We start from the raw sequence: 69028 nt of genomic DNA on the forward strand, positions 1-69028 counted from the left end.
GAATCCTGACTTGACCAATGCACCTGTAGGCATGTTCACATGCATGTGACCTGTTTAGGGTTTTCAGTTATAGTTTTAAGCGCCCTGCAGACTCTGAGATGAGCGTTAAAAGGAGACTGGGCATCTTTCATTGCTTCTTATTTCATTGCATGCTGTGAGTATCGGAAATAGCTGTTGACCATTGTGAGTAACGTATTATTTGAAAGGACTTGTTATGACTCACTGTAACTATATTTGGATTTTCCATTTTCTCTTTGTTTTTATTTTTAAAAAAAAATAACAAAAAAAGAAAAAGGAGCATTTCTGTTTTTTTAAAGTGTATTCACTCTTCCCTCAGAGTTATGCTTTAGATGAATGCGTTCCCTCAAACAATGATTTTTTTTTTTTTTTTTTTGCAGGGTTTGCAGTTTCGCTATTCACGTCTAAAGGCTCAGGTCAAAATGTTCTTTAGGATGATGGGGGTTTGGTATGACACAAATGGCTTTCAGAAAAGTAAAAACATTTATGAAAGCCTTTTAGCTTGTCTTGAGCTAATACAAGAGATGGGTCAGAGGACACGAAATAGAAATATTCTAGGGATGAAAGATCGGTCAGGCTTCTGTTATACCCAAAAGCACTATAGAAATAAAGGGTTCCAAATGAAGGTGCATTTCTTAGGATTGCAGCGCAGATACACTGAAAACCATACATACAGACTAAACTCTTTCCTGACCATCTCATGACTTAAGCGTCTGGGTCCGACAGTCATGAATGGTTTGTTTGAAGTTCACATCAAAATGGTTCCAGCAGAAAGTGTGTGTGTGTGTGTGTGTGTTGGCGGGGGAGGGGGGGGGGGGGCAAGACAAAGACTGCAAACTACAGGCCCATCTGTGTGTGTATAACGGTGGTAAAAATCCGTGGTTTCTTTTTTTTTTTCTTCATGTACATTTCAGGTCAATTGTTGCCTTTTTTATTTTTTATCTTAGATTTGATTTTATTTATGTATTTAGTGTAAATATTCCCAGGTGGGACCAGATGAAATGTCATCATTCATTCACCCGCGTTCTCTGGGCTGCTCCCTCTGAATGGTTAATCTGACAATCATATCTCTTTGATGCTTAACCCAAAGGCCTCAGCTGCCTTTATACACCCTCACTTTAAAAGCAGGCTTCTCGTTAGCCTGCTGATAAATAATGAAAACGCCTGGAGCTACACAGAGAAAAAGAAAGAGCAAGAGAGAAACTCTGTGTGTGTGTGTGTGTGTGTGTGTGTCAAAGAGAGAGAGAGAGAGAGAGAAAGAATATAAGAAAGAAAGTGAGAGCAAGAAGAAGGAGGACAGAGAAACAGATTGTGAGAGTCTGAGAGAGAGAGACAGAGAAAGAGAGAGCTCTCTCTAGATTGCCTACACACACACACACACACACACACACTCCCTACCTCAAACACATTGGAATTCTGTGAGCCCCCTTGTCTCTGTAAGGGATCCAGCTCGTTTTGGAGGCTTTCATGCACAGATGCTGATCAGACGGTTCGGGAAGAGCTTGTGAGCGCATCAGCGATTACCCAGGGACTAGGCCAGCGCCTGCTGGATATATGCTTGATTCACTGACGAGCCAGGCTCCACGCCGGGCCGCTGACGTCGACGGCGAAGTTGATGTCATTTGCTGTGTTTAGACTGGTTAATGACGCAAACCCCGTATTTGCAATCTGCTGTGATCAAAAACACTGTAAAATGACTCATCCAACTTATCCTGGCTCCAGAGGATCCTAATTACCAACACAGAGCAGATATTCTGTTCTTTACTGTTGTAGTCAATATATTTTCTTTTTCTTCTCCCCAAACAGCGTTGATTTCGCTTAAGGGTCTGAATTCACTTTGCAGTCTTTACAGTTTTTCTGGAGATTCTCAGCTAAAGGAAAGCGAACCTCAAAACTCAGGCAAAGCTCATGGTCCTGCTGTTCTCCTACACATCCGATCATCACCTCTGCCTCAGGTCGTCAGGACGTTTTTTTTTTTAGTTTCTCAGTCAGGTGTATTTGTCTCAGAGAAAATCAACAACTCTATGCACAGCGCGTCTGTTTGAGGGTCGTCTATCCTCATAAAAACTGTGCTCTTCGCCAGATATGAACGTTAACTTTGAAATAAACCATCTAACTCAGAGAATGGAAAAACAAAAAAAGAAAAAAAAAAACACGTCGGTATAAATTAGCGTGACTCACGGCGAAGCTTTCACGTCTGTCAGGCGTCTAGGGTTCCGAGGCATTTGAGTCGCCGTTTTCCCGCTGTGCTCCGCTCAGCAGGATTCTGGCTCCCTCCTCAAATGCCACATACCTGATCTTACATAACAACCAGGCCTTTCTGTCAGCGTTCACTATGGTTATAACACTGATCTGTTCCTCTCTCTCATATTTGTGTTTACATTACGCCCGCTCACACACACATGCATGCATATCTATGCTGTTTGGAATCAAGATATTTACTCCGACAGAGGAGTAAGTGAGTAAGTGTGGCCCTCCATGTGCTACTGGTAGCGTTATTTCTATCTCTCGCTCTTTTTTTTTTTTTTGGACTGTTTGTTTAGTTTTGTGATTTATGAAATCAGCGAGTAGGATTTACATCCCTTAGGGAATTTTTTGAGACACTGGTTTCAAAGATGATTCCAAAAACATATAAATCAGTAACTGTAAAAAAAAAAAGACTGTGCAGCGTATTTTTTTTTTAAAGAGCCGAGACGACACCCAGAAGCCAATTTACACACACACACACACACACACACACACACTCACATTCACACCATACAATAAGACACCACAGTCGTCTTCAACAGCAGATGCTCCAACGGCACCACCTAAACGGTGGTCAAGCGCAGCATATCGTCAGGTCTCGGGGCCACGCCCGAGCGAACGTGTTCTTCGCTATGAGGAGCGACAGGTCTGTTTTCTGTAAGGATCTGTGCATTAGCCCCTCACTGTATGTCCTTGACTGTGTTGACTGAGGAGCTGTGTCTAGAGGACTGGATGTACATCAGAGAGGCATTGAAGTTCAGAGCGCTCATTACGTGCGCTAACAGCTCCATGTGTTAGTCATTACTGCTCCCTCGTCGGCAGGGTCCAGGGAAAGAGTAATCCATCATGAGAAAGTGAAGGGTACTCCTCTAGACTCACAGACAGTCAAACGCCATTAAAAAAGAGACATAAACAAGACTGAATTGTAAGTGTACTTTTCTGAATGTTTGAGCATCATTGAGCACTCAGTACCAGTTTATTGGGGGGGGGGCGTATTTTGCTTTGTTTTGGGGTTTTGTGTGTGTGCGTGTGTGTGTGTGTGTGTGTGTGTGTGTGTGTGTGTGAGGGTTCAGCGTGTGCTGCTACAGTACTGTTCTTTGGTTTGTTTCATAGTGAAAGATCATTCCATATGTATCCACATTTACTATGTGCATTCCATAAGCTAAACTTTATATACATATATATATATATATATATATATATATATATATATATAATCATTTTTATGTGTCTGTACATGGAGATATATATATATATATATATATATAAAAAAAACAGTATAGATAGATGGATAGATAGACAGATAGAATGGTAAAATAAAGCAATATACAAAGGGGAAAAACCAGAGCAGGAGGCCAAGAGATAGGAAATAACACATTTTTAAATGTGTGTGATGTAGTCCTGAACAAATTCATTGGACATGTGAAATATGTGAAGTGTTGAGGATTCAGTCATTCATCACAGTGTCACCACTACTGATGTTTTTGTTTGTTTCAAGGCTCTGAATCATTTCCATCTCAGAAGGGAGGCCTTCTAGAACAAAAAAAAAAGAAAAGAACAAAAGGGAAGAAGCACTCTCCGTGCTGCGTGGCCAAAATGACAGACACGGAAAAGAGGTTCATCTCTTTTATCTTGTCTGAGAATGGAGTAGTGACAGGGATTAGGAAAGAGGTTCGAGAGCAGAATTCTTCTCGCTCCGGGATCGTGACGTGGCGTCGACTTCGTCTCTCCCAGATGACGGGGCTCATTTGGGCGCACGGTTTTTTGGGTCGGTGGATGTGTCATGGTGTCACAGCGCGTGTGTGGTTTCGGTTAATTTGCTGGCAGACGTTCGCACAGAAACAACAGCACGACGTCTCGCAGGACTGGCGGACAGCTGTCATAATTTTCTCCCTTCCCGTTTCGATACGAAGATGAGTTGGATGTAAGATGGGTTAAGACAAGGGGGGGGGGCTGTTTTCCATGATAGCAAGGGGACACTTTGTTCCAGGGTCATACTGAGATATATATTTCAAAAAAATTCTCCACTCAATTCATATTCTGGATTCTCAGAGTGAGACAATTACGGGATTTTTGATTTTTTTTTTTTTTTTTTTAGATGACCCTGTAGCCACTGTGTTTTTTCTTTCGGGCCAGAAACTGCGAGCGAAAGTTCCCCTGTCTCTCATACTTGTTTTTCAGTCTGCGGTCGAAAATCCGCAAGACTCAATGTAGGCTTTGTACAAGAACCACGACATTGCTGGAGCATCACGTCCTCATTCTAATATAATCAGTCGCACAGCATTACAACTCTGGCTAATGACATTAAGACCTGGTGACACTGATTCAAACCATTTAGCCTGGGGTCCTCTACCTCCCCACCCCTACCCCCCCACAACCCCAACCCCAACCCACATTACACGCTTGGTTTTGCCTTGTCTGTGTCCCGTGGGCATGTCTCATGCCCGAACAGTGCCTCCTATTGTTCACGGACGGACCTGCAGCTGGGCCCCTGAGAGGCGAGCACGGAGTGAACTGATTATTTGTCGATCGCCGGCCAAACCAGCAATAAATTCATTAGCACGGCTCCACTTGAGGGAGACGACTATGGTTTCGGGATCGGGACGGGATGCTGGGTCGCTGCGTTCACTTTAAGCGAGAGGGCTGCTGGAAGAGGCGGGTAAAAATGATGAATCGAACTGGGTTCCGCAGGAGGTCATCCAAGTCACAAATTACAGAGAGCGAGAGACAAATTTTGATTGTGGGAGCTCTACTGTCATTGCTCCAGGTGTTTCGTGTTTTTTGGGGGGGTTTTTCCCAGTGTGCTCTGCACTGTAAACTGTATGAATATATGAAAACAGAGAAACCAACAGAGATCCCCTGAGCACAGCACAAGGGAGAAGTTGTTTACGCCGCAAAGACTGTTGCAAGAGACAGACCTGATGTCAGACAAAGAACAGATTAGGATTGGTAGAACGTTTTGATCGGTCTGACCTCAGAACAGGTTGTTTTTTTTGTTTTGTTTTTTTTTTCCCTTCTGTGGTCCACCAATGGGTGTGAAGGAGTCTCCACAGACAGTGTACAGAGAATCTACTGCCATTCTTCTCTGTCCGTCAGAGCATCTGTGTCAGCAGCTGTAAGAACCGCCAGTATAGCTGGGAGCAGCTCCAGCTGGCCCCATGCCAAAACACTGGAGATTAATGTTACCCAGACATCACATTTGCTGCACGTCAGGATCCTATTTCAGCAGGGCAAAAAAAAAAAAAGTACTGTTTCGCTTAAAGACGAGCTAAAAAGAGCCTACCGTGTCCCTCGCTCTTTCATGTATCAGAGGATCTGAGGACAGGAAACGAAAGTAATTAGATTATCTGTTAAATGAAAGAAAGGCCCAGAAGATGAAGACGAAGAAGAAGCAGAAGAAGAGAAAACTTTGAGATGAAATAAGGTGGGAAAATAACTGTAGGCACTGAAGTCTCTGCGACAGCTGCCATTAAAAGACTACATCCTGTTGTAAATCATGGCCTTATTAAAACTGTCCACAGCTGAAACTCCCCCCCCCCCTTTTTTTTTTTTTTTTTGCTCATGAAGCAAAATGCTTTCTTTCATCAAACTGGGAAGAGAGAATTGCAACGTACTGATTTGTCTGAGACATATTTAGTTGAAAATTCCATAAAGAAATTTCAGACTTTTGAATCAGACTTTTGACTCTTCAGATAAGTTTCGAAAGGAATGAAGTGGTACGCAGGTTATTTACTCGACGTTAAGACTTTCGCGAAACTTTGAGACGAAGTTGAAGATGAAGTTCTTCGAATCGGCGTATCCCGGCGGATGTGCGAGCATTCATAACTGCATATAAATTATGTACATATTCTCCACACCGTCAGCTCATTTTATTTAGTGTTAACAGGGTTTTTTGTGATTCTTGGCTGTACAGTGAGAATACGTGCCTTCAATTTCAGTGGGACAGATTTACCAACTCCCAAAAAGTGCCTGGAAACCAACTCCACAAGCTGTTGAAAACAGCCAGTGGTACTCATGGATATCTCTATGGCTTCATTTAAAAAGAAAGAAAGAAAGAAAGAAAAGAAAAGAAATTATTAAAATAATAAAGGTCTGTGTGCAATACTGGAAATGAGGTTGTATCTATGGTTACAAAGTGCTAAAGGTTAAAGGTTATAAGAGACAGAGTGAACATTCAGAGGTTTCGTTTGACCTTGCTCATGGCACTTTGTAGAAATCTGACACGATGTCCAGGTTGTTTACGATTTCACATGAAGAATGGTTAGTGAGATCAGGGCTTAATGTATTGCTAATAAGAAATATACACATTATTCTAGTGAAATGGTTATCAAGGAAACTTTGAGAGCTGTTAATGAAATCGCACCTTAGCGAATTCTGTCTAATACAGACAGAGAGAAAATGTCTGGAAACATTTCTGACCTCCTGTATAATATAAAAGAGTTCATATACATACAATTGAGCCTCAGCTATTATTTTTCTTATATTTAACACGCCGCGCCATGTGCTATTATTATTTTCTGGTCTTATTAACCTTTTCTTTATAAACGTGAAATGAAGTTCACAGGCTCTTTTGTGCAGAAACCCTTTAGTCTAAAGACAACGGACACAAGATACTGGTCTATTAAAGGGCCATGCACCATTCTCTAGAATAACAAAAAGTTTAGCGTATGTATACAGTATACGTCAACCTCTGATTTATGCTGGTTATATCATCGTCCTGAGTGGGGCCATGGCTAGATATATTTATTGTAAATTAGTTGTTGTTTATTGTTTATTAGTTACACGTTGGAGGATGGCAGCTGAATTCTGGACACAGCTGTGATGCAGAAGGACAGTTTGATTAAGAGGGGAAATGTCTTTGTCTCTCATACCCTGCGTCTCCCAGCCTGTGTTTTCTTTTGAACTATCTGTGTGGTATTTCAACATTAGGTTTCTAACAAAGCGTTCTGACCTCCTCATGGGGCACATCCAGGTTGAAAGAAAAATCTTTAGAAAATGAATCTGATCTTTTTTTTAACGGATCTCAACGAATGTTTTTAACAGATTGTAAGTTTTTTTTTTCTTTTTCCTAAACAGACGTGCTGTAGCGATAAAGGAATTCAAGACAAAACCTACACGGACATTCCGAGCATAGCAAAGACCATCCGCTGCGGTGTTTAAGGAGGAAAAATCCGTTGCAAAGTGAAGAGAAAGCAAATGAACAGAAAGTGACCCATTCAGGAGACAAATTTCATAAGAGGCTGAAGAATCTGTAAAATTTCAGGCACCGGCAGAGACAGGGGTGACGTGCTTGTTGTCCCCCTCGGTATGTGTCTGCGATGGCGCAGTCTCAATCATGTGGCCAAACACAGCGAAAAGCTTGTGATACACACCCGTGCTCTGTTCTCCTCTAGCTTTTCCAAAGACTTTTTTTTTCTTTTTTTGTACGAAAGTATGTAACGAGAAAAGACAATGCGATGTCTTGTCCAAAGCAACCTTTAATTTTCATTAAATTTAAGTTGTTGCTATGCATCATCACATGAAATCATCACGCTCAGAATATTGGAATTAATCTACAAGTTGGAGTCTAGGCTGGCAGTTAACTGTTAAAACGATCTTATTATCCCCCCCCCCCCCCCCCAAAAAAAATCAAGCCTATAAGAAGCTACATTTGGATGTTTTTAGTATGTTTGCAGGAGGCGAAATGGCCAGCATAGGGGACAATAGCCAGTGTGTGCGGCCTTAACATCACATTGCATTTTTTATGCTTTTATTTTGATTCTCAGACACCTCAGTTGTGTTCATGTTCCATGGGCTAGCCAGCAATGATTCCAGTGTTGCTACAACCATTGAGCAGAGAAAAGATTCCAAAGCCCACTGTTTACAGTCAGAGGTTTAAAACACGTTTGCAATTAAGACACATGACACAGTAAAACAACAGAACGTATAAATGTTGTTTTGTTGTCCTGTCAATTCCGCTGTCTGAACCATGATTTGTGCCTCAGCACAAAATATACAGACTACTGTGAGGGGGGTCCCATGGTAGTCATATGTTTACCATAAATCCAAGATGAATGAGATATGCCGTGATTTGGAGACAAGAGACAGGACATGCAGAGGGAGAGAGAGAGAGAGAGAGAGAGAGAGAGAGGGATGAACAGCTGAGTGTACGTGAGATGGAGTGTGTGCGTGTGTCAGAGAGAGACAGAGAGAGGGCAGGACGCGCCTGACCTCAACGTGAACCGATCTGTATGCAAACAGCAAACAAAAGAGAACAGAACCCAACATCCACAAAGCAGCCGAATGAGTAACCTCATCAAGTCAGTTTTAGTGATGAGCAGTGAGTTTCGTTTTGGTGTTGGTTCAGTGTTTATCGTCTCCCGCCGTCCCGTGTGGCACTTACTTATGGGCAAAGACTTATGAATGCACGTAAATTTGTATGTGATTTCTGTAGAACTATGTAGGGATAAGTATCAGAGTGGGGTCCTGAGACATTTTAGCGTCTTCTTCTTACTTCCTAGCTGCTTTGGTTTTGTTTGGTAGACTGTTCTGGACTCTCTGAATTTTGACTGAAAATGACAAGTCTCCTTTAGATTTCAGCTTCCCTTCTGGAGAAGTCAAAGGTTTTTTATTATTATTATTATTATTATTATTATTTTAGGAATTTAAGAGACGTCCTCGTAGTGAATAGTATTGTAAGGCTTGCCTTAAAAAGCAGTTCATAAAATCTTCGAAAGGACACTAGAAACCAGTTGGAAAGATGGCGATGTTAGGGTGATCCATTCTTTTATTTAAGTCTGGCAGCTGTAACTAGTACAACGTATGAAAGTTTAAACCAAAGTACAATGAGTTACAGCAGTAAATAGAAAAAGGTATGTGTGACCTTTCCAGTATCAGTGAAAGACAGAAAGGAGCTCTTCTTAAAATGCTTCTAAGCCAGTTGTAACATGACTGTGCTAGTTTTGGGGTGTGGAGTTCACATATTCAAATTTGGGTCAAGAAAAAAAACAAAACATGTAGATTCCCCTGGAGCAGATTTCACACAAGGTAACAAGGTCATTTAACTGAGAAAATGTTTGCACAACAAAATATGCTTTGACCCAAAAACTAGAAAAAAAAAAAAATCAAAAGAGTTGTCATGTTTGCACATGATAACCCCTAAAGGAAGCATGTAAACAGTAAACACAATTGGCCTAAGAATAGACCCTTTGGAACAGATCCCTCTGGAAGTAATGAGGCCTTGGGAGGATAAACAAGTACTAATACAGAAAGAAAATAATCGACCAATAATATAAGATGAAAAATCAATTATGATGAGTATTGCACAATAAGAGAATAGTGTTAAAAGCAGCAAAGGTTCCAAAGAATGGAAACATTGTCAATTATTTTATTTTATTTTTTTTTTTAAAGAAAAATCCTGTGAGAAGACTATTTTCAGCACTGTGCATTTGAGTGAAAACCAGGTGGGAATTTTGTCCGACAAACAACCTCTACAAAAGCAAGTAGCACTTTAAAAATCACCTTCTCTGGCATGTTTGAGAGACAAAGTCAAATTCTGAAAATGATGGACAGTTGTTTTAAAATAGCTTGGTCCAAGTTTTCTTCAGTTGGGACTTAGCTGTTGCATTTTCTTTAAAAAAAAAAAAAAAAAAAGCAGGAACAAGGCCAGTAGTTAGAGAGCTATTAATAATAGAGAGACTGTCAGAGCGGACAGTTCCAAAGTCCTTCAGTTGCTTAGCGGGGATACCATCTCATGGGTTTATGTAGAGGAATTCACATCTGCAACCTTTTCCAGAAAGGTCCGCAGCAGAAGGGGGTTCAAAACAGCTGAAGTCAACAACGCTCTCATGGAGAACATTCGCAGCTTGAATCAGAGGAACAATGTGAGTGCTTGTATTAACAGCCTTGTCAATAAAAAAAAAGTAAATAAATAAATAAATAAAAACGTATAGGTCTGTCTTGGATTAAAAATGTGTTTGATAATGTTGAAGAACACTCTTGAATTCTTGGCTGTTTTCAGCTCAAATGTCAGAAAGAGTGTTTTTGCTCCATCATCTTTAACTTGTAGAATTAAAGAAAGAGGTTCTATCATTATGAGGTTTTTAGCTTGCGTAGTGTGGTAGAAAGAGAAGCTAACCCACCACTGCTGAGATCCGGGTCTGGTTCCCCGACAGCTGTGCTTGCAGCTTGGCCTGTCATCCTCACGAACACACAGTTGGTGGTATTTGCAGGTGGGAGGCCAGGGTGGGGGTGGGGCTGTCCCTCCCTCACTGCAATAGTGACTCACAGTGGCACCAGATTAGTGATGGGCAGATCTGGGCAATATAGTGTGAACCTCTGCATGTGTTACAGCTTGCCGGAAAAGTCCATTGTGGTCTGGGGAGAAGAACCGATCGACAACTCTGGGTGTATCAGAAGAGGGCTGTGGTAGTCTACATCCTCCCTGGCTGTTTTATGGGGGGAGGGGGGGTTTGCACAAGATGGGGAACAGAAGCACAAGGGAACTGGCGGCTACTAAGTTGAGGTGAAAAGAGGACAAAACAGAGGGGGGGAAAAAAGGCTTTCCACATGTAACACAGAAGGTTTCTGTCAAGGTTTAGCCCTGTCGTACACTCTTAAGTATAGGATTCAATTAAATTCAAGTCAGTGTCATTTGTATAGCCCTTTTAAAATGAACAGGAGCAACTTTACAGAGTACTGGGTCTGACGCCCAAAATGGGTGGGTCTAAGACATCCATGGCAAGGAAAAACTCCCTACATCTCAGATAGGGGAAATCCTGGAGAGGAACCAAGACTCAAATGAGGATGGCATCCTCCTCTGGCTGGCACAGGGATTGTTATGCTCGTTAGATTAGTAAAAGAAACGAGAACGCGTGATAAATCTATGGAAAATAACAACAAAGTCTAGGGGAAATGAGATGCATATGGGGACATTGCAGAGTCTGTGTGGATCTGTGATTATATGGAGTGAGAAAACAGAAAAATCAACACGAGGAGGGGAGGGGGTCCAGGAATAATGAGATACATCTTAGGACACTGTGGAGTCAAAGGAGGTTGGTGTTTGTCATGGATACCTCAGCAGGAGGTCGTTCAAGGGCCCGGAGGTGGTGGGGGATTATGACCCATGTATGTAAACGTAAAAATGTATGCAAACTGATTCAGGAATAATTCCTCTTGGATGAAGCAGATGTATTCTCAACGGAGCTGATTATCCGTAAAGAATTAGCCTCATTTTATCCAGGGCTGATTATCTGTTAAAACTATTTTGACCTACTAAATCTTTTGTGGCTTACTCTGAGGGTGAAAATGATTTGCTCTGTCTGGGAGGTTAAAAGGCAGTCGATAACTTCTTTGCTGTTCATGCGTGAATGACGCAAGAGCAAACAGGTCATAGTAGGTTGTTTATAGCATTATTTAAGTATTGGCACACTGATATCATAAAAGCCTTAACATGCGAAATTTGTAATCAGGGTCTTTTCACAAATCACTTTTTCAACAAATTTTTCTCCAAAAAGCCTATCTTGACCTGACGACACTCTAGTTTCAAAGTTCTTTCGTGGCTCTCAGACCAAAGTACTTTATGCAGTGAATACGCCGCCAAGGCCTGCGCAGTCGTGAATGGTTCTCAGCCCCAGACCGTTACTGCTCGAGTAAACCTGACACTCTGGAGAAAAGTGATTCAAGCAAGTGACTTTTCATTTTTGGTCGGAAATTTTGTGCAGTTTTCTCAGATACTTTTTGAAAGAGTCTTGGGGGGGGGGGGGGGGGTGCCACTGTCAAAGTAACCTAGCTTGGCGGTACCAAAAATATGTTCCATAAGCAGCTACTGAAAGCCATGGATTGGTTTGTCATATTTAATTTACTGTAATTGATAATCAAGCACTGAACATAATCTATTCTTTCACATGCAAAGTAAGGATGGCTTGCATTCAACTATTCTTAAGGAAAAGTAAAGCAGGTCTGTTTATCATTGCTGAATGTTATATTCCCAATGTTGACCGAACTAAATCGTTGGCTTGATGATTGACTGCTTACAAATATTTTCCAAAACAATAAACGGTCTCCATGGCATACCAAGCTTACAATGATATAAAACAAGCGTAGGCCTATCTCTCAGATCTGAACTCATATATGTTCAGGTCAGCCTTTCATTTAGATTTAGAAAAATAACCGTGGATAAGATCTGCAGATATTAATTTGGGCTCCGTCATGTTTCCAATTATGGCTAGCAGAAATAATAATATTTTTATTTTTAATGGCATCTTTCATACAAAAGTACTTTAAAAATAATCAGCATACCAGCAAACCACAACACAACATTATTCAATGCCTGGTCTGAGGCAGTGTGGATTGGGCTCAGTGCTCCCTCCCCGCGAGACAACACAGAACAGATGTGTGTTAAAACCGTGTGAGAGGCATTAACTCAAGCCCAGGGGGTCCACATTGTCCTTCACATACTGGCAACCGTAAAGTAAAAAAATTCCTAAGGGAGCAAACAAGAGCTCAGCTCAGTGACAACCACTGCTCAGTTTTTTTTTCTCTTCCTACTTTTCTTTCCCAAAACAAGCGATTCTTACAAACAAAGCTTTGTCACAATTTGTGGCTAGAGGAGAGATCGCTCGTAATTTGATTGGGCGCCACTTTGAATACCCACAGTGCACGATTGCCTGGAAGATGGACATCGGAATATTCTCTACCAAGTCGACAAGCGCGACCAGAACAGAAGGGAATTAAAACTGAGACCCATCTCCACGGTACGGTTAATTATAGCCTAATAATTCAGACACGACTAAACATACAACGTGACTATTTTTGGGTAACTTTTGAGTCATGTTACAAACCATGAGTTGCGCGGGGGGAAAAAACGCAGAGAAGCAAACGAGTCGACAGCATTACCACGGTATCGGTCCCACGTGCCCTGAGCTACTGTCTGTCAAAGCTGAAACGAAAGAACAAACCGACCATTGTCTCTCGTGGCCCGCGGACATTTTCCAAATTTGAGCTCAAGAAGGCATCGGTTTAGTTGCGTCTCAGGGGTGACGGCAAGGGTGAGAATGGTTAAAAAGTCAGGGAATGGTATGGAATGGTATTGAATGGTGTCCACGTGAGAGGAGCGTTCTGAATTTTTTTTTTTTTGCTTTTCACGAACCTTTTCAGAGTGTTACAAATTAAAAATAAAAGCAGACTTTACCCAAGCTGTGGATTGTTGTGTGAGTTTACTGCATTTTCAGTTGCTGAGTGTTTAGCGGAGACATTCACTTTAAGAAATTTCTTTCTTGGATTTCATTCCAAAAGTCTTCCAGAACTGCTTTAAGGGAGGCTTGACACTGTGCTTTTTTCGTGTTGCTTTACTCCAGAAGTTTTACACTCCCTCTGCATGCAGACAGAGCATCATTCTTGGGCTATCATTTAAAACAGAAAAAAAAGAGGAAAAACACAGTGGTTAACAGCTGATTCGGGTACAAAATCAACTTTATTTTACAATCTATGTTTGACATAGGTTCTTCTAGGCCAACCAGCTTTGTGGCCCAATGGTGCTTCAAGTATGACTCAGTCGTGGGGGTCATCAGTCTTCCATTGCAACCTTTCCTTCCACTGTCCCCAGCACGCTTTCCAGTCTGCGGGATCGAATAGACGGCAACTGCTCGTAGGTGAGGAAGCCAAGTTCGCTGTTCTGCTCCGGCAGCCGAAAGAACAACAGGTGGTTCCTCAGTACCTAGGTCAGGAGAAACAGCTGTTAGTTGCGGGTAAACAGAGAAAGACGGAGAGAGAGGGAGGGAGAGAAAGAATGAGATAAAGACAGGAAAAGGAGGGGGTTGCTATTATCTGAGGCCGCAGCGCACGTGAAAGGAGAGTGTTAAAGATAGTAAGTGCAGATAAAGGAAACTTCAGAGAAAATATTTAAAAAAAAAAAAAACAAGACAGATGTACAGGATATAGGAGGCAAAGAGGTACCTCATCTGTCAGGTAGTGCGTTTTTCTTAGCATGCTGCGGCGTGCTGCGTCCACCTCCTGCAGGAACAGGGGAGGGAGGGAGGGGGGTGGGGGGGGGCGAAAAAAGAAAAAAAAAAGATTCATCGTCGGTGCCGTAATTCAGATCTCACAGACAAGGCATGGAAGAAAAAACACACCGTGAATCAAACAGGGTCGCATATGGTTCCCATAAATCAGCCGATACCTATACGCATTACTGGTTGAGCCGATACCTCGGACTTGTCATATTTCATATAAATAGCGCAACTCGTCTTCATTGAGACAGACACCCAAGGCACTCCCCTGGCATTGAAAACACTGCAGCCCTGTTCCCACCCTCACGACAGACATCTCAAGTTAACGTTAAGGTCGTCGCCTCAACTGTTATCTTTTCAACATCAACAGCCTACATTTTTAGTGCTTTTTCAGACAAGTCAGTGCGCAACTTCGGCCAAGAACGCAACACCCGGCAAAGATGTAGCTAAGACTGGGGTTATAGTTACGTCAGTTGAGGCGAGGCTGACATTAGAAATCCCTCTTTACAGGGAGTGCTAACGGAGCTAGCAGGGGGGGCACCTGTGCAACTGCATCCTGGGAGAAGATGAAGGAGTTGAGATGAGCCACGGCCACGGCGTACAACACGGGGCACCAGCTCCTCCTCAGAGCCCCCGTCACCAGGGCACGGAAATACAGGCGCAGCAAGGGTAAGGAATCCTCTGGGGGGGATGTGAAATTCTCCAGTGGGATGGGCAGCTGAGGTTCAAGGAAACAAATTGTTTTGTATCAAAAAATGGTATGTTTGTTTTTTGTTTTGTTTTTTTACCCACAGAAAAGTTCTAGAATGTTCTAGTTAAACTGATTACCCAATTAACCATCTCCTGTCCCTACCTGTTGTAGTGGGACACCCAGAGACCGCAACAGACCCACATGTTCCCCAAATACAGCCATCCTCAGGGTGGCGCTATAACGTCTCTGCAGGGGGAGTATTAGGAAGCAGCCAAACACCACGTCACCAAAGGACACAGCCTCGAACTGGGCCAGCAGAGCCGAGTACAGGTCCTGGAAGGAGGCCAGCCCTGGCGGAGGCGTCCCGAGATCCAGCGCCGCGAGCTGCTTCGGCCGCGTGAGCCCGCGTAAGTGGGCCCACATCAGCTGCTGCACGGGTTTGTCCAGGAACAGGTCGCTGGAGGACAGGAAAACGCAGAAGAGACGGGCCAGTTTCGCGACGGGCGGCACCACCTTCAGCGACTGTTCCCTCCAGGTCTCCAGCACCAAGAGCCACTGCAGGCACTGAATGACGGACTGCACTGACCCCGGGGGGAGGGCCTCCACCTCAAGCCCGCCGCCACTCAACACTCCCATTCGCTCATACAGGCTGATGAGCGGCAGGAACGGCCAATCAGACGGAAGAGAGGGCCCGGAGAGCTCTGGGAGGAGCTGGGATTTGACCCAGGGCGCTCTCCCGCAGTGTCGGTCTCGCGAGGTCAGGACAGCGGGCTCCAGGTGCGACAGGTGCCTGAGGAAGCAGCCCCGGAGAGAGGGCAGCTGGCTAACAGCGTCTCGGAGGAGCACGCCCAGTCCCGGCGCGGGAGCTGGCGCCTCCTGCAGGCGTAACTCCGACAGCTCGGCCGCCTCCGGACCGCCGCTCCCAGCCTCACTACGTAACAGGAGAGAAACACCCATTTCTGTTTAAACGACAGGGTCTGGCTGCGTTTAACAGCACAATTCCGCACTGATTACCGTTTTATTATGAAAGCACACAGCTATCAATGTTAATGGCTTTCAGTTGAAGTCTAAGTTTAAGTTTTTACGACTCCCTCTACAATTTAAACGTTACAACAGACAAACAAAGCAAGGTTCGGTGAACACGGCTTATCCTGTTTTGCGTGGGAAACAGAACATGTTTCTACTCTTAATGAGGTCACATTCTAGCGTAATCGGTCTCTAACAGAGATAATTACTACATATATGATGTGTAAAGTGGAACATTACGGCTGAGGACTCTGTGAAAACGAGGTGAGAGCAATGACTGAAAAGTTCGCTGAGAGGAGACAGCCATGAAAAATCTGTCTTCTGAGAAGGACACTAAGTAAAATTCCTACTGTTGGTCTAGAAATACAAACACTTCACTGTCATGTGACTTCAGCTGACATTAAGACGTGAAACTGAAAATTAAAAAAATAAATAAATAAATAAAATTGAAAAAAAATTTTTGCTTGTTTAAACGTAGACAGTCTACCACCTCGAGCAAATCGGCAGCGGTTTTACAGCTGCAGACTTGAAGAAGTAGTAGTTTTTCTCACGTCCTTGGACAGCTATTAAGTGTAGACTGTTTTTAAGTGTGTTCCCTCATTAGGAACAGTCCTTCACACTTAAAAAAACATCAGTAAGTCAATGAAGAAAACTGTTTGAACTTAATAAATAAATAACAGCCCGAGGAGAATCTAACACTGTAAATGTAATTAAAGGAGGCAGATTCAGGTACTCACGGTAAAAGCTCCTGGTTAAAGACTGAAGAGGACATGAGACAGTGGGCGAGGTATTCACTTCCTGGGAGGAGCCACATAACCAGCCCCAGGGTCACTTTGTGGATGAGGGCAGCATGTTTTGCCACTTCTGCGTCAACAGGAACCTAAATGTGCCCACGTCACATCAATTCACAGCAACATCATGTTACAAAGTGAGTTTGTGCACATTACAGAAACATGATGATTGATTAAAATGGTGGTTTCTTTTCTATCTATCAAAAAAAACAAAACAAACATAAAATTATCTTAATGGCACCAAAGTGGAAATAGTATAGGTACAGGCCGTTTAATACAGCAAATTCCTCATGTAAGCCATGTCAAAATGCCAACAGCTGACCAACAACGTCACGGCTTTTGTCTAGGTGATCACAAAGGAACATGCTGGTTCAAAGTATTACCTAATATGTGTGACTGTGTCTTTGCTTTTTTTAAAGATTCTATCAATAAGGGAGTACCTTTCATTTTAAATTTGGAGAGTGTATATGGTTATATCTAAGTGTGACAGTAGGGATGTGATATATATAAAAGTTTGAGAGCGGATAAAGGTTTTTAGGTTGCAGTACCAGTCGGTGGGCGAGTCTTAACTGAAGGTAAAGCAGGTGATGTTCGTGTCTTAAGATCCAGGCGGTAGAGAGGGAAACTGTGGGCCTTGTCTCCCCACAGGCCTGCAGGTAACACAGGACAGAGTCACGCAGCACGAGACTAGAAAACTGAAAGGAGAGAAGAGAGAGAGAGAGAGAGAGAGTGTTTGGTTTTTTATCTTTCACTAGATGGCAGTGTATACACACATCTCACAGCCGTTTAAAACCCCATTTGTTCGCCGTTCGATTTTTTCTTTGACCTCGAGACAAACCTTGAGCGAAGTTCTGGCTGATATAAGAACGATTACAGCTTTCTAAGGACCAGGAAACAACGCAGGTGGGTTTTCGTTCTTTTCCATAACATCTCTGTTTTAAACGACAGGTCGTTTTTACTCATTAGCTTTTGCGATAACGACAAACCTTCTTGGCAAGACCTCGGTGGATGCCCGCGATGACGTCCAGCAGGTAATAAAAGGCCGTGAGGAGGGGGAGGGGGGAGCTGGTGCCGGTCCGGTCGGCGTGGGTTTTCAACGGTGAGCAGCCCAATCCAGGCAGGCTGGAAACGATCTCGGGCCCGGAACCGCATGACATGGGGTTACAGATGACCGAACAGGACCTGCAACACCAGAGAGAGACGGAGGGAGGCAACATGACCGCATTGTCTAAGACACACTCAGAAACCATGGTAACTACACACAAGGTGTTGACGTCATCAGCTCGTTTAAGTGCCCCCCCCCCCCCCCCCCCCCCCTTACTCTTTGTTTAGGGCGACAAGCATCAAGGGTTTGTCGACTTTCGTGCTTTTTTCATGAGGAACGTCTATGAAAAAACAACTTGTCTCCTTTTTTTTTTTTTTTTTGATGAATACTGGTGCTCTGTTAGCGGTGAATGCTAATGCGCAACTGAGTTATTCTGCTGTTAATTAGAGCAAGACTAATTCTAATTCACAAGAGTTGCATTTTTTTTTTTTTTCCAACGTGGCATATCTCACAAACCCCAAGAGGTGACACTGAATTCTTGACAAAATGTTATACACTCTAGCCACTGACATCAACCCTTTCTGTTCCCCCCCCCCCCCCAAAACGCCAGATGCCAGGTTGCGACTCCCTTTGGCCTGAAACTTTTCCCGATTCATCACGAGCCCTTCAAACTGATTTGGAAGCGGTCATCGTTTGAGGGATAGCGATGCCATTCAAATCCACTGCACAATTGCAACAATAAAACTGGCTACAAAAGCAGCAGAGCTGTAATCCATTTTCAGTAAATCAATAGATGTCAAGGTTACAGGACCCATCCTATTCAGAGGCTCATTACACGGCTAACCTGAGGCTGTCAATCACAGAGCACAAAGCCTGATGGGACAGAAGTGGGAGGAGCACCTCCGACGTCAGCGACTCCAGCTCCTGAAGACACTCCACAGGCTGAAATGAATTCTGCAACACAGAGGAAACATCGTGCATAAAACATCAATTATGATGTCATCTAACGTGGTACGCGTGACACGGGAGTGCGATGGAAGACACGTCTCATGTAGGTTACATTTGGTCTGAATTCGCCGACCAAAATCTAATCGTTATCACACACTACCAACATCTCTCTGAACATGAGACAACACAGATCTCACGCTCAATGAAGAGGGGACGTGTGAGTCCACGGCACAAGTCTGCCCTCTGTCTACTATCAGACCACTTTACAAGACCCACTGAACATAACATCTACAGCAGGGCTGCCCAGATCCAGCTCTGGAGGGCTGACGTCCAGCTGGTTTTCATAGCGAACCTATCACTGTGCTCTCTGAATAGTTCACACACCTGTTTCTTCAACTTCGACGTTATTGCTATTATGCCTCGAAGCATAACAAAAAGCATATACAGTAATACCACCGGTGCAACATGCACAATGCAAACAATACAAATGCAAAAGCAAAAGTTACCACAGCGCAAAACAGTGCAAATAGGGCAGGAGGGTGTAGGCAATCCAGTGAAAGTATAGCAGGTAGTGCAAATATGGCTTGTCACAGCAGTACTGCAGGAACGCTGTATACCAAAATAACAGTACGTGAAAAATATTCAATATATGAGAGTACACTGATCAGCATGTAAGTAATCCACCTCTAATGAAGAGGGGAGAACAAAGAGCCAGAGGGCTACGGCTCCACTAGGATGGTGTTTGAGTTTTTGACTCTTGGTTTACAGGTAGAGGGGCGGTCTTAGGGTATTCTCTGTGAAGGTAAAGGGATTCAGATAGCAGCCGTTCTTTAAGTCACCTGTATGCTGAGTTGGGAATAAAACGCTCCCACGTAGAGCAGATAGGAAGGGAGAAGGCTCAGAGCGCACGCCCTCTGAACGGGATCATCCAATGTTTTCAAACATCCCTTCAGTAAGCCAATCAGAGTTGGCTGAAGGCCCGTCACGTGACCCCACGTCACCGGAGGAGGTGGAAGACTCTCGGCATCTTGGGAACTGCAGTCCAAACAGAGGACTGGTCAGGGGTTAACAGAGTACACGTCAAAAGCATTCACTGTTTATTCTCAGATGTTTATGGTCCCTCCCATGAAAGTATCGCTCTTACACAAATCCAATCTAAAGAGCATATGCCGATACTGAAACCAAGGAAACGTGTTATATACAAAGATCTGGTTATTGTTAAATATCATAGAGAAATTCCATGAAACAGTATTTAAAAAGCATGCATCCTACAACCATAAGCTTGAGCTCTTGCATTTCTGCATGTTTGAATGGAATCCAGCTCCAGGCCAGAGAGCTGACAGGCCACTCTCACCTGGCCAGGCTAGCCTGCAGTTCTTGGTGACAGCCTGCAGTGTGTGTGACCTGGGTCAGGAGCATCAACAGGGCTCTGATCCTCTGGAGCTCCACAGAGAGGAGCTGCGTGGAGGGGGCACTGGGCTTGTGGGCTGACTGAAGACCTCTCATCAGGACAGGGTACAGGTCTCTACACAAGATAGGGCGCAAGCACAGAGAGAGACAAAGGCTATTTGCAACAATGCTGAAGCAACAGCTTTGCAACAGTGGTGCCCTTGTAGGAGCAACAGCTTTGCAACAATGTTGCCCATGCAGAAACAATAGCTTTACAACAATGTTGAAAATGTGGAAACAACAGCCTTGCAACAATGTTGAAACAATAGTTTAGGGGGGATATTTACGGGTGACCAGGGATTGATATAGAAAGGAGAAATCGTATACTGAACATGTATCAAACAGGAGTTTGCTTGCTTTCTGTCTCACCTGTACAGGTTGCAGGCCTGGCCATAGCTCGTGGCCACAGCCCAGAATCGAAGTGCTTCGGTGCTACAACGAAGAGATTCCCCTGGCTCCAACAGCAGCTCCGAGGGTTCCGCAGCTAAGAAACGAGACAGACGCTCTCTTCCACCCAATGAGTTTAACTGTTAAAGACAATACAAGTAACAATTATTTTAACCTTATCAAAAACTGAGTAACTTGGCAACCTAATAATAATGACTATTATTATTGTCATCTAATCTTTTAATTTCATTTTCCTTCTTGTAAATTGCTACTCCTTGCTCTCTAAACAATATCTATGTAGCTATTGTACAGGGTCATAACAGCTGTTCTGAATGTGACAGTATACTGAATGAATAATGTAAATTCAATACAGGAGGTGGGTAAAAGTCAAACACAGGTAGGTTTTGTCATTCAGGTCCAACACACCAGTCTGGCACATGCATGCCTTCCACTAGTGGCAAGAACTCGGAGAAGCTTCATCGCCATGGAAACGGGCTGCCCATATAAGGACGTGGGCGGTGTGGATGAGCTGACAGGAGTCCAAGAGCAGGGCAGGAACTCTGACATCACAGTTTCCATCAACCTTGGGCAATCCAAGATCTACAGAAAACAGGGTGGAGAAGAACGAAAAGGGGGAGGGGGCATGTTTGATATTTCCAGCACTAAACCATAATCCTAATAAATATGAAGTTTCCCCCAGGTATCTACAGTGTAAAGTGTTAGGCACAGTATCAAACACATCTAACATTTTACAATAGGGAAGAAACGGTGTTCACAGACACACAGAATAGAAACGTCACTGCACGTTTTACGATGTTGCATCGGGTGGTTTTAATAGAGGGGTATGACGACTGTGGAGAAACAGGGCATAAAGCTGAGAGCCACTGCTCTTGTGTGCACTGATGAAGAGAACTATATTTTGGGGGGGGGGGGGGGGGGGGGGGGGGGTCACGTAATGATGTGATGTGTCAGGTGATGTTTTACCTGCGTAGCAGCAGACGAGGAATGCCGAGCGAATCGGATCAGAACCTCCAGAATTTCGAGTACGACCTGGGGCGAGGGTCGCACCACCTCCAAAATGTAGCGCAGCCGTGGAAGAACTTTCATCTTCAGCAATCCCTAAGAGCGGGCGATTGTTTGGGGGTTTTTTAGAAAGGGTTTAAACAAGGTTTATCTGAAAACGATCTAGTCAATGACGCCACAGGTTTATATAAAATTATATTAAATCAGCAAGAACTCTAAAATAACAATAACAGTAATATAATAAATAACAGTGATAAATCAGTAATAAATACACTGTATTTCTCATTATATAAATATATTACTACACAACAGTAAACATCCACGGAGAGCATGTAGTTGCTCCTAACAGCATTTTAAGACTTCCTTTAGGATTTCTTTCACAAGTAGAGACCTCACATCACATATGTGTGTTGAGTGGCGCGATGAGGGAACGCCAGGATTTCATGGTCACCTTAACGACATCTTGTCGAACAACATCATGATCCGCCTTCCTCTCCTCTTTCTCTTTCACAATCTCGCCCAGGCCCGCCTCTTCCTCGTCGTCTTCCTCTTCCTCAGCAGTGGGCAGTAGTGGGAACGCTGCCATTCCCAGGTGCCATGAGAAAGTGTCATCCAAACATTCCTAACGTTATTAATGAAACATTACAAAATGAAAAATACTCCAAATATCCCTGATGGTAATGATGTCAAAGCACCACAACAATGATTATCACATTAACACCTGTCTCTTTTAATAGCAAATTTGTCTATAATGTGTAGAGTTTTTCAGGTAAAATGAATAAAAAGTGTAAATATGACAATGAAAGGTAAAGGCAACGAAAAACCTCGTGCAGGTCTAATAAGAGGTCTAAAAACATACAAGAGCGTCTAGTTTGGCTCATAGGCCTTGGTTTTCTCCTCTACCTCGTCTTTGGAGGACACCAGGAGAACTCGCAGGGCACGCACAGCTGCTGACATCACTCCTTCCACGCTGTCGTCAAGCGAGAAGCGGAGGAGAAAGATTAACCCAGCGTCCAGCAGGGTCACCAACATGCTGCCTTTCAGAGAGGCAGCATACTCACCGGCTCGGGCCTGAAGAAACACACATACAGTCCTTCTTTACCTGGCTAGAAAGGTGTTGTAGGAACCGTTCAATAATTGAACAATTTAAATCATGAGATGAGAGTAAGGATTTTTATCACTCTTAATTGTTGGCAATTTTCAAAAAAAAAAAAAAAAAAAGAACAGTTGACATCTGATTCACATCTCTCAACGTACTCTTTCAACAGGAGTCATGCTTTCCTTTAACAGTCTTTCTGTCAGGTTTAAGAGATTATATAGTCTATCTGAATTCCTGATAACCGTTACCTTTGACAGGATGTTGGCCAGGGTGTTGAGGGCTAAAGTCCTCTGCTGAGTGACCTGACTGCGAGACAGCGGGAAGAGCTCCTGGAGCGAGTAGCCTGCCAGCTACCAAAGACACACCAAACACTGTTACCTCTTTACGCGTTTGCGCACATGGTGCAGACAAGTTTTCACAACCCCCCCCCCCCCACCCCCCCCCCCCAAGTACAGCACCTCAGCAATATTCTACATCGCCTTTTCATACTTAGTGCACAATGTGGTACAATATTAAATATCATGCTGTTAATAAAACTGCTGATTCTCTCATTTCAAGGAACAGTTGCTTGGTTTCCTAAAGACCGAGGTCTCCGAAGAGGTTCCGTTTCATTCCTCACTCAGTTTGACACGGAAACTTCTAGAAGTAAGACGATGAGAGCTGACTGACCTCTGGCTCGTCTCCATGGTGATGAAGGCCCAGATGGGTGGGCAGGTCTTGTGTTGGTGGGATGAGGGTACCGGCGAAGTCAAAACGGGCCTGCATAGCCTGTCAATAACCAAATACACACACACACACACACACACACACACACACACATCTGTCCTGAAAAAGCCTGGGGACAAAAAAAACCCTCAACATGTCTACATCTGTTGACATTAGTGCAAAAAAGAAAGCTCTGTCTCTTGAGAACCTTTTAAAGCATATAATAATAATAATAATATCATAGCAACCGCCAGTCACATCCCCGTTCCTCCTACCTTTTTGGTGCCCCGCCTCCTGGGGGCAGGGAGATCCCTCATCCACTCCAGTTTCTCTGGCTCTAACCTGTCCATGTGGAGCCAGTCTTTCTCTACCTTGATTGGTAGCTCTTTGGCTGCGCGGATAAACAGGGTTTGGTCATGCTAATGTCTTTCCTTTGATTACAGTGCCCACATCCAGCACATTAAGACCATGCGACACTTGTAGAGGAAAATATTAGAATGTGACAAACAAAGTATCAGTTTCTTAACTTTATGTCCTCTACATTCTAGGTTGTCTGTAAACCGCCAATGATTGGCTGTCTGACCCTGGATCATTGGTCTTAACTACCTCATCAACATCACTTAGATAAAAAAAACATGCTAAAACACTCTAATTTTTACCACTTTAATTTAAAGTTTTTAACACTCTAGTCTCACAACACGAAAGTTCCAGGTATAGCATGTTACACAGGTTCTGTGGTTCACAGAACAGAGACATTTTTGGAGCTTGGTGAGTTTTTTCATTAATACACAATTTTACTGCTTGATTCAGACATACATGTGCATAACCACCACAGAGCAGAGCTGCTCAGACAAAGGTCCAGCAGCCGTGCAGCTGCAGTACGAAAACCATTGCTACGATGGCTTCATCAATCTCTGCTGGTTGCAGGCTTTTCCCTTTACCTCCATTACTCTAAAACAAACCCAGCCATGCTCTGGCCCGTTCTGTACTAATCATACTAATTGAAATCAATGCCTCTGCCCCCGGAGACCGGCCGCATAGCTGAGCTCCGCTCCCCGTGCCAAATGGGCATTAAGACACGGGTGCAGTTATTTGCGAAGGCAGAGGAGAAAGAACTGGAAGCGATCCAGGAACGCTTTGGCCCATAATGCAGAGGAAGTCAGGACTAATGTACTCAACAGGGTCCAGTTTTAAGATTTTGTTTTTTTTCTTTTTTTTCTTTTTTTTTTTTTTTTTTTACCATGCTCTCGACTTCCCGTCTATCTTACCATTCACTCTCATACGCCTAAATAAGTGTTAAATGCTATCAACTATTTGTACGAGGTCCAAGTGACTGAAAGAGAATGTGAATACTCACCAGTGATTGGAGGTTGAGTTTCTGTCGCCTCTGAATCACTGAGGTCGTTGTCTATAACGACGTCCGCCAACACGTGTTCTGGCTCCGTGTTATCTGGCTGCGCGGCGGCGTTGTCGGCTGGGCCGAGATTCCCAACATCCTCATCCCGGGCAGGAGAGGACGCCGAGGTGACGTTTTGAGGTTTCTGGGTTTTCCGAGATTTCACAAAGTTCACCAGTCTTGGATCTGGAAGGAAAGCAATGATCTGGTCAGGTCTATGGATGTGAACCTGTCAAATAATCACATAAGACACACACACACACACACAAAAAAAAACTGATGTTATTGTTCACCTAGCTGTGCAAGTAGTTTCCTCTGCTCCTCCAAAATCTCACTCTCGCTCATTTCCTGCAGCCTGGCCTGGTTCTCCTGGTGAATCTTCAGGACTTCCGCAGTGCCGTCTGCACGGCCCAACCCCCGACCCGAGACCAGTAACGGACCCCCGGAGGCACCTGCACCAAACACAGTCACTGAGTACACAGGCAGCAAACATACGGGTCATCGCAGTTGGCTCTGTTCCACATGGTTAAAAATCTCTCTTGGAAGATGTAAATCCACAGAGACAGTTGGCAACAACTTTAAAGAAAAGCTGAAAAGTCACTAAGAGACAAAATCAAGACAAAATGTGTTTTTGGTCAAGACCCACTGCTGCAAATACTTACCAGCAAAAGCAGCCTGAGGATGCCCAGTCTCCATGCTGGTTACAGATGAGGAAGACGTAGCAGACTTAGATACAGCTGATGGAGCTACATGGGCGTGTGTAGTTGTCTGTAACGGTGCGGACCCCTCTTTAGCCCTATGAGCTTCTATCTGACGAGCAAAAATACTCTTTCTTCCCCCAGGCACTGTACTCTGCCCCTGCACATAGGGGGGGACATATTTCATCATGTGACAACACAGAAGACTCCACAACTAGAACACTCTCCTGGGAAATCTCTTAAGAGAAAACTGAAATCCTTTAGAGCAGATTCACAACCAATGATACTGTTAAAGTGACGAGGTTTTGTTGGGTTAAAAATCACTTGTCTCATTACCTCACTGACTGTGACCTGATTAGTGTATCTTACCTGGTTTTCCACTGTTGAGCGATGCAAGACTTTGGGGAAAGCTAAGCCTGTGAATGCTGGGAGTGAGACAGGTACAGTGCTTGTGTCCCTCTCCTACAGAGAGACAGGAGGAAATTATGAAGTACCAAAACAAGGACAGGACAGATGAGTGACCATGACAAGTCAATATCACTTGGGCGGGGGGGGGGGGGGGGGGGGGTGTACACTCACGATAATCCTTGATAGAACGGCACTGATGTGCGTGTCATGTCGGTCAAGTCTCTCCTCCGCGTCATCGTCCTCAAATCTGACTCTCTCTTTTTTAAAGCGTGACTTTTTAGGAGGTGCGGGTGTCAAACTTGGAATCTGATCTGGAAGATCTTAATGGCAACAAAATTCTCCTTACATTTATCTTCCAATGTATTTCCTTAACAAAAATTCTCAAGTTTACTGACAGTTTTGAGGTACCTGGTATCGTAACCACGTCTCGTTGACTTCCAGGTGCGTTCTCGCTGTCTCCCGACCCTAGGTCGCCTCTCCGTTTATCTGGTCGTCTAACCACATGGACAGTTGATGGTTTACCTGAAGCTAAGAATTGCTCCTGCTCTCGAAGGAGGTCTGCCTCTGAATCAGTGGGTTTGGGACGCCGCAACATCCCAAGATGGTTCGAACTAGGGGGCAAAAGCTATTTGTTAGAGATTTTTTGTGTGCAATTAGTGAAGCAGTGTCACCGTTTCTACAGATGTCTGAAGTTAACGTAACACCTAGGCTTGCTAGCTGCTCGCGACTATGGTGAGGCTCTTCGGCGATTATGCCATAAAAGTAACACTTACTGTTTACTTTTTTAAAGATAAAACTGCTGTGGGAATTTCTGAATCCTCTTGTAGCTAACCGTAGACAGACCAACAACGTGCAAAACAGCAAATTCTGTTTAGAACTGGTCAAAACAGAAGCACTTCCGGTTTATGTTCCGTTTGGATGTCAAAATAAAAGCAACCAGTACCATGAATGAAAACGTTATGGCCTCAGGCGTGGTAGAGTATTCCATCACCATGCCCTGCTATAACAGTCACTCTGGATCTGTCGCCATCTCACCGAAATAAATAAATCATTTTGTCATCCAAGTAGTTTTCATCTTAATTTAGATTTATGATACAGAATAGCGTACTCTGCATCTGAAGACAAGACGAAGAAGAGGGAAAAATTGAAATGCTATGAAACATTCATTAATTCGTTTAAGAGCCTGAATCCCCTACATTTGAGTTATATTTTTCGATTGTCATTATTAATATGGTTGCTTCGCTTATGCCATCGTAGAAAATGCATCAGCCCAGAAGTCAGGCAGTATTGTACGGTTCCAGAGGTAAACTGCCCACGCAAAGGATCTCGATTCAAGCAGTTTTGCTTTAGGCGCACACCTTAAATTAATGTATTGCTAAATGCATCTCACGACTCAGTAAGAGTCTCAATTATTAAAATTCTATGCTATTGAAAAAATCCTTAAATATGTTTGGTCTGTTCAGAAATTGCCCATCAAATAATGTTTATACATGTGAATACTCATATTTTTACGCATTATCGTTAATGTCACCAATAGTCATTTTCGGGCTCTGTAGTGTTATGTTGTGGTGATCATCAACTTTAATTTGTTCGTTAAATTATAAGACACTCACACAACCTGCACTTCTAACCCTCTGACCGGATAGAAAACTTGGTCCGATGGTAGTGTAAAACTCAGACGCGCGTCAGAAGCGCATCGGTTTTGGATGACGCTACTTGTAGGACAGTGGTTTTTCAGTGGGCAGTGCTAGACAGTGGAATGCGTGGGGTGGATCTCAGGGAAAAAATGTTTTTCTAACAATGAAATATTGCATTCATAGTAGTCTACGTATAACTCAAACGGTTATTTACTTTGTTTAGAGTCAGTCTACATACAAAGTTCACGCTACAGTTCTATGAAAGGTAATTTCATCCGCGTGCAACATCTTCAGTTAAACTGCTTTTTTTTTTTTACAAGGGCGTAGAATTTCGTTGCAGATGTGCTTGTAATCGCAGTCGGAACAGCCTGCAGTGTGCAGTCTGCTCACTTTTGTTTCATATTCACTGTCCTTGAACGTGCCGGGAAGCCTCTGCAGTCTCGCGGTCCCCGCCCCCCGGTCTGCATCAGAACACCCAGGGAGGGATCCCCAACATTTTTGGCTCCGGCCCAACAGAGGATTTCATCGACTACCGTTTTTCTGAAGATTTCGTTGAAAAAGCCGTGTTTCGGTCAAGTAACTGACTTTGAAATGTCAAACCAGCGGCAAGATGCTGTCTCCCGATCTGGAAACTGATACGACTGCGGAGGACACAGCACCCAGCACCCCAAACGGTGTTGCAGACACACTGGCCTGTCTTAATGTGGAAGAGGTGAGAGTCGGTACTTTCATTAGCCTATATGATGTTTCATATACGCCTGCAAGGAATTAAAAACAAAACTACAGCATCTGCGTTCAGTCAAATACTTAACAAGCATCCATTCAAACCTGAAAGTATATGTCTCTTTGGATATTATGTCGTTGCAGCATATGTCAATCTCTAGCGTTTCTAAATTCAATAGGAATTACAATAAAGGACCATTCACTGTGTCCTGAACATTTGCCTGTTATGTCAGTCCATATTTCAGTCTTTTGTAGTGCTGTATTTCAAGCAAGCCAAAGCAGACCCCAGTGAAGTGAAAGACGTCAAACAGTTTAATGTACTTGCTGAGAACTGAGCTGTACTTTGGAATTAACCCAAATATGCAGGATGGAAGTGTTTCTGTGGAAAAACTTGACGGGTTTATTTAGTCAAAGAATATTAGAAGGTTACAGAAACATTGGATTTTTTTTTTTCTGAGGCAACATAAAAACTAGTGGTACATGACTACTGTGTTCCAAATTTCATATCATGCCAAATGCAAACCCAAATAATATTAATGAGAAGGGTGAACAAATACATGGTAGGCCTACACATATGTTAAGTAGGTCAGAAGTACAGAAATTCAAAATAGTATTGTTTAGTTCAAAGGAATGACAAATATTTTTCAAAGGACTCACATTTTTCTCTTTTTGAGATGTTTTCCCTTTTTTGGGGTCTCTTTCTCTCTCTCTCTCTCTCTCTCTCTCTCTCTGAGTATGACTATGTCTGAGTCTTGGGGTCACAGTGTCTGTTATTTTTCATACCATTTTACATGTATCTTGTGCACTGTAGTGGACCAGTAGTCTGTTACTGTAACTACACAGCTGTTATCTGGGGACATGTGTACAATTTAATGTGAAAGTCTTGTACCCCTGGAGAAATGGTAGTTGTAGGGTTTTTTTCTGGCATCTTAAAGTACACTTTATGTGTCACAAATAGATCCTGAGAACCCTGATAAAAGTGTCCTGTTATGGGAGTGTCATGTTTGGAGACAGAATCCTAGTTCTTATATCCAATGTATCAGGCACAGCTCAGATACCCTCTCGGTACGCCTGGCTTGCATCTGGGTGTAGCTTGTCCTTCATCTGATTTAGCTACCTGCAGCCAGCTTGGCAGTGAGACAGAACAGAGATTAGCTTCTCACTGAATGACAGCCGAATCAAAAACTTATACAGTAAGGACACTCCAGAGTCCAGAGTCTCAAAGAAATGTTTGTTGTTTTTTTTTTTTGTTTTTTTTAAACCGCATGTGGATTCAGTTACTTGTCAGCAGAGTGCTGCACTGTCTCCAGCTCTGAAACATGATATGGTGAGTTTAAATAGAGACAGACAGCTCTTATGGGTCTGATTAACTTATAGAATAAAGAGTACATTGCTAAACGTACCGGCGGTTAGATCCAAAGGCATTTGATACGTCTACTGTCTTTGCTGACTTGGGTCCTGTTGAGAGGTTGCGCTAGGTCTAGAGCCCACTCGACAGCCAAGAGAGCGATCTCGTCGGAAAAGAGCCAGACTGAACAACTCTAGGGAAGAATGCTTCCACTGAGAGAAAGAGTTTTGTTGGCAGACAGAATTGCCAATGCAAGCTTTTTTCTTTTTTTTTTCCTAAGTTGGCAGAACGCACTGAAGCTTTTGACTGGTACTCTCAGCTGGTTCTGAGGGTCAGAACTTATGTGGAGAACGTTACATGTGGACTAACTTGTAATTGGACTCTCTAAAAATCTATTTTGTGTCAAGGAGATTTTGGGGTTTTTTTATATGCTTTTTATGTAAACAATCCGCTAGAAAACTGATTGTTATACGGTCAGTGTGGCTGGCCGTTCTTTGAAAGAAATGGGACAGGTCTCAGTTAGTTCAGCTCAGTGGTTTCAGATACATAACCGAGATAGGTATCAAACTAGACATTATTTGTAGACTCTGGACCGGCACGAAAGTAATTAAACCTCAAAAGAGAGATGGAGAGAGCTACACAAATCCTCTGCCCTGTCCAATAGCCTGTTCCCCACAGATCTATTCTCATCCAGCCAAGGTTTTATAGTCATTGGGCACTTACTTTTCAATGCGTTCCAACCGGTTTCCCTCTGTCAACCCCCCCCCCCCCTCCCCTCCCCACACCACACACTCCTGTGGGTCAGCAGATATTTACATTAAGTGATTAAAAAAAAGGAATGTAGTATTTAAAATACACACCCACACATGACTTGAAGGATATAGGGCATATCTATGTCAAACAGTGGCTTGGCCTATGGGCCTCTCTGAAGCGCATGACCTAAATTATTAACGTGTCTCTTTTAATTCTGTCGCAAAGTCGGTCTGGTATCTATAAACTGTGGTATACATTACAAAGTTGAAACCATACAGTGAAAATATGTAAAACACATGGATCCTTCACGCATATTTCAGAGAACTGTTATGTATTTTCTACAACATTATTTGATGTTTGATGCTATACTTTAATTCAGTTAATGGTAGATCTAGGTCTTTGAGAATGAGGCATCTCTGAAAAATGATCAAATATTTTTTCAATCAGTTATCAGTTATTATTGTTATACCTCTTGTCGTTGTCACACTGAACATACTATTCAATCAATGTCTTAAATTTTCAATTAAATATTCCATTATTGTAAATGACTGATGTGTGGATATCGCCCCTTTATGGCCCCTGTAAAATCCTCTCTCTCCCGTGTTTGTGTTTCTGCAGCAGCGGCCAGTGAAGCAGTCCCTCAGTGCCTCCGTGTGTCGCGAGTCACACTGGCGCTGCCTACTCCTCTCCCTGCTTATGTACAGCTGCCTGGGGGCAGTGGCCTGGTGCCAGCTCACCCGTGTCACCAAACCCAGCTTCGACTCTTCCTCCGCCTCCTCCTCCTCCTCCTCTGCCTCCTCCCCGATTTCCTCCCTGCGAGGCGGAGGGGGGCGGTCCATGATCTACCACGACAGCCCCTGCTCCGACGGCTACGTCTACATTCCACTGGCCTTCCTGCTCATGCTGTACGCCGTTTACCTGATGGAGTGCTGGCACTGCCGCGCCCGCAGCGAGCTGCAGTGCAAGGCCAACGTGGACAGCGTGTACGAACGCGTGCTGCGCATGCAGCAGGCCCGTCCGTGCGTGTGGTGGAAGGCCATCAGCTACCACTTCGTGCGGAGGACTCGGCAGGTGACGCGCTACCGCAACGGGGACGCGTACACCACCACGCAGGTGTACCACGAGCGGGTCAACACCCACATGGCCGAGGGCGAGTTCGACTACAGCCGCTGCGGGATGCGGGACGTCTCGCGGGATCTTAGAGGCCTCGAGGGACACCCGGCCACGAGGCTGCGTTTCACCAAGTGCTTCAGTTTCACGGGCGCCGGGCCGGAGAACGCCTACCTTAACCAGCGCGCCAGGTTCTTCTCCGAGATCGAAGGCCTGGACGACTACATGGAGGCCAGAGAGGGGATGCACTTGAAGAATGTCGACTTTAAGGAACACCTTATCGCTTATGTGGACCCTGATCGGCTCCCCTGGTACACTTCCCAGGTGGCCTTCTGGCTGGCGGCTCTCCTTATGCTGTCCTGGCCCTTGCGGGTGTTAATCGAGTACCGCACAGCCTACGTGCACTACCAAGTGGAGAAGCTCTTTGGTTTGGAGTACAACATCAACAGCAGGTCTCCGGAAGATGAGGCGCCGTTGAGAAACGGCACCTGCCTTCTACCACGGGCAGACACCGTGGATAGCACCGAGCTGGAGTGGCACATCCGGTCTAACCGTCAGCTAATCCCGAGTTATTCGGAAGCCATGCTGATGAACGTGGGAGCCTCGTCTTCAAGCCCGGGGGTCAGCAGGTCTTCCGATTGCTTTCTGATGGACAACAACCCGTCGCGGAGTTACGGGACTCTGATACAGGACTGCGAGCACTGCCACCGACTGCAGGACAGGCGGAGACGCCACACCGTCAGTTCCAGCTGTTCCTCCATCTTTTCCCGTCACACGTTCCACTCCCGCATGTCCCTGGACACTTCCCGGTTCTCCCTGTGCCGTATGTACGGCTCCCAGAGGACGGTAGGGCTGTGGAGGAGCCGGAGCAGCACGCTAACGGACCGCTGCTGTCCGGACGATCAGTGTTGCCGGTCCTATTCGAGCCAGCTGGCCCTAAACGACAGTCCGCCCAACTATAGGGATGCACAGTTCTTTCCTGTGCTCATAGTGCACAGGCCGGAGGGTTGCGGGGACTCCTCAGAAGTGAGAAGGTACTACGTCCGCCGTGGGTCGTGCTGTCTGGAGACCTCGTTATGACGCTAAACGTGCTAGCCACTTTATCTGCTAGCCACTTTACGCGCTAGCCCTGTCCGCCGCGGGTCCTGCTGTCTAGAGACGTCGCCGTGACGCTAAATGTGCCGGCCACTTTACCTGCTGTTGGGTAGAAACTGACGGATAAGTGTTGAGTAGACACTGGCTGCTAAGTGTCAGAAGGATACAGAATGCATTCATGCGTTTGATCAGCTCAGGCGTCTGTGCCTGCCTTGTGATGTTTTTTGTTCTGTAAGTGAAAGAGAAGCAGCAGAACCTAATTGATCTCATTCTTCACTTCATGTTGAGTGAAAAACAAAAATGGTGCAAAAAAAAATCTGTGTCATCTGATACTGCACAGCTTTGGGTTTTTTTTTTCTTCTTTTTTTCTTTTTTTTTTATGTTGTTCTCTCTTGTGCACTAAATCGAGACATTTTAAGCTGCCCTGTAATGTAATGATTGTAAAATCTCCCTGTCCTTATATGTATGTATTTACATACACAAAAATGTATATGGTACAAAGAAAAAAACAAACAAACAAACTTCTTTTGTAATACTCAAACATGAAAACATAACACAATGTAAATGCTTGCCGTGGTGACCAGTACAGAAAAGAGCCAACCAGTGTTAACGTGACATAAAAGCTAAGAGGCCTTGTGACTGAACCAAATATCCTGTTATATAAAATAGATTAACGATGCGTGAGGCAATTAGCTGTGGTTGCTTACACATTTTACTTTATAAAAATGCAGGCTATATTGTGGGTATAGCTAGATGTCAGCAGAGGACTCAGGACATATTAAAATTTGCAGAAATTATGAAATTGTCCTTTAAAAAAAAAAAGGGGGGGGGGGTGTTGTTTGGCCTTGTTCCTGCATGTTTCTATGCTTGCTTGTGGTGCACCATGTTAGAGAATATCAGGATTTGATTTCTTGATATCCATAATGGTGGTAATGCCACATACTGAATGAGAGTTCAGGAAGAAATGTAGTCAGTTATTCTGATAAATAGACTATGCCTCTTTTTTTTTTTTTGGTATGAAGAACGTTATGAATTGCATTACAAATGTTGCGATGGCAAGTGTCATCCAGTAACTGAATGACTGTGTGTTTCTGCAGTGCAAGTGAAAAACAAAAGTTATTTCTATGCCCTGATATAACAGAAACATTCTCAGAAATGGCCTCTGCAGCTGAAATAATACGGTGAATAAAAAAGACATCGTTAAAACTGTTGGAGTAATGTCTCATCTTTCGTGCCCCGTGAGGACAGGATTCTAAATGTAGTCCTCTCATCTCAAGATCCAATTCAAGGCAATAGGTGTATATATATAAACGAACGAACATTTAAAAAGCTTGAATAGATCACTTGTTTTGATGCGTGACCCTCTGTACTTCGATATGCTAATCAATACGTTTATCTGAATGAATAACAATCTCACTATCTCAGAGAATTTTTTCCTGTTAACCAAAACCTAAAAAGGATGAATGATATATAAACTGGGCGGGAAAAATATTGTTTAGTCAGTGGCGCTCCAAAAATGGATATGACTGTTATGAAATGAATACGTAGAATAAAATGTCATGCGCAGTTGTTGAAACGTGTTTTGTGTTCAGTCGAAGTGATAATCCTTTTCTGTCATGTGGAGCAAACCTGAGAGTATGTCGATTACCTCACTGAGGTCGTCATACAACGAATGTGGTATTTTGGTTTACTCATTTAATGCTTGGTTTAATTAATTTTTACCCATTAATTTATATTCTAGTTTAAATTACTGATATTCCTCCTGTTTTCCTCAGTGCCCGCAGAAAAGCATATAATAGAAGTAATCGTAAGGAGTACGCAACGAGTAAAGTAGTGGATATGTATTACACATAACTTTACAGTATGCCTATATTTTGAGGTTTTTGCCACGAGTAGAAGGCATGAATTTCAGCTGTGACGTGACCTAAAAGTTTTAATCCACCGGAGTGCACTAGCAGTCGCGAGGTTGCTCTGATTGCGTTGCCATCACTACGTTGGTGAAACAGCTCTGTAAACAGATAAGTTAGATCCTAGCGCTAAGTTAACGTAGCCCACTGTCACGGATAAAATGTTGCGGGTGCATTGAAAAGTAATTCATGACCAGTTTGGACACTTTTTCATTGCAAATAGGCGATCAAACTGGCGCAATGTCGGTGGAGTGGTGTTAGGTAGCACAGTGATTCAAGAAATCATGCATTAGCTAGTCAGAAACGGCCTGTAAGGTAGGCTCATGCTACGAAATAAGACTTTTTTTTTCACTTTTAAAGTTACAACTATACAATGGAAATGTTTCAAGCTCTCTTCTCATTGGGCAGCTATGAGTTCTTACTTAATATTACGTATCCACCTAATATGTGCTTTGGAGTATGAATTGTATATCTTATCAGGCGTGTATGGTATTGTAATCTCTTTTCACAAAAACCAAGCGGTATTTATTTTTCATACTTATTTGGTCCGTTCTGATTAAAGAGTTATGTTTACAAAAAATATAAAACAAAATGTGCCTCCAGAAACTTACTCACTTTACTTTCTGCCATTGTTTCCTTGCAGTGTTTCATCATGCATTTAAATGAGCTCTCTCATTCAGGTGTTCAGAGACCCTCTCAATACAGATTCACTTGGAGTTAGCGAGATGGAGGTTTTGTCTGTGGTCGTTTCTGTATTTTACTGTGAAGCTTAACCAAGCGGTATGAACTCAGAACAAAAGACAAAGGTGAGCCGTCTACAGAATGACAGAGAGAAGCGGCTTTACAGACAGTTTCTCCACGATGCCTCCGAAGACCTCTCGTTCTCTGAGGATGTGATGTGGGAGAGGGGTGCAGGCTCCGTTCACGACAGCAAGGCTCATTTTCGCTGGCTTTTCCGAGCCACTGGCCCCCTGGGTCCCCTCAGCAGACGTAAGATCCAAAGAGATGGTGCCCATCGACAGCCTCACAAAAAGAGCAGGGAGATGGCCCCACTGCATCCCTCTTTACAAATCACCTGCATTATTCCACTGACCCCCAAAGACTGTTTCACACTTCTCAGTCACCAAGAGACTACGTCGGACGTTAATAGAACCACGGGGCAGCGACGGGTTTCACTTATATCCAGCGATCTCAAAGAAATCTTCACTGAGAACTGGGAGGACTGGACAAATGACAGTTACTGGGACAAGTCGGCAGTTAAGACTCTGATCTCGACGACAGTCCAGAGCAAACAGACACCAAGGCAAAATGACTTGGCCAGAGTCAGTGAGCCTGAAAAGAAAGAGGACATCGGTGTGGATGAATTCGGCCACCACCCTAGTGCTTCCGCAGAATCAGATGCCATGCAAAGCAGCAGGGCCACAATGTCACTGTTAGAATACTACGGGCAAGTAAACCAAGCGGCTTTAATCACATACTTTTCATTAATAAGTCAGTCCAAAAAAAAAAAGAAAGATAGAAAGAAAGAAAAAAAATCGCCCTCCAGGAGGTCTGGGGGGAGAAATCTGCCTTTGATTGGTAAAACAGGATTTTTTTTTTTTTTTAATTGAAAAATGCACCCTCTGTGCATGAATTAAAATGTACAAAATGTTGGTTATGTGAGAATCTGTTTGAATCTCGCGTTAATTATTTCTGATTTTCCATCTTTTTTTTTTTTTTTTCCATGGCTGGTTCAGGGGCCAGGGTTCTTCTGTCTCTAAGCCCCAGAGAGATAAGAGTGGCAAGCCTATGAGTGTGAAGACCGCTGGTAAGTCACGTCCTCTGTGTCTTCAGCACAACCTGAACCCTCGGAGTGGAGCCCGCGTCTCTCACACGAAGAATGATAGTCAGTAGGAGACATTCATGGGACTGGTTTGGGTTGGTGGAGTGACTGCTGAGTGGCTTAGAAGCGGATTAGAAATGCTTTATTTTTTTGGCAAAAATTCTTAAAACAAATAAATAGTATCTTCCCAGTATTGGCCAAACTTACACTGGAGCCACCAGAATTTCCATATTAGTGCACCGGACTGGGAATGGGGCAGACCTCTATGACGCTGAGCCATAAAACAAAATTTAATGACATTAGTAGAAGCTTTTGGAATAAAGAATGTCAAGAAGCAGAACAGTTATGAAAAAAAACCCCAAGTTGTTAGCAAGTTTCAAACATGTTTCAAATGCGTCAAGTCCCTGAATCAAAAACAATCCAAATTTTCACCATCTGTCCTATCTTTATAAGCCATCCATGCATGCAGTGGTCTCTTATGGGGTTACGCATTTGCAGTTATTGGGCTTTTCAGACAAACAGTTACCAACCCAAGTCGTTTATGCCCTGGATGACTTCTGCTCTTGATTTAAAGGGCTTCCTGGTAGTGTTACCTCCATTGTGTGAAGTACCTCTTAGCACCAGTAGGGGGTGCTAATATTCCATTTCATCCCATAACCCATACTCACCATCTCACGCTATCCTGCTAGCCTTTGGTTTGTCTGTTTTAAAATAGGATATACATATGTTTACCAGCAAAAGAAATAACAAACAGACAAAGTAAATAAAATATCAGTGTTCTGTAAGGAGAAGAGAGTAAGTGCATTGACTGAAAGCAAAAAGAAAAACAGGTCAGGTGAGGTCAGGGAAGTAGGTCCGAGTACCAAAAGAACCTCCAGTAGTTTTCCCCTTATGGCCCAGAGAGCTGAACCAAGGCTCTGCCGCAGGGCATGCTAAGCGAAACCGAAGGTCTGTAGTGAAGGTCATTTGTCCTGTTTTGTCAGCTGAAATGGCGATGTATTTGAACCTGTCTCATTTCTGAATGCACCAAATGTATCTAAAATCAATTTTAGTTCCCGACGTGTCTCAGTGCTTCACTCAGCTTTGCAATACATAATGTTTTCATTCTGTCGTTAAGGCAACACTCTCCCCCCCCGGCAACGGCGCTGAGCTCTGAATGTGCTCTGAATCAGCTTAGCGTGATTGAAAAGCTTTGTCATTGCTCCATGGTAGGAACGGGCCGGATGAAGACAGGGTCACATCGGTGGGTGAACGTCCCTGCCAAGGCCGACCACGCCGCTGAGACGACACCGGAGCCGGCAGACCACGGCAGGAAGGAGATGAAGGTGCCCAAACAGAGGCACGGCTACGAGCCCATGTCGGAAAAGGCCTTAATACACAACGCCATGGAAGAGTGGAGAAACGCTTGGAAAATCAGTGGGTGAACTCTTTGTTCAGATTATTCGTATCAAACACGTTATGCCTTTCTCTTAACTGGCAATTCTTGGAGTCGTGACTTTAGTCTTTCTTTTTTTTTTCGCAGAAACGGTATCAAGATTCCGTCGATTCTGTTTCATCGGTCAAATTATAATGCATTTGAATGTATGATATAATCTTGAGTTATGTTTTATTCGTGTTTTAATTTTTGTTTTGCTGTGCGTGTCTCATTCTCCGTCCCTTGTCTAGAATGCTGTTGGCAGAGCGCCACCATTGGAGGTCTGAGAAGCGCTCTGACTGACCTGCACTCCTACGTCCGTCTGCAGGCGATCGTCTCATGCGCTTTGGGGGCGGTCAACCGACCGGGGCAGGAACTGGGCCTAGATCGTGCAGGTGAGTCTGTTTGTCGTTTGGAAGATATGACGCTCAACAGATACATCAAACATTTTATGTATATATGTTCTGTGCCACTGAAGACAATGCCTGTGTCTCAGTGCTTTTCTCCCTCTCTTTAGATAATTATAGCCCTTTAGGGATACAGATTCTACATTACTGAAGTAATTCTAATGGCAGCTCAGTTCTATAGGCATATCATATTGGCTATCTTAACATACTCTCTTACACAATTCATTTGAATTTGTGGTAAAGATGCCTGGTCAGCAAGAAAAAAGACCTTTTAAATGAGTTTTAGCAGGCTAAACCATTCATATCGTTTGACTTGTCCATTTCATTGGACTGTTAACTGCATTCAGTCAGCACAGACATCCAAGACAGAAACCTCAAAGACCTGTGGCCTCATTGCTGTCCTCTCAGGTAAGAAAGGTCGCTCTTGGAAGATGGAGGCTGTGCCCCCAGAGCTGAAGCCCTTGCTCCTGTCTGCTCTAAACGACCCCGTGAAACAGGTGCAGGTGGCCGCCGCCGTGTGCCAGTACGCAGCGGGCATGCCCAACGACCGCGCCAGGGAAATCCTGCGCGATGCCATTCTGCAAGGTACATTTAGTGTCAAACTAAGGAGAACTCAGAGGAGCAATGGGTAATGTATTCATGCTGGCTAATTCTGTCTAATGCCGTACAGAGTGTAGAACTGAAGAGTCGTATTAATTATTTATGCTCGGAGAAATGATATCAGTGCACTATGTAGAGGCAAACCTTCAATAATGAAGAGATAAAAAGGCAATTTTACCACTTTGGAAAATGAGAGGATCCAACTGCGTGTATTTACTGCAACAACGAGACACTTTCAAATCTGTTCGTTTAACAGTGTACAGTCTAATGGCTTTTACTCAGAGTAGCAGTATGATTATGCACGGAATTTACTCTTCATTTGCGTTTTTTCACCGGTTGATAGTAACTGAAAGGTTTGTCGTGTCTGTTATGGCGTGGCGAAAGATTCCGTGGGCACGGGCGCGGACAGCTGCGTGGCGGCGCAGTGCCTGGCGATGGAGGGAGACGCAGGTCAAGAGGTCATCCAGAGACTCGTCTCTCAGCATTTCTTTAGCGACAGCCGCTTGGGCCAGACGCAGACCGCAACCCTTCTCTCCAACATTAGCAGTAAGGCGGTGAGAGCCTGCTTCTTTAGCCTCGGCGTCATCTTTCTCTTTTTTAATCTTCGTTGTCGCCCCTTTATCAGACTGACTCGGTCTGTCTCTCAGACTCTAGTGCGCTCTCTGCTGGCGGAAAAGTTGAACTGCACCAGCTGGAGGACCAGACTGTTAGCCTGCGGTACCATAGCCCTGCTCAAATGCTCGATTAACAAGGTAGCGGCGGAATACGTGCAGTTTAGACGTCATGATCTTTACTCGCAATTCCCATGAAAAGCATTTTAATAACTTAGTGTGTCGTTCTGTTACGTGAAATGTTTACTGTTAGGACGTGGTGAACAAGCTCATATTCCTGATGTGGAATGACCTGAGGGCAGAGGTGCGACAGGTGGCAGCACAGGCCCTGCTGAAACTGGGCATGGACGCAGAACTATACAACGAGCTACGGTAAGACATGTCACAGACCTGTGAGTAAGACATGGAACTTTCTGGAACGACGGACTTTTTTTTTTTTTTTTACCTCCGTTTTCTCTCAATTTGGCCTGTCCAAGTCTCTGTACTCTCATAAAAATCCACACCGTTTACACAACATCTGCACCGGTGCAAGGGGGAGGAACCAGCAAGCGCGTGCCCTGATACACGTGAAGTCAGCCGCCACCTCTTCTAACCTGCCAGGGTACAAGTGTCTCCATGGAAATGTAGTGCGTTTGCTGTTCCCCCTGGATTCACCTGTGCAGGTGCCCCACTGGCACTAGGAGTCTCTGTAGCCCGATAACAGAGAGTGTTCTGTCCAAACACTGTTCAGAGCACCACTGATCAAATACAGCGCACGCCCAATAAATGTGTAACAGTCCTCTCACGTTGTCCTCACTGTTTTCAGCTTAATAAAAGAACAGATGGGTAAAAAAAAAAAAAAAGAAAGAAAAACATCTAACTTCTCAACTGAACCTTTCCTTACTCATCTCTAGGATTGAGTCTTGTCACTAATTCCAAACGTTTCTGATTTGTCCAATCAGAGCTAAGCTGGAGGACGGTCCGAATTCCCTGCGGGTGGAGGCTCTGATTCTGATTGGTCAGCTGAGAATAATGAAGGCCAAGCTGCTGTCTCTCTTTCTGAACTGCTTTAAAGATGTCTGTATGGCAGTGCGTCACCAGGCGTGCCTCACCGCGGAAACGCTTGAGATGAAGCACCCAGTGGTGAGAGCCGCGGCTTTTTTTCCTTTAATATTAAAATGTACTGATTAAAACATTTTGTTAGACTGCCGGTTACAAAATAATCAGAGACATAGCTGGAGAAAAACCAGACTACAGCTGAACCAGAAAATGGAACCAAGAAGTGTAAGCAAATGGAATAGTGACAAGTGAGTGCGGTTAGTAATATCTGTCTCTCAGTCTTGGTTTAACGCACTCAACTCTTTGTTTTCCATCTCATTCTTCGTGATATTACATTATTCTGCCAGCTCTCTAAATCGTCTGTCTTGTTACAGGTTTTAAAGCGATTGACTGAGCTGATGCAGAATGACTTTTCAGGGCAAGTAAAAGCCGCTGCTATTCAAGGTAAAATCATACCCAGAACAAATCAATAATCTGTTCCCACTGTAATCTGTAACCTGCTCTAATGAAGGACATCTATCTGATGTTTATTTATATCTTAATATGATAATAGCTTTATTGCATTTTACTAGCACAGTGCATTCTGGGATAATACTTGCCAAGTCACAAATCAAATTTTGATCACAGCATTTTGCTATAATTTGTAACCACATAAAAGTAACAATGTGGTAACATCGTTTGCATGAATTAGATTCAGTTTTCAGAAATAAGGAACTCAGCAAAAAGCTGGACCCTCTTTCTTCAATTTCTTCACATCAGTAAACATGTTTACATTCCTTTGTAAATGCACGTTGTCTTAACCTGCATATCTCCGAAAAGCTGTCATGCTCTACACAACTGAGAAGTCTGAGTCTAAGACTGAACACTGAGTGCGTATGTGTGTGTGTGTGTGTGTGTGTCCACCAATATTTCATTTCTGGGCATCAGCTCTGGGGAAGATTGGCCAACTGAGCTCCACTCTGCAGGAGCTGCTCCTGCGTGCCCTGGACAGTGAGGGGGAGCCGCGGGTTCGAACCGCAGCCTGTCAGGCCATCAAGAGTTTACACGTGAAAGGGCCGGAGCTGGAGAGGCTGCTCTTGGAGAGATTTGAGCTGGAAACAAACCCTGTGGTTCGCAGGTTAATATTTCGTTCTGGAGGAGCAGTTTTCAGTCCCTCCGCTGTGTACTGTGGAAGGCTTCAGTGCGCAGTGGCACAAACCACACGAGCCCATGATGAATTAATGTCACTTAAATAAGAGAGTAATTTCAGTGTGTGGCATTGAGAGTTTCATATGATTCCCGGCATTTTTAGGACAGTGCGTGACAGTGAAGAACCAGACTAGCTACGTTACCATGGTGATGGAGGTGTAGGGAATTGTCTGTCAAGCCAACAATGACTCCATGGACCAACACGGTTTATTCTCGTTGTTTTCCTAAACATTTTCATATGCTATCAGGACACTATTCCAGGACTTTAAAATGTATGAATCAGTCTCACATCTGATTTATTCAGCAGTCATCTGAGTGATAGCCATTACTAAATGCTCATCTTCTTAAAAAACTATATCTAGAAAACTGTATGATTCCACCTCATTATACTGACAAAAGTACAGTTTAAATGACGTGTTTAGAGTCAACATTAGGCTCCTGAAGTTGTCTGGCTTTTACATTTCACCCAGACTGTCAGCTCACAGTGATTATTGTCTATGTCTTATGTCACACAGCACTGGTGACACCTCATCCCTGCTCAAACCTCTGAATCCTAGGTTTAGATTTTTACCAGTTCTGTTGCATCTCACTGATCTAAAATTCATTTTCAAATCAGTCAATATTTTTTTAAAAAAAAAGTAATAATAATCATTTTTGAAAGACAGAGGAGATGGCGTTTGAATCACAATGACAAACACTGAAGAGCAAATGACCAGGGGAGAAGTAAAGGGACTTTTTATTAAGTGATTAATAAATATTTTTGTGCAACACAGTGTTATGCTTATGATAATAATTAAGAAAACTCCTTTTAAATTATTTGTTGCTCTAGGAGGATCTCCTTGAATGTTACTCATTCTTGTTAATTATCTCATAATTAACGATTATTAAGTGGTTTTTTGTTGTTGTTGTTGTTTTCACATGTACGTTCCACATGTTGTATATTAGCAATACTGAGTATACCTTGCATTGTCACCTATGTGTCTGTTAACAATAATTTGATTATTTATGCATCTCCCAAGTGTATGTTATACATTACGTTGTTTTCTTTTTTCCTACAAGGCACATTAAGGAACTCATTAAAAGTTCTGGATACAGTCCTGAAGGAGACAGTGCCAGGACCCTGAACATCAAAAATCAGGTACGAGATGGACCCTCACGAAAACATGCGACCCAGTAGCCTGGAACTCAGTGACTGAAATGAATGTTTGTCTTATCTCGCTGGTGTAGTGTAGACATTAGGTATTAGACATTGGATTGAGCGTGTTACTGCAAAAAATGAGTGGTTGTTTTTCTTGTGTTAAGTCACACCCGTAAATATCTCAGTGATTCGACTTGTGTTTCTGTGACTTTCTGTTTGAATTTCATCCTAATGCTGGTTGCCCTATATTTTAACGTTATTAAGGGCTAACTCCTAAAAATGAAGATGTGCAGTTATAGTTTATTGTGCGTGAAAAGACTTCTGCCCATGTTAACTGTGTCAGAGACCTGAAATCAAACGCACCGTCTATCAAACACACAGTGGACTCCACATCAGTAGAATAGCTCATTTGAATAAATAAATACACTCTAAATGCACATGTTTTCAAATTGAATTTACTTCATTAAAAAAAATGACATTTGCTCTTACTTATAAAAATATCACATGCATGCAAGTGAACCCGGGAAGAATACACATACATCGAACTGTGACCAGAAAACTGTATTGACGTAATCAACCATTTTTATGTATGAGAGTAGTACTCGACTGCTGATGTGCTTCAGTGTCAAATTATGTCTGTTTTTCTAAAAGCTCTCTTTAGAATCCATGAATGAGTCCAGCTATTTCATTGGCTAATGCCCCGTCACTCATCCAGAGCCACGGACTGCAGAGCCAAAGGGGACAGCCAATGGATAAGAAGTCTTAGGCAATAAGGGCCAGTGTGTGCGGAAACTCATAATAAAGCATCGACTGTGAAAATAAATAATCAACCATTTAATGACCAGACATTTAAAATTTGATATGCAGTGTTGTGTTATTCCTCGGGAAAGTTCAAATCACTGATTTTCCATATCACTCCTGCGCTGTAAACAGGACTGTCTCAGTAAATGCATTTTCAGTTATGGAAGAACTCAGTGTCAAGTCGACGCATCGGTGCTAATGCTGCTCTGCTGGCCTCTCCACTCAAGCACTTGTTTAGACAATTTCTCCACTTCTGTCACCTGTGTGACAAGCTGCACCAAAGCATTGTTCTACAAAAACAAACAAAGAAACAAACAAAAAACAAAACAAGAGAGAGAAGGCTGAATTGCAAAGGAATTTGAACATTTAAAAAGGCAGTCTGAAGCAGGCTCTCTCCCTGCGGAATGTGGAAATGCTTTGAGAGATTTTAGATGAAATTATTTTTTTAAAAACTCAGAGAAACTCAATTTGGCTCTTAGAGCAGTGGGATAAAGATACTGAAATAAATACTGAGCTCATAAAATAAACATATAAAATGAATATTTTTTACCATATTGCTCATGTACTCTTGAGTCAGTGGAATAGAACGGACTGTTTTCATTTTCATTTCCAGATCGTTAATGAATTCTACCACCATTCCCATCAGTTCCACCACATATCTGCAAACAAACAAACAAACAAACAAACAAACAAAAAAACCCCACATGAACACATTTTATAAGAACATTTAGAGACACAACACTAATCAAGAAATCCTATACATCCGTGTCATTTCAGTGATTTGGATACATGCAAGTCAGCACAGAACTAAATAACATTCCTACGTGACATGTGCGTGACTACAGCTGTGGTGTTGGGCTTAAGGTTCATTTGGGAGTGATGATGACTCAGAGCACAGGGTTTTTTTGGTGCGAATACACTCAGGTGAAGGTGGATGTCCTGCTCTCGCCTGTGTCAGTCAGGGGGCAGGGGTTTTGCTGCTCTGACCTGTGTAAATCGGCCTGTAGAGGGAGGTTTTGCTGACACGGCGGCTTCATGAGTCTCTGGCGGAGACAGGTCTGCTGTCGTAAGACTTCCTGAAGGTGGGACGTGGACTGCTGCAGGGTGACAAATCTTTTACCTGTTAAACAAACAAAAAATCATGAAACAATGGGCGTCCTGTTGAACGAGGCCATAGTCAGTTCTGTCACATTTGCCAGCGCGCGTTACGTAGTCTGTGTCTGTTGTCAGTAGGCAATTTGAAGGGGGATGCCATCCCCCTTGTTAGCAAAATGACCAACATGCATCCCCCCCTTGTTAACCTGCCATCCCACTATATACTCTACAGAGGAGTGTCAGTGACCATCGGGGCATGTCACCTGTTAAAAAAAACAAAACCAAATCACCTACAGTTGTATTAGTTTTGTATAGATTTGTGTGTGACTGTGCAGTACTTACTAAGGTGGTAATTGTGAGTGACATCTGCACAGTCTTTCTCCAGCATAAGTAACTCTAAATCCAGACTTTTCTAGAAAGAAAGAAAAAGAATGGTTATGAATGAATCAGACGATTACAACCACAACATTAGCCGTTCTTTTAGTGCTCAGTATCGTTGTGTTTCTCTGCTTTTATTTTTTTTTACCTGTGCAATTTTATTTTTTATTTTGCCCTGTTCCTCTACTTCAAGGAGTCGAGAGAACAAACTGGTTTCTCTTGGAACAGCGTCAAGATTCTCCTGTGATTTGGAACAAGTGAAGAACAACAACAAAATACTGAAGCATTTATATATTGAGAGGTGGTGTAGCACAATAAAATGTGTGACCGAGAGTTCGGCAGTTGGCCAAATATTTACCTGCGACACAACACCAGCATTGACGCACCTGGACAGAACTCGTGCTGCGGGTGTAACAGAATATGGAATAGGGTCCAAACTATCCATTTCTGAGCTGGTTCGGTCCGTAAAATGGTGTGAAGAAAAGGCGAGCCATGAGATGAAAAACAAAACAAGAAATTACACTATACAAATAAAAACGATGCAAACTAAGTGAGAAAACACGACGAAGAAGAAACAAAGAGGCAAAATTCTAAAACAAAAACTACATCCATGAGACCAAATTAGGAAAGTACACCCAAAAACGGAGCGTGTGTAAAGCAAATCAAACAAAGGGCGAAAGCAGCATTAAGAGAGATGACATATCAAGAGAAGTGTTTCAAATAAAGTTCAACTGACGTTAAAATGCACCCTGGCATCACAGTCAAATTTGGGACGATAGTTGTGGCTTCAAAACAGTAGGTGTCGGCTTCAAAAAGTTATATTCTTTTAAGCTTAATGACACTTCAAACTCGACTATCGTGGCCAACGGAGTGCATCAAATCCTATCAGTGCAACACTTTCAAGAAGAAGAAAGATGCCAAAGAGATACAAGTACTCTTTCTTTTAGCACATTTTCACTGGGTTAGTGAAAATCAAACTTCACATTTACCAAACCGTTTACTCTCAATTCAACTTCTCATCGCAGTCAACGGTGAAGTCAGGAACACAATAACTTGCACTGACAATAAAACACGGTTATCGTGCCATTAAAATCACAACTTTCAGACATCTAAGCAACCGTTAGCTGCTTAGCTAACACTAGCTGCTTAGCATAACTATCTTGCTAACCATCTAGTCACCCACTAGGAACTGACATACAGACTTGCTTTCAAAATCAACCTTCTAATTGGCCCAGAAAGCTCCCGAGATATTTAACATACCTGGCGAAATAATTCGAGATAATTAGACGGTGACTATCTGATACATTACTACCAGTACATCTAGCCTAACAACAACTTTTCTTACCAATGTTTTGAACAGGGATCCGTGGCCCGCCTGTTTTCAGCTTTTGTCAACAGGTCCACTCATTCTTCCCCCCACATGGAACAACGTGAAGCTATTATCCAAATACCAAACAATTTTGTCTCTGTCCGTCCACTTTCAAGCTACTTCATGTGTGAGAATCGAGACTGCACATTGTCTGTTCTCATGTTCAGGATTTCAGCTTCGTAGTGAATACTTGTTCATTTTTGAAAGACATGCCAAGAGACATGGGAGCATAATGACTCTCCACCAATTCAGTTCAGTTAACAGTTTTAAATTACACATGTGTACGTGAGGGATGGTGTTAAGAATGGATTCAGAAATCATTTTTTTTTTATTAACTTTAAACACTACTGCTAAACTCAAGCAATAATTTGTCTTTTAGAACTGGGTTGGGAAGGACTTTTAAGCTCTAGTCATATTCTCACAGGCTGAGAGAATATAGTATGTTTATATTAACGCTTACTGTAAATGATGGAGAAAAAGAAATTATCAGAATTCTGTTTTAGTGAATCACAGAGTAATGAACATGTATTGGACTTTTCTCTCGATGACGTAAAGTCCATGTGAGGATGTTGAGTGGTCAAGAGCTTATGACGAACGGATACCGTAATACTCAATACAAAAATTTGTATTAAAATAACGTTAACGCCAAATTAACGTTTTGGTTATTGTTTCCTACAGACAAACGCTCGCTGCTATGGAATTCTCTTTGTAAATTTTCTCTGCCGTCGGTCCTAGCACAGGAATATAGAGTGTCGCCATTAAATTTATCTTAAGATTCTTTAAACACAAGGTTAAAAAATCGTTTAGAGAGAAAGTGGAAATCGATCAATAGAATCCACAGAATCGACTTATAATTGTCTAATAATTGCTAATAATTGTCACGTAGATGCCGATTGACAGGGATCGGGTTATTATTGATAATAAATATTTTTTAAACCCTCATAATTTCGCTGTGGTGCTTTTATTATGACATACACGGTAACATAGCAGGTAGTAGGTCAACCAACACAATATCTCGAACAGGAACACAAACACAAATGTAACTTGCACTTACAAACGATTCGTTTTCTTACCCGCAGAGCACTTATCCGATGTAAACGACGTCTTGTTCTAAACTATAGCACTAATCCCAAGCTATATCTCACTGACCATGACGGCTGCAGCTCGGATTGTGGCAGCTGGTGGCCCAGCCTCGTTGTCCCGATTTCGTGGTGCGTTAGTTGGTGCAGTTTTGGGAGACTGTTTAGGTGGAGACTTTGAAGGCGCAGAAGATGTCCCGTTGGACCGAGTACTTCAACACTTACAAGATGACACTCGTGGTGATGGTGAGCAATACCTAACAATCAACATTTCTTTTCCCATTCAGTAAGAGCTGGACTGTATATCGCATTACAATACACGAAATGTCGTAACCTGTCTTTCAAACTTTCCCCCGGAGTGAAATAGCACTGCCTTTGTGAAATTCCAGGCTTTCGATGACCCCACAGCGACGACAATCCACCACATAAACCATGTGTAATGAATCGCATGTCACGAACCATTAGTACTGCGGTTAAATTTCTATTATGAACTAAATGACTTTGGCCTGAACTGTACTTTTAATATGGTCATTCCACTGAGCTTGAGCTGTTTTGCTAACAGTAAGCGAACAGTAAATGTTAAACTCTCTAATTTTAATAAACAACAACACACATGCAGCTCAAGTACTTTGCATTTTGCTTTACCGGGTGCTACAGCTTTAGTAATGCCCCTAATACGGTGGCACGCACACACTGTTTACATGCCCATTATGGATTTTGGGCTTTAAGTGCATCTTATAACAGGTCTAATAATAATCATTTCTAAGGGACCCTGCAATACAGTGACGACACTGCTATGTTGCGCTGTGTCGCTCAGTCCCTGCTGAACAGGGCTGGGTTTGATGAACAAGACATGGCGCGGAGGTGAGTTTACAAAATGTTCTTCATTTCACACGTCTTGTTTTTCTAATCGGGGTTTAGTTTAAATGATTCTTATTGAACGTTTTTCCCGACTCTCATTCCAGATTTGCTAAAGAGTATAGTTTGGCTCCTGGGCGGGGTTACGGCGCAGGTGTCATTCAGGTGTTAAAGAAACTTGCATCGCCTCAGCTCAGCGATGTCTACCAGCCCGCGCGAGCTCAGTTCGGTGGCCGTGGATCCTTCGGGAACGGGGGAGCTATGAGAGCAGCGCCCTTCGCCCTTGCCTTTAAAAACCCCGCAGAGGTCAAAAGGGTAAATGACGTGTGTTTAAATGTGCTGAAACGTTAACTTAGTAAGACATTCTCCGATAAAAGGTCAGATATGTCTCTTAAATAACATTTTTGCAGTAATTTTGGTAACCATACTCCACAGTTTTTCAGTGGTTTACCATTGAAAGAGAAATCAATCACAGTTCAGATACATTTTTGTATATTTTCCAGGGTGATGAGAGAAAAATGTGTATCCTTGACAACCTATTAAGCTTTCTAATTTCCTTTTTGTTCCCCTCAAACTATGCCTGTTTGCCAGTGTTCGAGACTTGGAGCGACGCTGACTCATTCCTGCGCTATTGGCTACAATGGTGCTGTACTGCAGGCCTTGGCTGTCCATCTGTCGCTGCAGGGGGTTCTCGCCACGCCCCAGGAATTCATCAACAAACTCATCTCTGAGATGGAGGAGGTCGAGAACGACGAGACAGCTCGGAGCGACGCCAGAGCGTGAGCAGTTTACAATTCGGTCAAAGCAAAACTCCCCTTCAACACCTGAGATTAGTGGAGTGACCTGTAGCAGTTCTATATTCATGGTCCATTCCTTTTTGAACAGATGAAACTTGGAATCGCTCTGTGTAGTTCTCAGTTATAGGGATGGTTATCGATAAGACAACTCTACAGGTCTCTCCCTGACTTCCTCTAATGAATACCTGAATAGTATGGAATTTGTTTTAGTTCTTTGGAGTTGGTACTTTTTTTTTCTTTTTTTTCTTTTTTTTTAAGTGAAACCCATTTAGGTGTTTCTTGTGAGGATTGAGTAAAAATATTTAGTCTGTTGTTTATTAATTTATTTATTTAAAAAAGTTGTGTATTTTTATAATTTAAAATGTTTGCTCCGTTTTTTGAATCTGTCTCCTCATTTTTTTTTCTATCCAGACTAAATGAGTCAGAGTTCCCATTTTGTACTCGTTTGCACAAAGTGAAGGAGATGGTGGAACGGAACAGCGTGAGCATAGAGGAGGTTATATCTGAACTGGGTTAGTATATTTCTCTTTCAGCCATATGAGCCAGTCACATTTCTATTGACTCGTTACTGACTTTTTAAAATCATAACATTTTCTCATTCTGAATAATGACATTTCTGCTCTCTGTCGAGCAGTTTTTTTATTATAAGCCCATTAGATTTGAATACTATGAACGGCTGGTGCAGTTCCACTGTTTGTCTTTGTCTTTGTTTAGGGAACGGCATTGCAGCGCTGCACTCGGTTCCCACTGCCATCTTCTGTGTTATGCATTGTCTTGAGCCTCGGGAAGGGTTACCGGAGCAGTACGGTGGTTTTGAGAGGACAATAGCCTACAGTTTAGCTTTGGGGGGAGACACAGATACCATAGCATGCATGGCAGGAGCTATCGCTGGCGCGCACTACGGCGTCGATTCTGTTCCTCAGACGTGGCAACGCTGCTGCGAAGGAGCGGTGGAAGCCGACTCGCTCGCCGAGCACCTGCACAATATGTACCACCGGACGCCGTCCGACGGGGACGGTGTGTCTGTGAGCTCCAGCAATGAGAAACGTTCACACTCCAGCACTCAACAGCCAAAACAGACTGACTGAACCTGACTGAACTTTGTTTTTGATGCGCACAGACATGCATGTACACATGCTCTCAATAATGTGCTTGTTACCACACACAGATATGCACACACACATATACACACACACACACACGCATATACACATACTCATACAAGCTCTCAGAATCATACCTTTCAAGATATTTACTGTAGTGTCATGTTACGGGCATCAGCATACATGAATTTTGTTTAACTCATGTGTATGTTGTCTTTGTTGGGAGAAAGTTTACAATAAAAAAAACTCCGTTCTTCAAAGATTTCATGCTCCATCCTGTGATTGATTTGACTGCTTAAGTGAAAAAAACTAACAAAAAAAAAACTGTCATGCAAAATTGGCTGATGAATTGTGTGTGAGGTTAAAAAGCTTTGATCTGCCTTATAAAAAGTTTAGAGAAAGGGAAATTAAAAGACATATGGTGATATTTTATGGTTATGTTTTTCATAGTTTTATTCATATGAAAACCGCATTGAGGTTTGAGTGCAGCGCCGGTGTGACTCACTACAGAGGAACTCAAATGAACAAATCATGAGACCCACACACATGTAAAAAAAAAAAAAAAAAAGTTTCTACGCGCTTTCTCGGTGGAATTCTGTCAGTTTGTATTCAGCAAAATTTCTTTCTCAAATGTCACAGAGAAGAGACAGTTGTTGGTAATGGAGGGTGATCTTCAGTTCAACTTAATTTGCATGACTTTGCTGTATCACCCTTAGCAGGTTCTTAGGCATACACTGTGGTCTGGGCATACGTGGGAAGTATTAGATGTGTCCCATAAGAAACCTCGATTGGGCTTGTTTGTCTGAAAGATGTCTTACTCAATAGGAGAAAAACACTGAAGCATTAACAATCAGTACATGTTTCTGACTGACCGTCTATGCATCTGGTTCCCCGGAGGAAACCAGTCTCTGATAATGTGGACAGGTTGGAAAGCAGAGGAAACCTGACTTACATACATTTCGTCCAGAATCACATGTGGTAACGATGACGACGAAAACGACGACGACGATGATGACGTTGGTATTGAGGACGGTTGTTGCGGCTGCAGACCTGGCCACAGCACATCGATTGATCATCCAACCCAGTAGATGGCAGTATTGTCTTTTAAAAATATGAAAAAGCAGAACGAGTTCACACGCTACAGCTTGTTCAGCAGCCTTAGTTTATAGCTATCAGAAGTACAGAACTAATTAGATATTTGTTAGAAACTGTTAATTTCTCTTTTTTTGTGCACCTTGACCAGAAATATGATTAGATAGCAAGAACAAGTCAGCAATGAGGTGACGGTCAAGATCAGCTACAAAATACCTTAGCTAACGTAACTGTAAATTGCTAAACGAAAATCAGAGTGACAGCCGAAATGGAAGGTAGGTTTTTTGGATGTGTGACGTTTTTCAATTTAAACAGAAGTCCTACGCATTCAAGTACAGCTATTACATGGTTTCTCGATGTCTGAGTGCACCGGTTAAAGCGATATTTACTTCAGAGTACTCAGCATACCTCCCGATGCGGAAAGCTTTAATCAAAGTAACGTTTTTCCTCGAATGTGTCGTTATGTTAATCTAAACTTTAAATACGTTACACAAAACCAAACAAATAAACCAAAACATCGAGCACAGTCATTCACAACATGACTTTTTTTTAATTCTCTGATTATCTATTCGTAATTCACAAGTATGCTGGGTCCATGTTGGAACAATTGTTGACAGCTTACTCTTTAAAATAACGTTTTCGCTTGATTGTGATTTGTAAAGCACTTGCTGTGTTGTTTTGTTAAAAAAGGTCCTTGCCGGGTTAATTTCGTCCACAAACTAAGTTAAATGACCTGCTGTCTGTCTAACTGTGAGCGATGGTTGTGTCAAGTGATGAAGAAAATATACACACGTGTCAGTTCTGTCACTGCAGAGAAAACAATAGTAAGCCGGTAGCTGACACTACAACACAGTTCAAAGTGACTTACTGTCGAAGAATACATGCAGATGATTTACAGTTGGTAAATAGAAAATGTCGCTCGAACAGTTTTAAATGTATCACGGTGTGATTTGCATTTATCACGCAGTTTAACTCAGCCACTGAAGTTTCAGAAGCTGTGTTAGTTGACAGGTCATCCGTGGTTTTATCAAGATTGTTCCTCGTGAATAAAGAAATATCTTTGCATTTTAGGATCGTCATCTGCCAGAAAGGGCAATTTGACGGGAAGTGCCAGAAAACTGAGTGACAATGCTGCAGATTGGCACAACCTGACTTTGAAGTGGGAGCGACTGAACGACGAGGGATCCACAGTTGCGACAAAAATCGTTAACCTTCGACTCGCCAAAGAGTATGTTTTTTTCCCCCCTGCACATCTCTACACTCTCATTTTAGCGCTTTAATCTCTTGACTGGACCTGTCCAGGGTGTTTCCCCGCCTTTCGCCCCATGAGCGCTGGGATAGGCTCTAGCACCCCCCGCGACCCTAATTGGGACAAGCGGCTTTGAAAATGAGTGAGAATCTCTTGACTGGAGTAATATCGGGTTTTTTCTTCTTTTCTATCTTTTTTTTTGTGAATTAGGCCCCCGAAAGAGTCAGATCTCATGCTAGAGGATGGAGTTTCTCTGGACAGTGGTGAAAAATCTCGCGATAACAGCAGTCAAGAATTGGAGGAGGAATGTTACAAATTACAGGATATTGTGAACAAAATGGTAAGTTTAGTACCATTAATTAATTCATAGGCATGTCACGTGCTCATGGGCTAAATTCAATCCCTTTTTGTTTGAGGATCACATTGTGTCAAAGATGGAGAAGATGGTGTCATCTGAGAATGGCATATGTGAATTGGAGACTTTTCAGTATGGAGTGAAAGGCAGACCAGCGCCACTTTTTCAGACCTGGTCCACTCCACAGTTTGGTAAGAGACTTAATTCATTACTTGTCACTGGACTTCTCAGTATTGGAAGAAACTGTGATGCAACATTTCAAATTCAGCATCTCAGTTGTAAATCTGGTGTGTGTATGTGTGTGTGGTTCATATATATATATATATAAGTTTATTTAGAGCCCAATATCACTATTTATAGTCTCAAAGGGCTTTACATGTCTATAACAAAGTCAAATCAAAATTATATTATGCATATATATATATATATATATATATATATATATATTTTTTTTTTTTTTTTTTTTCACACACACACACACACACATATATATACTCTCCATCAGTAGGTTGTTATGAATTTTACCAGTATTTGCCTCTGTAAAAAGACCTTTAGAGTCTTTTGAGAAGTTTTAATGGACAGCAATATTGATGTCAAACCAAGAAAGTTCAGTTAGCTTTACATCTAACCGGCTCACTCAAGCACATTTTCTGTCCCTGCTCCCTGACCATTTCGTCACAGCTGTACAGGTTGTTTTTGTGCTATCACTCCATCACAGATTCAAGTTTTCTTGCAGAGCCCAGGAAAGTTCTCCCCAAAACCATATCTGTTGCTGACATTTTCTTTGTCCAATGACAGCTGAGGTGTCCTCCAAGCTTTGTGATTCGTACAAGCAGGAACTGGCCCTGAAACACACCATTCTGCAGGAGCTGGCACATACGGCCAATGCCGATCTCTCCATGGTCTACCTCTCGGCTTGGCTTTATCAGCCTTACATAGACGACAAGGGAAAATTACTATTGGAGAGTTTGCTAATGGAAACTGGCCACAGACCACTATGACGCGGGCAGCAGAACCCTATGTTCTGAGTTGCTACTCCACAAGGCAACAGGGACCAAGAGTGTTTCCCATTAATAAGCACTGCCCAGTTTGCCAGACGACCTTAAGGTTCACCATGTGAGACTGTTAGTCTTACTACTACATGTATTACCATACAGGATTATGGGAAGCTCTGGTCCATTAGTCAGAAGTAGTTATTTTTTTGGTAAATTATTAAGTATTGCCTCATGAAATAGCCTGATGGACAGATTTAGCATTCTGGGAGCTACTTGTACACTCAAAGAGAAATTTGCTGTTTTTGTATTTTGTTGTTTGTAATTTTGTGTACATATTCTATAGAGATGAATAAAACAATTACAAGTCAAAGATTTTTTTGTGTTTTAATCTCGTATCTCGTGTTCTTCCCTTGTTAATACAAATGTTTCGATGTTTGGAAAAAAACACATTATGTTCAAAGATTATATAAAAAGTAATAAAATAGTGCAACAACTTTTCACCTGCCTCTGAAATGGACATCACATACAAACATGTAACAGACAATGAAAACACATTGTTTGACAAAAGTCTTTATGTATAAACAAAAACAAAACAAAACAAAAAAAAACTACACTAATATATATATGCATATTATACAAATTTACAAAGAATGCACTAAAAATCCTTTTTTTTGTTGTTGTTTTTTCCTCTCTTTTCTTTGAAATGACAAACCGTATTACAGAACATATGTGCTTGACACAAACGGAAGAAGCTACTGAAGAGACTGCGGCATCTGGACGCCAGCCACCTGTCCTTCTGTCTCTATGCCGAGCATAGCGTGTACTGTCTCTAAGGGCACCCCCTCCGGAGCCTGGATATGCATGGTAGCGCCATCCGGCCCGTCCACTATGACGATGCCTTCGGAGGCCAGGTCGGACGCCTGGTGCAGGATCAGCCCCTCCTCTGTTTGGATGTAGATCTGCTGCTCTTGGTGGCCCTCTTGGACCGAGGGCTGAGTGGATTGAGTCTCTGTTCCGTCTCCCGCGGCGACGGGCTGCTTGGGGTCAGAGGTCTGGGCGGGGTCACAGTTTTCCTCGGGGTGCGGCTGCTGTTTGAGCCCGTGGGAAGCGCTCTTGTATTCCCGATCCAGGTCCGAACCCAGGGCCTGTTCCAGTTCCTTCATCTGATCCGCTATGTCCATCGGACCGCCGATGCTGAAGACCTCCGACATCTCGGCGTCGGGAACCTCCTGAGCTTTGTCTCCCTCCGCTTCGAGGGGGTGGATTCCCGTCTCCAAGGCGACGACGCCTTCCGAGCTGCTGGGAGCGGTGTCCTTCTCTGCTGTTGCTGGCGAGGGAGACGGGTTCTCCGGCCTGGTTTGCGTTTTTCGGAGTGCGCTGGAGGTCTCTTCCTTCTGTTCTTTTTCGATACCGTTTTGATTAACCTGATAACCATTCGTTTCCCCAGGACGATTTTCCATTTTGAACCTTTTCGCTGGTGGCAGCATTTTGGTGTTCTGTGGGTTTAAGGACGGTATAACAACAATAATTCATATGTGTTGTGACTCACCGGTTTTTATTTTTATGACTTTTCAGAACCTTTTTTTTTCTCCTTTCTTTAATCGGTTTGTTTTAATAATTCGCTGGCTTACAGAACAAGGTATTTCCTTTTTCGACTTAAGGCAGCCAACACCACCTCAGCACTTCTTAGATTTTTCTTGACCAATGTAAGCTGTGTTTTCTTGCTTATAGAGGCCCACAGCCCTGCGCATTCTCAGAGGCCTCTCTGCTCCTACACATTGACCTCAGCTAAATGAAAACCCCTTGATCTTTTAGCGGCTTTATTAGAGCAGAAATGCTTTTAGTCTCACCTCCAGATGGCGAACGTTTTTGGTGGCCTGGTTCTCCTGACTCTTCTGCCCTAAAGCAGTGTTCAGGGGCTTCATCATGTTAAGCTGAACACCAAGAGACTTCAACACCTTACAATCAAATAAATAAAGAAATAAATACAAATATTGCAGAGGATCACTGCACATATCTTGTTGCAATGTTGTGACACAAATCAGTTTTAAGAAGAAAATCACATTACATAGTGGACTTGGCATTATGCTATTGAGTAACTATGAGTCCACTGATCCTAACGGCGGGTTAAGTACCTCCATGTCGTGGACCTGCAGGGCTGGTTGGGCAGCCCCAGTGAAGTGTTCCTGGGCCATTTTCTTCACCTGGCTGTGCAACTGCTCAAACTCACGGTACACATCAGGAAACTGGGGTTTAGAGGAGTGCTGCTTTTCCACCTTCATGGGGGGGGGGAGAGAGAGACAGAAAACACACATATATTTTATCAGAGAGATGTGAACTGCTGTCTAGTTTCCATCCAAAGCTCGTACAAATCCTTGTGTTTGAGCAGTGTGATGAAACAACAAATGAAAACAGAGGGGGAAGACTGTCATAGCTGTTTCAGACTGAGTTCAAACCTGTCATTAATAAATCGGCTGATTTCATATTTCAGGCGAGATAAGAGGCTTTCTTTCTCCATTAAAGTAATGGGTAACTAGGAATGGACTGATATGATGTTAGTTCATATTGAGGGTAGGCTGTACCACTGTTTGTCAAACGTGGCTGTGAGAACAAGTGTTTTTGATCTTTTTTTTTTTTTTTTTTGGACCTTCCTGTGACAGAAAGAACTTTCTCTATAAAGCAAAAACTGAACTGAGAGATCTAATCACACCAGTCAGGCTTTGAGATGATTTTTATCTGTGGTTTTTCCATGTATACAGTGTTCCTTACAGTGAGGCCCTATTGCCTCAAACATTCAAAAGAGAACTGAACGGTGTTCAGGTGTGGATACAAAAAGGCCATGTAGGCCATTTCTGCAGGGTTCACGGACGTGAAAAGGCATCAGCCTACATCTATGAGGTAACATGGAGAGAATCCTTAATTAACTGAGCTTCCATAAACGACTCTCCCCAGGCATTCACTCTTTGACTATTCCAGCTTAAGATCTGCTCTCAAAACAAGCCGAATAACCTGGGGTAACGTACGATCACAAACCGTATCCAAGGTGCTCCCGGAAGAATTCTGTCTTTCATCTTTTCATGCCTAACCTCCTTTTTAAAAACCGACATTTGTGACACGGAGGAGCGTGACAAAGATTTATCACATAGAGACGGAGGTTTACACTGGGAGACCATATCACGTTCGACTACAAACCGAAATCACCAGTTCGTCCATTTCCCAGCCCCTGCTGCACATTTAGGCCACATGGCATTTTAGGTACACTCATGCACACATTATGGGACTGCCAAAAGGTGTTCACTTTTTGGATCAGTAGAGCTGACATAATATCCTCATTAACAAACGCAGATTTCCCAATGGGCCCTGCTCTACACCTCATAAAAAATGATTTCAGGCTTACAGTCACACAAAGGGAACATAAATTACTGCTGGCAGGCATGACGGAAGGGGGAAAAAAAAAAGAAAAAAAAAGTAATTTTCTGACGCTGGAATCCACCCTGACGTCCTTCTGTCAAACACTGGCTATGAAACCCTCAGACATTTTTTCTGTGGAAATATCCCTGGTCAGAATCAATCCATCTAAATTGTGTACTCTGAAGAAAATGGAATTACAGATGTAAAACAATCTCTTTTAAGAGAGAGTGAGACTACTTTGTTCCATCGCTGACTTCCCATGTGGGGTTGGGAGGGTGGGGTAAGGAACAGAGAGGGGATGTTACTGTAATTTTGACAATCCGTCCCTCTGTTCTCCCAAATAAATCCAAATAAACACTGATGTACAGTAAAAACAAAACTGAACGGAGAGCTTTTCCGCTGAGAAAGCGCACTATAAACCTATTTTTGGACATGTACGCTTGGTTTTGTGATAAACTTAATACCGGTGAGGTTGGACTTGTGGACTTGGTTGGAACGCTTTAAGTGATGACGGTAAGAAAAATAGATCTATAACTTAGCTTTAAATGAAATCATACACACAGTCATGCATCGTTTGTACATAGTGTTTTTGGACTATTTGGAGGTTACCTTCATTAGAACAAACTCCCAGAGTGTCATGGCTTTGGCTAAGCGGGGAAGCGCCACTTCAATCAGTTCGTCATCTTCACACTGTTGCATTGCCTGTGGGGAAAGTCAGGGGACTGTGAGAGACTGGACAGATGTAAAAGACTGAACAGACGGCAATGCGTGACGGTCATCATGGAACCAGTGCCGCTCTCTTGAGTAATGTTCTGTACCTCTTTCAGTCGAGCTCTCCTCCTCTGAGCCTGCTGCTCCAGGCTGCCAGCACCGTGGTGTTTCGGAGGTCTTCCGGGTCGGCCCCGCTTTGGCGGACGCCCCACTCGCCTGGGTCGGCCGGGCCTACCCGGTCCTCTGGGCCGCCCCCTTCCGTGCGCCTGGCCCGCCCCAGAAGGTTCTACCTGCGCCTGGAGAGGTACAACCCAAAAATCAGCCACATAACCATGGCAACCATGACCAACCATGCCCACGTTACTCCTTATGCCTGTGCTAAATACGGCTAAAAACATCCGACGATACAGGCCAGCGGTTCCAAATAATAATCGGGCCACATGTTAACAGTACATCTTACTTTCTGTGTGAGAGGAAGTTTCGCAGAGTCAGATGTGACTGGAGTGCTGGTGGATTCAGTCCCTGCAGTCTGTTCAGTACTGTCAAGTGACTTGGTCTCCGTTTGTTCTGGAGAAGGCTGCTTTGTCGCGTGTGTGGGATTAAGCTTGTAGTGTCTGTTCAGACCAGCATGGCCCACGTAAGCCTTGTCGCACGTTTCGCATTTGAAAGCCCGGTTGTTGAGGGCGAGATTCACGTCCGACACGTTCTTCTTGCCTTCCTCTCCCTCCTCGTCCTCGACGCTTATCTCCGAGTAGTCGTCGGAGTCCGACTGGTGACTGTCGGCCAGATCCTCGTTCTTGATGAATTTGTAATCTTTCACCTTGTGCTTAGGCGGCCTGGACACTCTCCCGGAGCGGGTCTGTATTTTCTGGGGCTTCTTGGGCCTGTTTTTGCTCCTCTGGCGCTCTTTCGTCTCTTTGGTGGCCGTGGAAGAGCGCGCCGGGGCCGGGGCTGTGGCCGCGGCCGGGGCCGAAGGCGCTGGAGCGGGCGCGGGCACGCTCGGCTTGGCCGTCGGGCCTTTGGCAGAAGCCGGGGCTGAGACTTTGTGCACCACCGGCACGAAGTTGCTGACCACGGGAGCCGGTTTCTGGAGGAGAAGCTGGATGGGAGGTTCTCCAGGGTTCTGGAGAAAGTACTGCTGCTGCCCTGCCACAGGGGTGATATGGATGATTTGAGGGCTACTCACGGTTCCAACGGTGGACACTTTAACCATGGGTTGGTTGACTTGCAAGCTCTGAGGCTGAATAACTCTGAGAGGAACAGTCTGACGCCCTTTGATTTCCTGCTTCTGTGGAATCTGCACTTGGATTTGGACAGTTTCCACTGGCTGGTGGAAGAACAAAGATAGTTTTAAAAAAAATGCTGTGTGGCACGCACAACTGACAGTAGAAACTTGGTTTGATCTTATTACTGGCACGGACAATGACTTAACCTTACACTTCACGTATTACATCCAATTATGTGACGTAGTTGTTAGAACCGCTAAAAACATTAAGGTGGCCAGGTTATCGTTACAGCGCCGCTTCATAAAGCGGCGCGAATTTTAAAGAATACTCATCGCTGTTTCTCAGGTAGACACACCCAACTCGTGCCTTTCACTGTAAACCATGCTGCAGAAAGCAATACCAGTGACAGTGCTGGTACAGACCTTACCTTTTTCTGTATTAACTGTGCACCGTTTTGAGACTGTTGTAGTGTTACGTGTTTAGAAACATTCTGTAGCTGCTGCGACGCGTTTTGGACGATGGTCAGCGGCTGTGGTTGTATAGTAGTGGTCAGCTGTCCACCTGCGGTAATCAAATTCCCTGGTTCGAGTGTTATGAAAGACGTAGGATGTCCTGCCACCGTCCTCTGCACAACTTGGGGAGTTGCCGTGCGAACAATCTGTTCTTTACGTACCGCAGCTTGTTGCGATTTACTGACTTGTTCTATTACTTGATGCACTTCGATTGGCGCCAGGGTACCACTCACAACACTTTGCTGCGGAGTGGTGACTGATTTGGAGACCTGGCTTTGCTCAAAGATGCGAGCCGCCTCATTGCCAGTCACCTGGACAAGCTGCTGTTTCGCCAGTTGTTCGATAAGTTGTTGTTGTTCCTCCGCCGATAATCCAGAGCTCTCAACGAAGCTACCGTCAGGTTGGACGTAAATAATGGTGGTTGTTGGTGTGAGCGCTTGCACGCCGCTGACGGCTGTGCTCTCCGTGGAGACAGCTGTTTTAACATTCTCTCGTGTATGAACGTATGACGTTATTATGTTATGTTCCGATAAGACTTCTGTACCTAGAATCTGACTGATCACTTCTTGACAACCATCTCCTTTGGAGCTGCTGTCTAACAATTCTGACAGGCCCTGATCAGACCCTCCACCTTCACCAACAGTGGTTACAGTAAACTCATTATTTGCACCATCCTGATTTTCCAGTTCGGCGAGCTGCACAGTTGGTTGTCCACTTAGTGCTACTTCAGAGTGCGCCTGAGATCCGCTAACAGTGAAGCTGTCCACTTCTGCTGTAGCGCTTGAAATGTTATTGCTCTCGTCTTCGATGGCCGCCATTTTGATTGTGGTAGGTAACGTTAAATGCTCGTGCAGGAATAATCGATGGTGGGAAAAACAACAAATTTCGAGCAATTCGAGTCGTAGCTTAGAAACGACACTCAAAAATGAGCGTGTATCTTATTGCATCTCCATATAAGTGAAATCGTTGCGACCCTGAAATGCCTCGGGGGGCAATTACACGCAGGAGATATTCCCATCCATACCACTAGCTGCTGATGGCGAACCGGAGGTTAGCCAAGAATAAATGACAGCGTTTCCGTTTCCGGAACTTCTGCACGTTGAAATTGCCCGCCAGCAGCCGTGGGACTGGCACATAGAGAAGCGCGGTTGTGCACGTCTTTGTTCAGGAATTGTTAAAAAAATTGTCAGGAGAAATCATTTTCATATTACATTTTTATATTTAGTAATACAAGATACTAAGACCTAACCCACGGTGGTGAAGAAATGTCTTGCTTCATATAATCGGATCTGAATGCTTGTCTGTGAAGCAAACGGATCTTCGTCTGTCCTCTTGTATTTTTGGGAGTTTACTCTACGTACCTTAATTACATTGCATTTGTAATTGCAAGAATGATCTCCGATTCCCGTAAAAAGGTTATCATTACTCAGATTTCTTTAAAATAATGAGTATACTGAATTATTTAAGCTCGGTACATGACACATTTATATATTTCTTTACGACTTGTATCGATGTTGAAAAAGTTTCCCTTTAAACTTTCTAACTAAACCAAAGCCTTGCATATGGATTTACGTACATCTTTCAGTCAACGTAGATTAGACGACTACTGCTACATTAAAATAAAGTAAAATAATAAACAGGACGTTTGACAGGCTTTTGCCGACAGTGAGTAACAGCATCAATGTGCTGTGCTACTGGTTTTCAAAACACCAATAATAAATAAATAAATAAACCTTTGTCAGTGCCATTTTTGAATTATGAAATTATTGGATTGTAAATAAAACCCAGAGCTTCTACCCTTTCAGAACAATAAAATCATCCTTCAGTGGCAAGACAATTTGCGTGACAAGTGACATATCAGAACAGAGGAAACATTAACGCCACACATCATACTGAAAGCTGAGTTATCATAAGCCACTGAAACAGCATTAGTACACCCTAACATATCTTCTATAAATGTCTGGAGAAATTCGATAATTTTTTGTTTTATATTCACTGATGGGTAGTGCTCTCTCATGTATCACACCACAAACAATCTCCCTTAAATATTAAACTGTCTCAAAATGTGGTGACTGAGACGTGTATGGAACGTGGTTTATACCTTTCCCGTATTAATTGATCTATTCAGTGAGTCAGTGTGTGAATGAAGATATCTAACACTGGGACTGCCTTAACTAACTACAGCTGCCACATTAGCCGCCGTCCCTGCTGTTTCACTCGCTTAAGGGCTATCATTTAACAGGATAGGTTACTGCGTAAGCATGGTGTTTTGGTGGTGAAATATTTGATATTCATTAACACATCTACCAATTTTTTTTTAATAAACTAGAATAATATTGTTATTCATTACATAGAGGCAGCAATAGAGACTTAGAGACTACATAGAGACTTTCCTGTAAAAATGGTTTTAGAAATGAACTTGAGGTCATGACGAGTATTTGTTTGATGAGAATAATGATAGTTATTGCCGTGATTATTATTGTAGGAGTTGATCTGTTGCCACAACCTGCCCCACACCACTGCCACTGGACCTACCAGGGCTAGCAAAGGCAAAGCTGTGTAAGATTTCAAAACTACATACACACAGTTACAACACAACACTTAATCACCCATCAGGGTGGTGTCATGTAGCTTAGAATGTCCAATACAGCAAATGGAGAAATGACAGGCAGAATCAAAAACATCTTTTGCGTGAATGTTCATACAGAATCCTTGGTGTATCATATACTGTATACAATACCATAAAATTAACTTACAGCCAAACAGCTCTGGAAATTGAACAAGTGAGAGAATACGTGTGCATGACATGGTATGCCTGACAGAGGGGTCTAAGCAAATATGTCAAGACAAAGATGCCACTAAAAATATCCTCAAGATTAATTTTATTTCAGCTGAACAGAGGTCAAAATTCCAGGCCGTCTCAACTCCTTACAGACCAGTGAAGTGAAGTGAAGTGAAGTTTGCTTTAACACAGTGCCAGTAATCTGAGACCAGAGCCTGTGTAACTGTCAGGTTTAGGCCAGACGGCATCTGAGCATCGATTTCTTTTAGGTAACAGAACGCTCTGGAGCTTTAGGCTCGTCTTCCTCTGAGAATCTAGTGGAAAAGAGAAAGCGGAGTTAGCATCTCACAAATGAATTCACTTAAATTATATCCCCTTTCTCTGTTGCCTCCTTATTAAATACCTGCTCCTTTTGAAGCTCCTCTTAGATGAGGATGAGGGAACGCTGCTCAGGTGAGCTGATGGGTGATTATACCCAGCTGGGAAGGGTGCTTGCAGGTAGAGTAATACGGAGCTGGCCTTGGTGCTGACCTGAGGATCAGCTGCTGGGTTTGGACGTTAGCTGTCCATGGTGCTGAAGTTGGGGTTTACCTGGGTGTTGATGGTACTAAAGGTACTAATGGTACTAAACAGTGCAAGTGTTATACATTAAATGCAGAATGAAAACATAAATGATTTGGTTCAGCTTGAAAATTCGGTCCTCTATGATGAAAACTTTAACATTTTACCTAAATTCTCTGTCCTCCACTAGATTTACAACCTCAAGCACCTGACTGAAAGCTGACAGTGTGCTATAAAAAGAAGTGGACACCACTCACAGTTTGGGTAAGATTTTTGTCATCATGCATCATGTTCTCAGGTTTGTATTTGAAACCTTTGATATTGATGTGGTAGTATATGGTTGCATCCACACCTGAAGTGGGTCTTGTTACAGATTGCAGTGAGGTTAAAGCTAGCACAGTCACCATGCAGCCAAACCGAGTGTTACACAACCAAAATACTCTGCAAAAAAAAGAGAATAAAGCCACCAGAAATATGTAATTAAAGCTTACAAACAAATATATAAATAATTGCACAAAAGATGTCATATACATTTAAATAAAATGTAATTGTGCCAACATATTTATGCACCGAAACCAACTTTTTCCTTTTTCTTTTTCTTTCTTTCTTTTTTTTTGCCAGTTTAAACAGTCTCTCTTCACACCTTCCCTCAGTCACTCTATCCACTCAACTGTCCTATTCTTTACTGTCATCAATTTATATGTATATGATTAAGGAGGGTTTTTTTTTTGTATAATAACTAAAATTGCTGCAGAGAAAACATGCTCTGATTGTCATTTTGACATGTGTGTCATTTTGATCTTTACTGGTTTGAAAAGAAATATCACCTAGTAAAGGTCTGTTTGAAAATTAACTGTAAATACTGTGTGTATTGTAATGAACGCGGCTCAGTTTAAGTTTATCCAGTTGCCTCAACTTCACCTTGTGGTGAAGTGTGAAATAGCAGTTTGGAAAATGTGTAATAGTCATGGGAATATGATGTCTCGTTTAGTTTTTGCTACTCTTTGGCTGAACACATGACACCAAGAGAAGAATCAGGTGTGTTTCACCCATTTCATTTAATTAATTTAATTTGGTTTCTCTCTGGCAATCACTTCACTAACCCCCCCCAAAACCCCCCCCCAAAACAAACAACAACAACAAAATACATAAAATTGAATCGTATATACCTCTTTACATTTTTCTTGTACATATTTTCTTATATAAATGTGTGTGTGTGTGTGTGTGTGTGTGTGCGTGTTGTATAGGCAGGTAGGCTCATAGTCCAGTCCATAATGAACAGTGTGTATCAAGAACCTGAATTTTGGATCTTGACCATGTCAGATTGATGAGTGAGCAGATGTGATGTGATACATGTGGCACGTCATAAAGAACATAGCTGATATGAATATCTAAAGACACATGACTAGGTACCTGTAAAGTGCCAGGATTTAGAGTTACCACATGTGATGTTTAAATTTTTTTCAAGTGACATTTTTCTTCTGGTTTTTGAATTGCACATTTGTAACTCAAGAGAAGATACTGAAGAAAATTGTCAATTTGTTTGCTTTAAAAGGGAATTTGTCTCAGAAACTGATACAAACGTGTATACTTGTCTGGTCAAAGTGTCAATAAAATGTTAACTGTATAAAACGTTATGTTCTGTTGTTATTAGAATGCTTTAGTCCATACTGCAGATAAGGAAATCCATGGTATCGTCAAAGAAGATTACTGTAGAAGGGTTGTGAACGTTGCAGTAGACTGTGGAGCAATAAAAGCCGTCATTTCACTCCAGCACAGTAGATGGCAGTCCAGATATCGGTGACTATCCCTGTCACTTAACCATAACACAACGAGGAAGAATGTTGAGTATCAACAACAGAAGACATGTCTACTGTAATCTCTGAATGTATCGTCAATATTTTGAAGCCGTGTTCTGAAGGAACGGTTTTACAAATAGCATCATCCTCGCCTATACCGTAGGGGGGATTTTGGTTCAACCCTGATGTAAGTCACTGATCCAAAGTTGTTTTTGTTGTTGTTGTTGTTTTTTACAGCACGCTAGTAGGACGTTAGCTAGCTGTCTTTCGCTGAGCCATTGATGGGAGAGGCTGGCCAACGAGCTTGTTAAAACAGCTTTTTAAAAGTGAAACTATAGAATTATTTGGATTGTTTTTACATGTAATTCAACATTATGGTATCCTCCTAAGTGGCGACTTTAACTATTCTTACTTTTATTTTAAAGGGGAGGTTTCTCTTCTTGTCACTTCACGCCAGATCTCTGTTTAGCTGCATGTTCATATAACAGGGACAGTAGCCACAGATCAAAAGGTTGTTTGGCGAGGGTTGCTGTTAAATAGTACCGAAGTGCTTTAATAGATAAAATTGCATAGTTTACAAGCCAGCAGTTATTGTATTTTTTAAGTAACATACAGCTCTCAACACCCCGAAAGCGTTAGTTGTCACTCCCCACGACAGTAACAGCTAAAGCAATAACGTTAATGTCGTGTAAACGATTTGCACCGTTTGGTACCGTATATAAGTGATATATTTTAATAAAGAGACACAGTCTTACATACGGTAGATCATATTAAAGCATAGCGAAAAATAGATATGTATGCTGCGCTTGTTTGTATATGACCGTGAGCCCTTGGTTTCCTTTTCGGTCTTAGCGCTTGGTGACGTTACGCCAGTCCTTCGTCATGGCTGCCCAACCTCCGTACTTACCTCTGAAAGAGTTCTGTCCTCTCTACTACCTGCTCAACGCGATTCCCGCGAAAGTGCAAAAGGGCTTCCGCTCGGTCCTGGTGTACCTGACCGCTCTGGACAGCAGCAGTGACTACATTGCAGTGGGAAGCAGTATCGGAATGCTGTATTTATACTGCAGGAGAATAAGTCAGATGAACAAATACAACTTAGAGGTAAGACTGCAGTGTCTCTCACAAGAACATTTGTCAAAAATGTAAAAAATAAAAAAAAGCCTTATGTTTCAATCTGTTGGATTGTGACTAAAACATGCAGGTGCTTTTCTAAACGGGTTTTAACAGGGGAAGTCTGAGGCCATCACTGCAGTGAAGCTGTTGAGTTGTTTTGATGATTTGGTGGCAGTTGGCACTGCGTCTGGTCGCGTCGCCCTCTTTCAGCTGGTCTCACAACTGCCTGGCAGAAATAAACAGGTACCCTCGCACTGATTTTCATTTAAATCCTCACAAAACAGTCTGGCCTTGCGTTGGATAGGAATGAATTATTTTACAATGCTGGGTATTAGATCAGGGCTTGATTAAAATGATGGTACTTCCTTTTTATTTGTTAATTCCGCCCCCCCCCCCTTTGGGGTACCTAGGAATACATTGTCCTCTTTTGAAAATGAGGATGCTTCAGAAGCCGGCCTGATGTGTTTTCTATGCCGTTTTCTTGCTGTTTCATCGTAGCTGAGACGCTTTGATGTGGTCGGACTACACAAAAGCTCGGTGACAGCCTTGGCCTGGAGCGCCAACGGAATGAAGCTTTTTTCCGGCGATGACAAAGGGAAAGTGGTCTACTCTGCCGTGGATTTAGACCAGGTACAGCAGAAGGCTCCCAGAGAAGTTTCATTAGCTTACTGCTACGCCAAAACAGCTTGTCTGCTCATAGCGTCCATTTGAACTGGTCTGAGAACAGTTGATGACACTTCAAATTAAAAACCCCTGACGTCGGGTTTGAAAAGCGCGGTATGAAACGAACAGTTAACGTTATAAATGAAAACAATTCAAATATAAATCAAAATGAGTTTATCCTTTATATAACTACACTGAGCTGAGTTGCATAACTGAAGGCTTTACTTTGTGTAGCTAAGCCAGGATGTTTGGTTTCCTGAGTGTTAAATTGTTGAGGAAAAGGCTCTTTCGTTATCTGACCTATCACAGTGTCTTATTACTCTCTGTTTATGTCATCTAGTCTTACAGCTTTAATGTTATCATCCTGGCATGGAGCTTTGACCTTGCTTAAGGTCTGAAATGAAAGACAGCTCTCCTGACTCACTTGTTTGGGTTTTGTTTTTTCCTGTATGGCTTTCTTTAATGCATTACTCTGTGTGTGTGTGTGTGTGTGTGTGTGTGCTTGTGTGTTGTTTCCTCAGGGTGTATGTCACCCTGTGATCTTACTGGAGGAACCCTCAGCCATAGTACAGCTGGAGTACAGTCAGAAAGTCCTGCTGGTGTCGACGTATCAGAGATCTTTGCTTTTCTATACCCAGGAGCAGGCTATGCAGCAGCTGGGCACTAAACCCCGTAAGATGTGAGTCCTTCTCTGCCGTTAGTCTTCTCCTGAAAACCAAAAGCTTTGGCTTGGTTTTTTCTTACTGTTGTAAGCCAATATTTTTGAACCACAAATTTGCATGTATTCAGTGAGCAGACACTTTTTTCCCACAAAGATTAAGATTAAGATTAAAGCGACTTCCAAGAGCGTCAGAATACAAAACGAGCACATAGCCCATAGGGGGTTGTGGTGTCTGTGGCAGAAGCACCGCTGCCAAGTTCAGTATCAGATCAGATACAAGAGCAAGAGAAGCTGACGGAAAGTAAGAGAGTGGACTATGAACAGATACATATGGGTCTATAGCCCTGTAATCTAAAGCTGTGACCAGTGTTTTAATGACACTGCTGCCAAGTTCAGTATTAGATCAGATACAAGAGCAAGAGAAGCTGACGGAAAGTAAGAGAGTGGACTATGAACAGATACATATGGGTCTATAGCCCTGTAATCTAAAGCTGTGACCAGTGTTTTAATGACACTGCTGCCAAGTTCAGTATTAGATCAGATACAAGAGCAAGAGAAGCTGACGGAAAGTAAGAGAGTGGACTATGAACAGATACATATGGGTCTATAGCCCTGTAATCTAAAGCTGTGACCAGTGTTTTAATGACACTGCTGCCAAGTTCAGTATTAGATCAGATACAAGAGCAAGAGAAGCTGAAGGAAAGTAAGAGAGTGGACTATGAACAGATACATATGGGTCTATAGCCCCGTAATCTAAAGCTGTGACCAGTGTTTTAATGACACTGCTGCCAAGTTCAGTATCAGATCAGATACAAGAGCAAGAGAAGCTGAAGGAAAGTAAGAGAGTGGACTATGAACAGATACATATGGGTCTATAGCCCTGTAATCTAAAGCTGTGACCAGTGTTTTAATGATCCTGCTGCCAAATTCAGTATTAGATCAGATACAAGAGCAAGAGAAGCTGAAGGAAAGTAAGAGAGTGGACTATGAACAGATACATATGGGTCTATAGCCCTGTAATCTAAAGCTGTGACCAGTGATTTAATGACACTGCTGCCAAGTTCAGTATTAGATCAGATACAAGAGCAAGAGAAGTTGACGGAAAGTAAGAGAGTGGACTATGAACAGATACATATGGGTCTATAGCCCTGTAATCTAAAGCTGTGACCAGTGTTTTAATGACACTGCTGCCAAGTTCAGTATTAGATCAGATACAAGAGCAAGAGAAGCTGACGGAAAGTAAGAGAGTGGACTATGAACAGATACATATGGGTCTATAGCCCTGTAATCTAAAGCTGTGACCAGTGTTTTAATGACACTGCTGCCAAGTTCAGTATTAGATCAGATACAAGAGCAAGAGCAGCTGAAGGAAAGTAAGAGAGTGGACTATGAACAGATACATATGGGTCTATAGCCCTGTAATCTAAAGCTGTGACCAGTGTTTTAATGATCCTGCTGCCAAATTCAGTATTAGACCAGATACAAGAGCAAGAGAAGCTGAAGGAAAGTAAGAGAGTGGACTATGAACAGATACATATGGGTCTATAGCCCTGTAATCTAAAGCTGTGACCAGTGTTTTAATGACGCTCAGATTTTGCCGGTTAAAGAGTGTCATTTGTCTGCTGTAACAGGACATAAAAATGAACTGGTTTTGTAGTAGCGGTAATTGCTGCATTAGTGTGTTGTGGTCTGTGCTGTTGTGAGTAGTG

The 69028-nt window shown here is 43.0% G+C and overlaps 8 protein-coding genes across 8 annotated transcripts in view; 5 read left to right on the forward strand and 3 right to left on the reverse strand.

Annotated features, from left to right (window-relative positions):
- Positions 1 to 13728: 13728 nt before the first annotated feature.
- Positions 13729 to 26521, reverse strand: rpap1 (RNA polymerase II associated protein 1). Its single transcript, XM_030785770.1, has 24 exons — positions 26327 to 26521; positions 26090 to 26238; positions 25880 to 25972; positions 25475 to 25670; positions 25106 to 25264; positions 24774 to 24998; positions 23692 to 23807; positions 23381 to 23479; positions 22960 to 23061; positions 22516 to 22683; positions 22064 to 22234; positions 21574 to 21708; positions 21016 to 21189; positions 20572 to 20729; positions 20108 to 20278; positions 19593 to 19788; positions 18650 to 18759; positions 17747 to 17942; positions 17309 to 17455; positions 16707 to 16849; positions 15106 to 15874; positions 14794 to 14970; positions 14200 to 14256; positions 13729 to 13960 (listed from the first exon to the last, which is right to left on the reverse strand). Exons 1-24 carry the CDS (start codon positions 26511 to 26513, stop codon positions 13811 to 13813), a joined length of 4248 nt encoding a protein of 1415 aa, XP_030641630.1. The 5' UTR covers positions 26514 to 26521; the 3' UTR covers positions 13729 to 13810.
- Positions 26522 to 28165: 1644 nt separating this feature from the next.
- LOC115823688 (transmembrane protein 151B) lies at positions 28166 to 32569 on the forward strand. Its single transcript, XM_030787724.1, has 2 exons — positions 28166 to 28267; positions 30998 to 32569. The coding sequence occupies exons 1-2, from the start codon at positions 28166 to 28168 to the stop codon at positions 32567 to 32569; spliced, it is 1674 nt and encodes a 557-aa protein (XP_030643584.1).
- Positions 32570 to 33894: 1325 nt separating this feature from the next.
- On the forward strand, positions 33895 to 42748 carry heatr4 (HEAT repeat containing 4; the record flags this gene model as incomplete). The annotated part of the gene is made up of 13 exons (XM_030785808.1): positions 33895 to 33930; positions 35313 to 35942; positions 36325 to 36376; positions 37526 to 37729; positions 37979 to 38134; positions 38543 to 38719; positions 39119 to 39288; positions 39382 to 39486; positions 39599 to 39717; positions 40287 to 40467; positions 40758 to 40827; positions 41311 to 41500; positions 42631 to 42748. Coding segments are annotated over 13 exons (2208 nt in total), but the record flags the coding sequence as incomplete, so codon positions are not given.
- A 938-nt stretch (positions 42749 to 43686) lies between these two features.
- haus2 (HAUS augmin like complex subunit 2) lies at positions 43687 to 45428 on the reverse strand. Its single transcript, XM_030789144.1, has 6 exons — positions 45342 to 45428; positions 45132 to 45224; positions 44948 to 45017; positions 44498 to 44630; positions 44061 to 44169; positions 43687 to 43800 (listed from the first exon to the last, which is right to left on the reverse strand). The coding sequence occupies exons 1-6, from the start codon at positions 45426 to 45428 to the stop codon at positions 43687 to 43689; spliced, it is 606 nt and encodes a 201-aa protein (XP_030645004.1).
- Positions 45429 to 47382: 1954 nt separating this feature from the next.
- adprs (ADP-ribosylserine hydrolase) lies at positions 47383 to 50423 on the forward strand. Its single transcript, XM_030778792.1, has 6 exons — positions 47383 to 47677; positions 48199 to 48295; positions 48397 to 48604; positions 48881 to 49068; positions 49498 to 49598; positions 49801 to 50423. Exons 1-6 carry the CDS (start codon positions 47503 to 47505, stop codon positions 50172 to 50174), a joined length of 1143 nt encoding a protein of 380 aa, XP_030634652.1. The 5' UTR covers positions 47383 to 47502; the 3' UTR covers positions 50175 to 50423.
- Positions 50424 to 51455: 1032 nt separating this feature from the next.
- Positions 51456 to 54166, forward strand: cinp (cyclin dependent kinase 2 interacting protein). Its single transcript, XM_030787430.1, has 5 exons — positions 51456 to 51556; positions 52353 to 52509; positions 52741 to 52870; positions 52947 to 53076; positions 53684 to 54166. Exons 1-5 carry the CDS (start codon positions 51550 to 51552, stop codon positions 53884 to 53886), a joined length of 627 nt encoding a protein of 208 aa, XP_030643290.1. The 5' UTR covers positions 51456 to 51549; the 3' UTR covers positions 53887 to 54166.
- Positions 54167 to 54612: 446 nt separating this feature from the next.
- On the reverse strand, positions 54613 to 60558 carry znf839 (zinc finger protein 839). Its single transcript, XM_030785874.1, has 7 exons — positions 59656 to 60558; positions 58463 to 59329; positions 58110 to 58298; positions 57901 to 57993; positions 56016 to 56156; positions 55731 to 55838; positions 54613 to 55376 (listed from the first exon to the last, which is right to left on the reverse strand). Exons 1-7 carry the CDS (start codon positions 60556 to 60558, stop codon positions 54633 to 54635), a joined length of 3045 nt encoding a protein of 1014 aa, XP_030641734.1. The 3' UTR covers positions 54613 to 54632.
- A 4393-nt stretch (positions 60559 to 64951) lies between these two features.
- tecpr2 (tectonin beta-propeller repeat containing 2) overlaps positions 64952 to 69028 on the forward strand; it is a 21876-nt gene continuing 17799 nt past the window's right edge. The window contains exons 1-5 of the mRNA XM_030773735.1: positions 64952 to 65069; positions 65735 to 65983; positions 66110 to 66238; positions 66494 to 66625; positions 67180 to 67337. Of these exons, the coding sequence (XP_030629595.1) occupies positions 65765 to 65983; positions 66110 to 66238; positions 66494 to 66625; positions 67180 to 67337 (638 nt within the window). The 5' untranslated portion in view covers positions 64952 to 65069; positions 65735 to 65764. The remainder of the gene's footprint in view (positions 65070 to 65734; positions 65984 to 66109; positions 66239 to 66493; positions 66626 to 67179; positions 67338 to 69028) is intronic.

This window comes from Chanos chanos, chromosome 1, assembly GCF_902362185.1.
Source record: "Chanos chanos chromosome 1, fChaCha1.1, whole genome shotgun sequence".
NCBI classification, from domain to species: Eukaryota; Metazoa; Chordata; class Actinopteri; order Gonorynchiformes; family Chanidae; genus Chanos; species Chanos chanos.

Excerpts from the sequence above, each read along its gene's own strand:
- cinp (XM_030787430.1), top strand. Across the intron at positions 52,510-52,740 it reads AACCTTCGACTCGCCAAAGA|GCCCCCGAAAGAGTCAGATC; the intron begins GTATGTTTTTTT and ends TTTGTGAATTAG. Across the intron at positions 53,077-53,683 it reads CTGGTCCACTCCACAGTTTG|CTGAGGTGTCCTCCAAGCTT; the intron begins GTAAGAGACTTA and ends GTCCAATGACAG.
- znf839 (XM_030785874.1), bottom strand. The coding sequence starts at position 60,558 with ATGGCGGCCATCGAAGACGAGAGCAATAACATTTCAAGCGCTACAGCA. Across the intron at positions 58,299-58,462 it reads AACTTCCTCTCACACAGAAA|GCGCAGGTAGAACCTTCTGG; the intron begins GTAAGATGTACT and ends GTACCTCTCCAG. Across the intron at positions 56,157-57,900 it reads GGGAGTTTGTTCTAATGAAG|GTGGAAAAGCAGCACTCCTC; the intron begins GTAACCTCCAAA and ends CCCCCCATGAAG.
- LOC115823688 (XM_030787724.1), top strand. The coding sequence starts at position 28,166 with ATGCTGTCTCCCGATCTGGAAACTGATACGACTGCGGAGGACACAGCA. Across the intron at positions 28,268-30,997 it reads CCTGTCTTAATGTGGAAGAG|CAGCGGCCAGTGAAGCAGTC; the intron begins GTGAGAGTCGGT and ends GTGTTTCTGCAG.
- rpap1 (XM_030785770.1), bottom strand. The coding sequence starts at position 26,513 with ATGTTGCGGCGTCCCAAACCCACTGATTCAGAGGCAGACCTCCTTCGA. Across the intron at positions 23,808-24,773 it reads AACTCAACCTCCAATCACTG|CCAAAGAGCTACCAATCAAG; the intron begins GTGAGTATTCAC and ends TTATCCGCGCAG. Across the intron at positions 17,456-17,746 it reads ACCGAGGTCTTGCCAAGAAG|TTTTCTAGTCTCGTGCTGCG; the intron begins GTTTGTCGTTAT and ends CTCTCCTTTCAG.
- haus2 (XM_030789144.1), bottom strand. The coding sequence starts at position 45,428 with ATGGATAGTTTGGACCCTATTCCATATTCTGTTACACCCGCAGCACGA. Across the intron at positions 45,018-45,131 it reads TAAAAAATAAAATTGCACAG|AAAAGTCTGGATTTAGAGTT; the intron begins GTAAAAAAAAAT and ends CTTTCTTTCTAG. Across the intron at positions 43,801-44,060 it reads AAGAGTACATGAGCAATATG|AACAATGCTTTGGTGCAGCT; the intron begins GTAAAAAATATT and ends TTGTTTTTGTAG.
- adprs (XM_030778792.1), top strand. The coding sequence starts at position 47,503 with ATGACGGCTGCAGCTCGGATTGTGGCAGCTGGTGGCCCAGCCTCGTTG. Across the intron at positions 47,678-48,198 it reads AGATGACACTCGTGGTGATG|GGACCCTGCAATACAGTGAC; the intron begins GTGAGCAATACC and ends ATCATTTCTAAG. Across the intron at positions 49,069-49,497 it reads GCTCGGAGCGACGCCAGAGC|ACTAAATGAGTCAGAGTTCC; the intron begins GTGAGCAGTTTA and ends TTTTCTATCCAG.